Source organism: Triticum aestivum, chromosome 1D (assembly GCF_018294505.1).
Source record: "Triticum aestivum cultivar Chinese Spring chromosome 1D, IWGSC CS RefSeq v2.1, whole genome shotgun sequence".
Taxonomy (NCBI): Eukaryota; Viridiplantae; Streptophyta; class Magnoliopsida; order Poales; family Poaceae; genus Triticum; species Triticum aestivum.
This window is the reverse complement of record NC_057796.1, coordinates 474536437-474608525: the sequence shown is the minus strand read 5'-3', so window position 1 is coordinate 474608525 and position 72089 is coordinate 474536437. Positions and strand designations below refer to the sequence as shown.

Sequence of the window (72089 nt, the reverse complement as noted above, 5' to 3'; positions counted from 1 at the left end):
ACGTCGAGGCCAGACGAGAGGGTGGTGTTCCTCCCTCACTTCATCAAGGGATTGGGCTTTCCTCTCCACCCCTTCGTCAGGGGTCTGCTGTTTTTCTACAGGTTAGGTTTCCACGACCTTGCCCCGAACTCCTTTCTGCACATCTCAGCCTCATCATCATTTGTGAGGCCTTTCTTCGGCTCCAGCCACACTTCGGTCTGTGGTTCAAAGTGTTTAATGTCAAGCCGAAGATCATCGATGGCTAGCAGGCGGACTATGGGGGGGCAATGGTCAGCAAGCTCCGCCGAGTTGAGTGGCCGGAGGCACCTTCATAAAAAATGTCAAGATCCGATAGAAGGAGTGGTTCTACATCACAGAACCACGAAGCGCGGATTGGGCGGCAATTCCCGCCTTCAGATCCGGACCCCCTACAAGGCTGGTCTCATGGACCAAGAAAGACCTCGACTGGGGGTCAACCAAGGAGGTGGTGTCGCTGTTGAGCCGGATATCCAAGATGATAGAGAAAGGGGGTTGAATTGACCAACGTGATTCAGATCATGCTCCGTAGCCGCATCCTACCCTTTAAAGACCGAAACACCCCCATGTGGGCTTACAATCCCGAAGACCCCGCTACCGTTGTCAGCTTCTACCGCACATGCCACGCCCAACTGTGGAAGGTGTTGTTCAATCCACAGAAGGACTGGCAGGCCGAGAAGGAAGACATCATCCTTGACGCCGCAAACCCCCCTCATGAGGTATGATAAGTCTTACTCTTATGTTCGGATGTTACTTTTTGACAAAGTACTTAACTCCATTTTCTTCCATCTGCGGAGCTGGCTGAAGAAAGCGGTGCGGATCGACGGCCCAGCCCTGCTGCCCGAGGGCCCCAGGATAGCCTTGCTGATGGCCATGTTGGCCGTGGAGCCGTACAAGGTGCTAGAGAAGTAGGAGAAGAAGGAGGAGAAGAAGGAGGCCAGAGAAGCCCTCCATTCCAGAGGACCCCGGGACACTAGATCTGGGGACACCCATGCCCCTCTACCCTTGAGGGGAGGAGCAGGGAGAGGACAGGACTAGTGGAAAAAGGCTAGCCACAACTTTCGTTTGTGGCGAGCCGTTTTTCATCAACGCCAGCAGTATTTTTTCAAATAGTACTGGTGTTGTCCAAATTGGTACGCCAGCTATAGTTTGCTATTGCTGGCGTTCTTAATACTTCCAATGTCACTACTATGCGGGCCCAATTGTCGTGACCAGTTGCAAGATATTGCAGTCGTGCGATTTATAAACACACCATAGATACTTAACCTTGTGCTGTCGTGTCGTTGTCGGGAACGCCAACACTAACTTTTGCCTATATATAGATGTGTTGGCAGCCCTTGTTCTCAAATACATTCACCTCCATTCTCTACCAATTTCTACTCGCTATTAGTCAGTTGCTTTGGTGTCAATGGACTAACCAGAGCTTGTCGAGTCGGCATGGGCCCCACGTGCGAGCCCACGTTGGCGGGGTATGTCGAAAGTTTGGGATTCCGTCGCCTTGGCCGAGCTCTCTTATGGCCCCGTTGGCTACGACATGCTCTCGCCACGGCCAATGCAGCCAGCCCTATCCGGCGAATCATCCCGCTGCAGAGCGAGGTCCCTTTGATCCGGCAGCTATGCCACCGGTGCCGAAGCTGCCGGGAATCGAGTGACGGCACATGTGCTGCTTTGTGGCTGTGGACGCCCTGCTGATAAGCATATGCCGCACACACAAAGTAATCCAGAGCGAGAGTTCTACATCTGCGGTAACCGTGGAAAGGTAATGTGACAGAAAATACCTCTTGATCTATTTCTGCTAATTTGTACAATTCAACTTTATATATACTAGCACATATGCCCGTGCGTTGCAACGAGAGAGATATTTTTTTACGAGAAGCATCAGAGAGATAATTGATGTGTCCATCAAAACGGTCTCCATAGTGGTGGGGCTACAGAGCGAGGAGCCGCGATGTTCTCACGGGTCATGTTTGGCCCACGAGATCTTAATAGTAATGGGGTTGGTCGGAGTGGTGACCACCACCCAACTTGTGCCTTTTTTTCTTCATGTCCGCCACCGTGTCTAGGTTGTGGTTGCCTCCTCATTTTGTGGCAGCACCGCGACCTTCAGGGCATAGTTGCTTCGACCACTCCCTCCTATGATGGCGTAACAGATATAGTACAAATTGCAGCGAATCCCGTTTCATTGGTATAATCAACACATAACCAGGTAGTCCCTACTTTATCAGGTTTTATTCTCTGTAATTATTTCAGCGATCACTTGCCCACATATTTTTAGTCAGAGCCAAACCAACATCTCCTCTTTTATTGCTATGTGCCCACAATTTCTTTTAATTATAGTCAACAAACATATTCTTTTTTATTGTCAAATAGCACGTCGGATGCACAACAGTTCAAGTCTGACCAGACAAGTGGCAAGCACCAAAACGACATGTGTTTGTAAGGCACGAACACAAATCCAAAATAACCACTGAGTTGAAGGATCAAACTCACGACCTCAAAAACTCGACCACGTGCTACTAGCCACTCGAACAAACAGCTCCTTCTAACAAATGGCCAGCACGAATATTTAATAATATACTGTAGCGTACCATTCAAAACATTTTTTTCTCATCTTGTTGAACTTATCAAAAAATAAATTAATAATTATGATATCTCGAATATTCTTCGAAACATGGAAATTTATTGAAATTCACAAAAAACATTTAAAAACATGAACCTTTTATAAGAAAACGAACATTTTTTGAATATGTGAACAATTTTTGAAAATTAAATATGTTTTGAACATTGAAACAATTTTCGAAAACATGTTTTCTAACACAAGCATTACTTTGAATTTGTGAACGTTTCAATAAAAATGAATATTTTTTGAATTTGTATCATTTTCAAAATGCAATTTATTTTGAAAATATCGAACAAATTGGGAAAACATAAAAACAATTAAAATGAGAAAATTTCAATAGTTTTCAATAAATTCCGGAATGGGAAGAAAAATCTAAAATTTGGAAAAAAATTCAAAATGTTAAAAATATAATAAATTCTGGAGATTTTACGAAAATTTAATTAAAAACTAAAATTCTAAAAAATTGAATTTATAAAAAAGGAAAAAACAAAAAGAAACTTGGAAGAGAAAAAAGAAAAAGGAAAGAGAAAATAAAAAGGGAAAAGAAGCAGAACAGAGAGAAAAATAAAAACGGGCCGTCCCAATACTGGGCGACATATGCGAAACTTCATCTATTTTCAGCCCAGTGCGGTAAATAATGGTTCTCAGCTGCATGGACAGGAAATAAATGGGCTGGGCCTCAGCGCGCGCGGCCCCGTACGAAATTTTGGATAAAAGTGTTTGTTTTATGGCAGATGGACACACAAAAAATTAGTACCACCTTCGATAGAACAAAAAAATCGGTGGTGAACGGATGAAAAAATTGGAGAAACGCACCTTGCTTTATTAGTAGGTATAGATAGTGTCGCAATCATTAATATATATGTGTGTGTATATTGTGATCCACAGACGTTAGGGACAAAATATTGCTACACATGGATATGGGTTGATCTCGTGCAGAAGTACATGAGCGAGCTGCTCAAGTATTCCATTGGTGAACGAAGACAACAGATAGATGAGATGTAGCTGAAGACTGATGTGATGTGCGGCCAAATCCAAAAATTTATGATGCTTCGATATGCGCTTTTAGCTGGTGTTATGCTTGGTCTCGTCTCCCTGCTGGATCGGTGGCAGCTTTTTTCTCTCGTGAGAATCATTACACTCATGACGTTCTTAGTCTAAATTAAGAGTATAGTAGTAATATATATATATATATATATATATATATATATATATATATATATATATATATATATATATATTTGTTATTGTTACATCATTCAACTATTATGTATCTAGGCTAGATTAATGAGATCGATGTTGTGTTCTAATTATTGGGACGGCGGCAATGGAGGTGGAGGCGACGGCAGCAGGGGCTTCGATGGGGGCCCTGCTGCCGTCGCCTCCAGCTCCATTGCCGCCGTCCCAATCGCCGTCGCTTCCATCCCCGTCGCTGTCACCTCGTCGAAGCCCCCATCGCCATCGCCTCCACCACCGCCGCCGCCGCCCACGTCGCCCCCGCCTTCACTCCGGCCGCCGCCCCGCCCCTGTCGCACCCCGCAATGCCCCCTCGCCGTGTACCGCTGCCGCGAGTGAGTTCTACTTAGTGTAATGTAATTGTAGTGTAGAATAGTGTAGAATTTTCTGTGTAAGAGTAGGGTAAAATTAGTGTAAGAGTAGTGTAAGATTATATATATGATTTGTAGACTATGATTTTAGATAGCGTAATTTTATTGTAGTTCTGGTAGTGTAATTGTGGTGAAATAATTTAGTGTCGTTGTAAACTATGGTTATATTATATGATTTGTAGACTATGATTTTAGAAAGTGTAATTTGATTGTAGTTCTAGTAGTGTACTTGTGGTCAAAGAATTTAGTATAGTTGTAGACTATCATTATATTATATGATTTGTAGACTATGATTTTAGAAAGTGTAATTTGATTGTAGTTCTAGTAGTGTACTTGTGGTCAAAGAATTTAGTATAGTTGTAGACTATCATTATATTATATGATTTGTAGACTATGATTTTAGATAGTGTAATTTTATTGGAGTTCTGTACTGTACTTGTGGTGAAATAAATTAGTGTAGTTGTAAACTATGGTTATATTATATGATTTGTAGACTATGATTTTAGATAGTGTAATTTGATTGTAGTTCTTGTAGTGTAGTTGTGGTCAAAGAATTTAATATAGTTGTAGACTATTATTATATTATATGATTTGTAGACTATGATTTTAGATAGCGTAATTTTATTTTATTGTAGTTTTAGTAGTGTACTTGTGGTGATATGATTTCTGTTGGAGATATGCCCTAGAGGCAATCATGTATGATGATATTTCCTATGTGTTTATGAATAGATAGTCCTTGGACATTATCAATGATGTGTATCAGCAAGTACGTGACTTGTTTGTGGGACTATGCATTGTATGATGACTGTCCTAAAAGGTCCCTAGTCGAAAGGGTTGTGTGGACACGTAGCCGACTAGACTAGCATATGACATGGTCAATGGCTCGGTCTCACTAGCCATGGAGTATTGGATGCTACCGGATAATATGGGCTCGGAAGGATCTGGTCGGACTCGACGTAGTCGGATCCCAGTCGAGATAAGGTCCGAGTCGGACAGACCCAACTAGACGCAACAATATGTCATCTGTGAGTCTCTAGTACAACATGCGTTCTATGTCCTAAGACCTGAGCTGGCGCAGGTACTCGGGATGGTGAGAGACCTGCTTTGGGCCGACCAAACGCTACTCCGTGACTGGGTAGTTACAAAGGTAGGTTTCGGGCTTGTCTAGACCCATGCTGCGAGACGTGGTCGAGCAAGATGGGATTTGCCCCTCCGACCAGGAGAGATATACTCTAGGCCCCTCGTGTGATCCGACCAGACTAAGCATGGCCATGCGACAAGGATTATGAGATAGTCCGGTTTGTGGTCGGCATTACTGGAATGAGAAAAAGGTCGGGCTAGCACAAGGATGACAGACTCGCCTTGAGCCCGACAACATATATCATGTGGCAAAAGGAATGGAAGTGTGATGTACAGGTTCGTCTAACCAACTTCATAGTCTGCTTGGTGGTCGGCATGCCTTGCTAGAGGCCGCTACCAACCGTGCAGTTCGGAGGTGATCCGAACTATGACCAAGCCAAATCGAACCTAAGGGATCGCGCGCTTAAGGGAAGGAACCTACGAAGTCGGATCCGAGGACACTGGTCGGATGTGATCCGAGCTGTATTCAGATTGTGGCCTAGTAGACTTATGGGCTTTAGGGTTCGTGCGAGGCCCAAGTGTTGAGCCCGCGACGGACGCCTATATAAAGTGGAGGTGCCGCACACTCATGAGGTTGATCGCTTCGGCGCTGTAACTAGGGTTTGCATCTGTTGCGAATAGACACCTCCACTCACCGTCGGTTGTGTGATCGGACCTAGCAGTCCACCGTACAACGTTCCTCCTGCATGGGCGGATACCGTTAGAGGCGGTGCACTTGCGCCGCTCCGGCGAACCTGTTCGCGGGATCCGATCGGCTACGTGGGAGATCGGCAAGGAGGAGACGACTCCGGGAACGCGAGACGACTCCGGGAACGCGCTGCCTCAACTCTACTTCCGTTGCACGGCACTGCGCGTCTAGTGGTAACGATATGTGATCCATCTCTCGTAGCATGTTCCTGGTTGTTCTGCGCGTAGAAAAATTTAATTTGCAGTCGACGCACCCTACCGTAGATCCCAACAATTTCAAGTAGTTGTAAACTATGATTATATTATATGATTTGTAGACTACGATTTTAGATAGTGTAATTTTATTGCAGTTCTACTAGTGTACTTGTGGTGAAAGAATTTAGTATAGTTGAAGGTTTTGCAGGTAGTCGTTAATATGCCCATTTTTCACTAACTTGTTTAGTTATATATGCATCGGCACAAATGGCTCCGAAGTTTCGTGGTATGCGACAAAAGGGAAATAAGTACTATCCCACCATTAGGAAGGACAATGTCGCTCACGAACTTGGCCATTGGGACTCACCGGAGTTAGCGGCGCGCGCTTATGATACCATGGCAGTAGAGTTCTTTCAGGAAGGGGCGAGTTTGAATTTCCCTGAGTGTCATGAGTTCGCGCTGATTCTCGTGCCCGACGACATGAGGATATGCATTAGGGTTGAGGAGAAAGAGAACAAACGGGTCAAGATGCAATTCTTCGACCCATAGGTAGGCATCCAATATCCCTACAACCGTAACAGGACATGCCAATCGGAAATGTTGGTCTAGCTAAAGAGTGAGGTCTAACCAGTTTATATTTGGTATTTGAGAAAATTGCCCCATATGGTTTTACTGGTCTAAATTCTCAAACTTCCATTTTATTTTTCTTAATATAAAGGAATACAACGAAATTTGCAATACACATTTTTTTTGTGCGATTTCTTTGGCTTTGACATGCACGATGGGCGGAACCAGTCTCCTTTTGGTATACGAGCTAGTGGTGTATTCAAGCAGTAAGTATGGTATTCTAAGTCGCATTTATCACACAAGAGAACATTGTGATCGTCCCTATCAATGCCACATACTTTGCAAATACCCTCCTCCCATGGAGCTTTAGGTAATTTCGTTGCTGCAGTCAGAATATCATGTAGCTCCTCGGGGATTTCTGAACCGGTATTATCATTAGTCAAGTAGCGATCGAATTTCTGAAAAATGTCGAGCACCCGCACCAACCATGTGAAAGGAACAGAAAGCCAAAAGGTTTAGTAATATCCTTGAAAAAATCACAGAATAAATCAATCAAGCACCAACAGATCTGCAAGAATGAATTCAATAGCATGTACCACAGTACGAGTACTCAACAGGCATACAATCTTGACATGCCAGCCGTTCGGACGAAAGCTGGATGCTGCAAATCAAACCAAAAAAGGTCAGGGTCGTAGCGGCGAGTGTGGTGGCATTCTCTTGTCTCATGGAACCCTCTGAGGTGATGCTACAGATGGAGATCTATATCACAGACATTAGCATGGGGAAGGAAATCGCCGCATGAGATTAAGATCTATAGATAGATTTCACACTGAACAAAACTGATTAAACAAAACTTGCTGTGGCTTAAAGCCGTGTCACAGACCCTATGATATAGTATGTGAGAGAGATCTAAAAAATTAAATGTTAAGACAAAAAATTTAAATGGTAATTTTTTATAGAAACTAGAAAATGTCTACAATCTTGTGTATAAATGTTCATGCCACATTTAAAAAAAACTACTTCGCATAATCACAACTTATTGAGATAACATTCACATTCTATTAGAAAACATGTTCATCGCATTAAAAATGTATGCCGCATATTTGAAAAGTGTTTGGCGCATATTTGAAAAAAATTGGCATGTGTTCTAGAAAAATGTTTATCACGTATAAAAAGTTCCAGCACATTTACAAAATGTTCTTGCCATATTATAATTTTATTAATCATTATTAAAAAGTTTTTTTCATATATTCTAGAATTTTTTCATCGTGTATTGAAAAATGTTTATCACATATTGGAACACAGAAATGAAAAAATAAATAATGAATAGAAATTTGTGGTCGAAAATGAAAAGGAAACCGGTGCCCTGAATTGGGTGGACCCATGAGCGTCGGTGAAGTTGCACGCGGAAACAGTACTCCACACCCTACAGATGGAATATGATTTACCATACTATGTACATGTCCAGTGCTACACATGGACCGTCGAATCATGTTGGGAAGGAATTTGTGGCACGCGGGTGCTAGAACACACGGCCCCCTTTTTCTTTTGGCTTTTGATTTTTAATATTTCATATCTTTTGAACCAAAAGTACAAATTAGGTTGTGATTTCATATTCTTGTTTCTGGTGATGAGGGCTTTCAAAGGAGATCCATTTTGAATAATTTTTGAGGAGTTTCTAACATTTCATTAAGTTTCAATTTCAGAAACTTGGTATGAGCAACCGATACAATCATAAGTTTCGAAACCGGCGGCCGACAAAATTGTAAGTTGTAAGTTTCAACTCCGAAACTTGGTACAATTGACCGACAAAATCTTAAGTTTCATAGTTGCGACCGACAAAACCATTAATTTCAGAAACCAAAACTTTAAGCTTGTTGCGCCATCGTGCGGGATCCAATGACTTTGCAGATCGGAACGTAATCGGCAGGCTGACATGACGAGGCAAGTGCATGCACCTACGAATTTCTGGAATCATGTTGCAGACATGGAGATAAGTAGGCATCCAATATCCCTACAACCATAACATGACATACCGGTCGAAAATGTTGGTCTAGCTAAAGAGCGAGGTCTAACCAGTTTACATTTGGTATATGAGAAAAATTCCCCATAAAGTTTTACTGGTCTGAACTCTCAGAATTCCATTTCATTTTCTTAATATAAAGGAATACAACAAAATTCGCAAGAAACTTTTTTATTTGCAAAAAAAATGTCCAGTACAAGAAGAACTAAAACTTCGAAATACTAAACAATAGATATATCTACTTGAAACGTAGAAGAGAAAACACATACCTCTGTGTGCTAACCTCCATGTACTCCTTGTTAGACTTAATCTTTATTCATGTGTCTGCAGAGTTTGTTTTTCGTTATGCATGTAGCTTAGTTTGTCTAGGGAGTAGTTGTCCGACGAAGCTTCAGCAAAGGCGTCCGGGGAAGGCGAGATGCCAAGGCGTCGTGCGATACGACGATGATGGCGAGATGCCGATGGCGGCGCGAGGCTGCAGTGCTGCGTGAGGCAGCGTGGCCGTGTGATACGGCAAGTGCGACGAAGGCTGGACTGTGGGGCTCTACGAGCATGTTTAGCCGGCTGGGTTGATCCGGTTGTGAGCTGCATGCAAGTCCTAGTCTTGGGACATTGGAGTGAATCAAGGAAACAAACTGGCTGCATGCAAGTAGTTGGTTAGCTGGAGACTGAACTTATCCAGGATGTCTTGTCGGGGTGGAGAAATGAAAGGAGACCGGGCGACTGGCCCGGCGACTGCGCCCGCGACGGTGACCTCCGCGTCCAGCGACCGCCGGCGGGTCGGCGGGAGGTTTTGGGCGCTCGCCGACTCAGGACGAAGAAGACGTGGACGACGATGGGGATCCTCCGGTGGACTCCCTGCCCTCACCGACTCCTTCAGATCTCATTTGCGAATTTTTTCGTTCAGGTTATACCGAAGATGAGGTGGCTACGACGATTGATCGCGTTATGCCTTTGGAGGATCCGGCGCGAATCGGTCTTCGCGCGGACGAGACGACAGAGATGATTCGACGTGTAGTACATCGGAGGACGGCGGCATCTGCGATTCGACCTTGGAAGGGTCCCATACCTAAGGTGAGTATTCCGAATCTTACGCTTTTCGATATGATTCGGCCGGAGTCGTGGATCACTGTTAAGAAGAGGAAGAATGCGAGGCGGATCGGCGGTTGTCAGGCACCGGCGGCGCCGATCTTGGCAGCGCCGGCGATGGGGATCGCGGAGGAGAGAGCGCGGCGTTTGAACAGCTTGTTGGGCTACGTTGGGCCGGCTCGGAGGGAGTCGAGTCCACGAGGAGTTGGGCCTAGGTCAGATGGGTATGTGGCCCATGCTGAACCGGACCAGCCTCCATCCCGCAATGCAATCACATGCACATACGAGAGGGATCGGTTTCCTTCCTGTTGTGCGCCGTCGTCTGTCTCTGTCGCTGTTAGGGTTCGCAGGCGAGGGACTAGGGGTTTCCCCACGTGTGGTGCTCGTCGGGCGCGTAGAATCCGACCGCTCTTGCCCATGGCCGGTCGAGGGGCTGCGCCGCCTCCACCGAAGAGGATCGCCTCGGCCGCTCCTGCTGGGCGGGGCGGGGAGGAGCCGCCTCCGGCGGCGGGGGCCGGGCGCGGTGCACTCGGGCCACCAGGGCAGAGGCAGCCGGCTGGCGTTCCACTGGGACCGGGCCGCGGTAATGCTCCTTCGGGCGGGAGGCCGCCGGCGCCCGTTGCTCATCCGGTAGCAGGCCGAGGTGGGCCTAGACCTCCAGCGCCGGTGGCGTCCCTGCAACCGGCGGCAGGGAAGGGTGGGCTCAGGCCTCCGGCGCCCGTCGCTCCGCAGGCAGCGGGTAGAGGCGGGCCTAGGCCCCCAACGCTGGGCGTGGCTGGTGCAGCCGGTACTGGCAGAGGTCAGTCTCATGGTGCGCCTCCGCCTAACTTCGTCGCGCGACCGGCCCAAAACCGGTCGGGACCATCTCAGACGCGGCAGATTTCTAGTTCTAAAGATTCCCGTGCTCCGCCCCGAGGCCAATGGGGGGACGATGGGTTAGATGTGTATGGCGATGGACAGCACCGGGGTTCCTCATCCACAGGAGGGGGGCGTGGTTATGCCTGGCAGAGTGACGGGTCTGCGGAGAGACCGTTTCTCGGGCCTCCAGGAGGTTTTGTTGAGGGTGCTTCCGGTCCGGATCACCGCCAGAGAGGGGGTCACCGTGGACATCGCGGTGGTCGGGGCGGTGGCCGCGGGAGGTATCATCGCAGACCGCCTCCGCCTTCGGCAGTTGTTGACCAAGCGGAGTCAGTACTGGAGACCGATTGCGCTTCCACGGAGCTCCCTCCCCAGGCAATGGAGGTGGTAGCGGCTTTAGCCAATGTTGAGGTTCCGGCGACTGGGAGTGTGACTGAGGTTACCGACAGGTCTGAGGCTGAGAGGGCGTCCAAGTGGGCGCACAAGAAGGAAAGGATGCTTTGCTACCGTTGTGGTGAGAAGGGCCACTTCATTGCTGAATGCGTGGCAGAGCTGTGTGAGTCCTGTGGTAAGCCGGCACATGCCTCGGGGGATTGCCCGTTGTTGCGTGACCAGGCTCCGTCTTTGACAATGTATGGAGTTTATTGTGCTGAGCTAATGTTCTTTGAGTCCCCGGCAGCGAGAGAGACTCCGGAGGAGACTTTGAGCTTGACCACCGGGGTTGTCAAAGCTACTCAGGGTGAGGTTTTGGAGGCCCAGATTGTGCAGAGGCTTCAGGAACTAGCACCGGGAGACTTCCATTGGGAGCTCGTTCCTCTCGAGGCCAAGGTTTTTAAGGTGGAGTTTCCTTTAGTGGACGATCTGCAGCGACTGTTGAGTTTTGGTTTATGCAGAGTTCCTGGCACTAGGTGCATTCTGGAGTTCCATGAGTGGCAGCAGGTGGAACCTAAAGGAAAGCCGCTTACGCAGGTCTGGTTGCAGTTTTCGGGGGCTCCATCTAAGCCTTTGCAGGATGTTCGTGTCGTGGCCAGCATGGGCATTATGGTTGGCAAGACGGAGAAAGTGGATATGGCCTTTACTCGTGCACATGGAGTGGCCCGCATCTTAGTGAGTGTTTTGGATATTGAGTTCGTGCCTGACGTGGTTAACTGGACTTATAGAGGAGAGGTGTTTCCTCTTGAGATCGAGTTTGAGGACGCTGCCCTGTTTGCTGAGGCAATAATTGGGAATGATGTTGACATGCACGAGGGGGACGACAGTGCGGGAGCTGAGGAGGCACCGACTGACGAGTCGACTCGTGAGGGGACTAACGGCTCTCGTCCTGTGGCTCAGACCGGGGATGGAACCGGGGTTGAGCCGGCACCTTCACCATCGGTGCCTATGACTTCGTTGCGGTTCGGGTCCTTTGAGCCAGCCTCTGCCCCTCCCAGACTTTGGAGTGACCGGGTAGATTCTGATGATGCGTTTGAGCAGTCACTACCTTTGTTGGCGTTCGACGATGCCGGTGGGCCACTGGCTGGATGCCTGCTGCGGACATCGTCGGTGAGGACTTTGGTTGGTTCCGGTGACGGGGAGTCGGTGGTTGCTCCACCGGAGGTCGACGTTTCGGCCCTAGCGGCTGCGGCTGAGGTGGGGCGTGGGGGAGGGGGGTCGGGGCAGGTGGCTCCCACCTCCACCTTCACTATCCCGACATCGGCATCGCTGGTCATGACGGGACCGGCAGGTGATGGGAGAGGAGGCCCGAGGCAGGCGTCCTCGGTTCTCTCTCCTTCGGGCATGGCGGCGGCGGTCGCGCCTTCTGTGGCGTTGGGGGAGGGGGGTTTGGGGCAGCCGGCCCTGACTCCTCCTTCCTCGCCGGCGGTTAGGAGGACCGCATCTCCTTCGGTTGTGGCGGCGCCCGCGCCTTCTATGGCGTTGGGGGAGGGGGGTGTGGGGCAGGCGGCCGTGACTCCTCTTTCCTCGCCGGCGGTCAGGTGGACCGCTTCTCCTTCGGCTGTGGCGGCGCCCGCGCCTTTTGTGGAGTTGGGGAAGGGGGGTTTGGGGCAGGCGGCCCTGACTCCTCCTTCCTCGTCGGCGGTCAGGAGATCCGAGCCTCCTCCCAGTGTACCCATTGCTATGGGTCTCGGATTGGGGCACTTGTCCGAGGGGTATGGGAGCCCGCAGCCGCCTCTTCCGGTATCCTTGGTTGACCCTTCGCGGGTGTCAGCGCGAGGAGTTACTAGGGAGGAGGTCGTTGCTTTTGGCGGGATCCCGGACCCGGCCTCGACGAGGAGGCGGATGAGTGCTCGCATTCAGAAGCTTCCGGAGGTTGATGACATGCAGCAGAGGTGCGCTATGAGGGCGGCCAAGCTTCATGATGCTGCGATCTCTAGTGGTATGTCCGTCAACATATCTAATTCTTTACTGCATTTTTCTAATGAGGAAATTATAAATAATGCAAACCAATTAGGAGTTTCACTCGGGGCTACAGATAGTGAGATTTCCAATTCGGTGAATGATTTGTTAGATTTGGAGGCGGAGCGTGCCTTAGAAACTATTCGTAATCTTGCTGCGGTTAAACCCATGAATGATAATGAGATTGATGCATTAGGGGTTAGAGTGCTCGATAATATGTGTGTGGATCTAGCACCATCCAATCATGAGTCTGAGGACGATGATATGCCCATAGAAAATGCAGTTGTTTCTTCCGCTGAGCCCGGTTATGAGGATCGGGAGTCAGGACCTAGTAAACCCAAGCATAAGTGGAAACGGAAAATTTACCCCGATTCTGCAGTTCGTAGGAGTGCTAGGATTCGGACTACTAAAAAATTTCATGATGAGTGATGAAAGGAATCTTTTGGAATAGCAGAGGTCTGAAAGACTTGGCTAAACGAAGGTTTCTTGCTGAGGCATCTCTGGAGCATCATTTAGATTTTATTGCTCTATTGGAAACTGGTAGAGACAACTTTGCGCCCCAGTTCCTTTCCTCTCTTGCGGGTGGTGTTGATTTTGATTGGCATTGCCTTCCTCCGCGAGGAAGATCGGGTGGTATCTTGCTGGGTGTGAGATGCGATTCGCTTGAAGTCCGTAGTGTAGTGATGGGCGACTTCGCGGTTAAGTTTCGAGTGAGGTCTAAGGTTGATGGTTTCAACTGGGCGTTGGTGGCGGTTTATGGTGCTGCACAGCCCGAGCTTAAACCGGAATTTTTGGCGGATCTTGTTCGGATTTATGGGTCCGAGCAGCTTCCCATCTTAGTAGGGGGTGATTTCAACATCATTAGGAGGAGAGAGGAGAAGAATAATGATAACTTTGACGACAGGTGGTCGTTCATGTTCAATACTATTATTGAAAGCTTGGATCTGAGGGAGATAGAGCTTTCTGGTAGAAAGTTTACCTGGGCTAACTCTTTGCCCAACCCGACTTACGAAAAGCTTGATCGCGTTCTTGCGAGTGTGGAGTGGGAACAGAAGTTCCCGCTTGTGACGGTTCAAGCTCTTTCACGGGGTTTTTCCGATCACACACCCCTGTTCGTTGACTCAGGGGAGCCAAACCATGTAGGGAACAAAAACACCTTTTCTTTTGAGATGGCCTGGTTCGAACGCGAAGGGTTCCTAGACCTCATCGCTAGGGAATGGGCGAAGGGTGTTGGAGGTAGGACCGCCGTTGAGCGTTGGCAAAATAAGATTAGGAGTTTGAGAAGCTTCTTACGGGGTTGGGCTAAGCACCTTAGTGGGGTGTATAAGATTGAGAAGGACAGGCTCCTCTCTCTTATACAGAATCTGGACGTTAAGGCAGAATCCACGATTTTGATGCCTGCTGAGCTCCAGGTTAAAACTGAAGCAGAGAAGAGGTTGAAAGAACTTCTCCGCGAAGAAGAATTGAAGTGGGCTTTGCGGGCTAAGGTTCGCAAAGTGGTCCAGGGGGACGCGAATACTCAATTCTTTCATATGATTGCTAATGGTAAGCACAGAAAGAAGAGAATATTCCAACTTGAACAAGATGAGGGCACTATTGTAGGACAGGATAACCTAAAAACATATATAACCGAGTATTATAGGCAGTTATTTGGACCTCCGGAGGATAATTGTGTATCTCTCGATGAGTCCAGAACTGAGGATGTGCCTCAACTTTCGGCTGCTGAAAATGATTTTCTGGTTGCCCCGTTTTCGGAAAAGGAGGTGTTTGATGCTATAGCACAGTTGAAAAATAATAAGGCTCTCGGACCGGATGGATTTCCGGTGGAGTTCTACAAGAAGTGCTGGCATATTATTAAGGGGGATTTGCTACCTATATTTCATGATCTGTTCTCTGGACAGCTTCAATTATTTCACTTGAATTTTGGAACTATCACACTGCTTCCTAAGAAGACGGATGCTGTGAGAATTGAGCGGTTCAGGCCGATTTGCCTTCTCAATGTTAGTTTTAAAATATTCACCAAGGTCGGGACTAATAGGCTCACACAGATTGCGCATTCTGTGGTGCAGCACTCCCAAACTGCTTTCATGCCGGACAGAAACATCCTTGAAGGGGTGGTCGTCCTTCATGAAACGCTCCATGAAATCCATTCCAAGAAGTTAGATGGTGTCATTTTTAAGGTGGATTTCGAGAAAGCGTACGATAAGGTCAAATGGCCATTTCTCCAACAGGCATTGCGTATGAAAGGTTTTGATGAAGCCTGGCGACGCCAGGTTGAATCATTTACGCAAAAAGGGAGTGTGGGAATTAGAGTGAATGACGATATTGGTCATTACTTCCAGACACATAAAGGCCTAAGACAAGGAGATCCGATGTCCCCTATCCTGTTTAACATTGTGGTTGATATGTTAGCCATCTTGATAGGAAGGGCTAAGGAGAATGGTCAAGTGGGTGGCTTGGTACCTCATCTGGTTGATGGAGGTGTATCCATCCTTCAATACGCTGATGATACAATCATCTTTATGGAGCATGACCTGGCCAAGGCGAGAAATATGAAGCTGGTGTTATGCCTTTTCGAACAATTGACTGGGTTAAAGATTAACTTTCATAAGAGCAAGCTGTTCTGCTTTGGTAGAGCCAAATACGAACAGGAGGCTTATAGGCAATTGTTTGGGTGCGACTTGGGGGATTTACCTTTCTCTTACCTAGGTATTCCAATCCACCATCGAAAGCTGACCAATAGAGAATGGAAGTGCATCGAAGACCGGTTTGAGAAGAAACTGAATTGCTGGAAGGGCAAGCTCATGTCATATGGAGGCCGATTAATTCTGATTAATTCGGTGCTCACGAGTATGCCTATGTTTCTCTTATCGTTCTTTCAAGTCCCAGTTGGTGTTAGGAAAAGACTGGACTTTTATCGATCGCGTTTCTTTTGGCAGGGTGATGAGCTAAAAAGAAAATACAGACTTGCAAAATGGGATATCATCTGTAGACCGAAAGACCAAGGGGGTCTTGGTATTGAGAATCTTGAAGTTAAGAACAGATGCCTTCTTAGCAAGTGGCTGTGGAAGCTTTCTTTTGAGACTGATGCCATGTGGGCCCAAATCCTTCGCAGCAAGTACCTACAGACAAAGTCCTTGTCCCAGGTCACAGTCAGACCAACTGACTCGCCGTTCTGGAAAGGGCTGATGAAGGTCAAACAATCTATGTTTAATAGGACAAAGGTTGTTATTGGCAACGGCGCTAGTACACGATTCTGGGAGGATACTTGGCTCGGCGAGACACCCTTGGCCATTCAATATCCGTCTTTATATCGCATTGTTCAACGACGTGAGGTGTTCGTTGCTACGGTGTTTCAATCCATCCCCCTTAATATTCAGTTCAGAAGGTCGTTAGTGGGCAATCGTTGGGAAGATTGGCTCCGTCTAGTTCGGAGACTAATGGATGTCCATCTTTCTCAACAACCCGATGAATTACGCTGGAAACTGACTAGGTCTGGAGTATTCACGGTTAAATCAATGTATATTGATGTAATTAATTCGAGCTCCATTCCTACCTCCGAGCATGTTTGGGCTGTCAAAGTTTCTTTGAAAATAAAAGTGTTTATGTGGTTTGTCCATAAACAGGTTATTTTAACCAAGGATAACTTGATTAAGCGTAATTGGACAGGACCTACGAGGTGTAGCTTCTGTGATCGGGACGAGACGATCAAACATCTCTTTTTTGATTGTCCGTTTGGCAGAGTTCTTTGGCGGACGGTTCACATTGCTTTTAATATTGCTCCACCGAATTCTGTCACTACGTTATTTGGGACATGGCTCACTGGGATTGAGCCTGAATTAGCGAGACATATTCGTGTTGGAGTTTGCGCTTTGTTGTGGACTATCTGGACTTGCAGAAATGATTTGGTTTTTAACAGAATATCACGTATTCACTTTTTGCAGGTTATTTTCCGAGCCACGGCCGTGATCCGTTCATGGTCGCTACTCACTCCGATGGAGGCCAGGGAGCATTTGGTTACTGGATCTATCCGCTGGGAGATGGTAGCTCGGGATATCTTCAACCGGTTTGGATGGCGGTCATGTAATAGGATAGGCAATTAGTTTACCTATTTATCTTTAGCCAGCCGGTTGTGGCGTCTTATCTTGGCTAGTCTGTGTGTCCAGCCTTTTTAGCTCTATGTGAGCTGTCTTTTTATTACCTTTCAGTCGGAGACTTTGAAACCTTGTTGGAACCTTTTATTTCGTTAATAAGATGGCCGTATGCATCATTCTGATGTAGAGACCAGGGAGATCCCCTTTTCGAAAAAAAAGTAGTTGGTTAGCCAGCTTTGTGCGTGTGCATGGGTTAGTGGGTTTAGTGGCCCGAGTGGAGGCTGGGTTAAGGCGTGCGTGAGCCAGCCCGGTGTATATATATGTGTTGATCAGATGAATGAAAAGGAGGCCGTGAGGGCTGGGAAAAATATGTAGCCTGTGCGTTCGCCAAGGAGAAGAGCCTACGGCAAAGCACTTGTGCACCTTCTTAGTCCGCGTGTGTGTGTGTTCTTGTGTTCTTGAGAGAAAAAGATAGAAAGAAACCACAAGAGAGTTGTGTGAGGCAGCTCGAGGTGGAGAAGAGCGGTGCTGCGAGGAGGCGGCGCAAACAATTGGCATCAGAGCCTTGTTGACCCGTGGCGGTGATGACGGTGACGGCGGCTATGGTGGCCGGCGTGGCGGTGGGTGGAGGCAACGCTGCGACGGCGGCGACGCGGTGGACTCCATGTGAGGTGGAGGACACCGGCGTGAGGTGATGGCTAGCAGCAGCGCGAGGCCGCTGGTGGCTTTGACGGTGCGATGCCGTTATGAGGAGAAGATGGTGTGGCGATCGGCGCCGCGAAGGCGTCGTCCACGTCAAGAGATGGCCGCTACATGCGGCAAGAGGCCGTGGTACTCGGCGCTGCAACGGCGTCGTCCGCGGCAAGACGGCGTGGTGATTGGCGTTGCGAGGACGTCATCCACGACAAGATGGTTCATGGTGCCCGCTGCTGCGACGGCGTCGGTGGCGGCGCGTGGCCAGTTACGGCGCTGTGATGGCGTCGTCAAGTGACGGCGGGGTGATCCGCATCGAAGATTGTGATGATTGAAGAATCAAGATTAGGGAGGAAAATGTTAGACTTAATCTTGATTCATGTATCTGCAGAGTTTGTTTTTCGTTATGCATGTAGCTTAGTTTGTCTAGGGAGTAGTTGTCCGACGAAGCTTCAGCGGAGGCGTGCGGAGAAGGCAAGATGCCAAGGGGTCGTGCGATACGACGATGATGGCGAGATGCCGATGACGGCGCGAGGCTGCAGTGCTGCGTGAGGCAGCGTGGCCGTGTGATACGGCAAGTGCGACGAAGGCTGGACTGTGGGGCTCTACGAGCATGTTTAGCCGGCTGGGTTGATCCGGTTGTGAGCTGCATGCAAGTCCTAGTCTTGGGACATTGGAGTGAATCAAGGAAACAAACTGGCTGCATGCAAGTAGTTGGTTAGCTAGCTTTGTGCGTGTGCATGGGTTAGTGGGTTTAGTGGCCCGAGTGGAGGCTGGGTTAAGGCGTGCGTGAGCCAGCCCGGTGTATATATATGTGTTGATCAGATGAATGAAAAGGAGGCCGTGAGGGCTGGGAAAAATATGTAGCCTGTGCGTTCGCCAAGGAGAAGAGCCTACGGCAAAGCACTTGTACTCCTTCTTGGTCCGTGTGTGTGTGTTCTTGTGTTCTTGAGAGAAAAAGATAGAGAGAAACCACAAGAGAGTTGTGTGAGGCAGCTCGAGGTGGAGAAGAGCGGCGCTGCGAGGAGGCGGCGCCAACACTCCTTTTGTTCCATTACTGCAGCTAACTTAGTATTTATGTCATGAAAGGCTCCTTTTCGTTGTCGTTTCAAATCCTGAACACCCTGGTCAAGCTGTGATTTCTTTTGACCAGACATGCCTGATGGTTTGTCGTGAAAGGCATGCGAGTCTCCTCCTTTTCGTTGTCGTGTAAAATACTCAGCACCCTAGTGAAGGTGTGATTTCTTTGGGTTTGACATGCACGATGGGCAGAACCAGTCTCCTTTTTGTATACGAGCAAGTGGTCTATTCAAGCAGTATGTATGGTATTATAAGTCACAATTATCACCGAAGAGAACATTGTGATCATCTCTATCAATGCCACATACTTTGCAAATACCCTCCTCCCATGGAGCTTTAGGTAATTTCGTTGCTGCAACCAGAATATCACATAGCTCCTCAGGGATTTCTGAACCTGTATTATCATTAGACAAGTAGTGATCGAATTTCTGAAAAATGTCGAGCACCCGCACCAGCCATGTGAAAGGAACAGAAAGCCAATAGGTTTACTAATATCCTTGAAAAATCACGGAATAAATCAATCAAGCACCATCAGATCTGCAAGAATGAATTCAATAGCATGCACCACAGTACGAGAACTCCGCAGGCATATAATGTTGAAACGCCAGTCGTTGGGACAAAAGCTGGATGCTGCAGATCAAACCGAAAAAGGCCAGGGTCGTAGCAGCGAGTGTGGTGGCGTTCTCTTGTCTCATGGAACCCTCTGAGGTGTTGCTATGGATGGAGATCTATGCCACAGACAATATCATGGGAAAGGAAATCGCCACATGAGATTAAGACCTATAGATAGATTTCACACTGGACAAAACTGATTAAACAAAACTTGGTGTGGCTTAAAGCCATGTCACAGACCCTATTATATAGTATGTGGGAGAGATATAAAAAATTAAATGTTAAGACAAACTTTTTAAATGGTATTATTTTATAGAAACTAGAAAAAATGTCTACAATCTTGTGTAGAAATGTTCATCCCACATTTTGAAAAAATTACTTCGCAAAATCACAACTTATTGAGATAACATTCACTATCTATTAGAAAATATGTTCATCACATTAAAAATGTATGTCGCATATTTGAAAAGTGTTTGGCGCATATTTGAAAGAACTGGCATGTCTTCTAGAAAAATGTTTGTCACGTATAAAAAGTTCCAGCATATTTACCAAATGTTCATCCCATATTATAATTTTATTAATCATTATTAAAAAGTTTTTTCACATATTATAGAATATTTTCATCGTGTAATGAAAAACTGTTTATCACATATTATTAGAAATAGTATGTGCATATTGGAACACAGAAAGGAAAAAATAAATAGTGAATAGAAAGATAAAAATAAATTTGAAAAAGCAAAAGGGAGAAACTAGACTTTAAAAAAGTACCAAAAATGTAAAGACAAAGAAAAAATGAAAAATGAAAAGGAAACCGGTGCCCTGAATTGGGTGGAGAGCGTCGGTGAAGTTGCACGCGGAAACAGTACTCCACACCCTACAGATGGAATATGATTTACCATACTATGTACGTGTCCAGTGCTACACATGGACCGTCGAATCATGCTAGGAAGGAATTTGTGGCACCCGGGTGCTAGAACACACAGCCCCTTTTTTCTTTTTTCTTTTGGCTTTTGATTTTTAATCTTTCATATCTTTTGAACCAAAACTACAAATTAGGTTGTGATTTCATATTCTTGTTTCAGATGATGAGGGCTTTTAAAGGAGATCCATTTTGAATAATTTTTGAGGACTTTCTAACATTTCATGAAGTTTCAATTTCAGAAAATTGGTATGAGCAACCGATACAATCATAAGTTTCGAAACCTACGACCGACAAAATTGTAAGTTGTAAGTTTCAACTCCGATACTTGGTACAATTGACCGACAAAATCTTAAGTTTCATAGTTGCGACCGACAAAACCATTAGTTTCAGAAATCAAAACTTAAAGCTTGTTGCGCCATCGTGTGGGATCCAATGACTTTGCAGATCGGAACGTAATCGGGAGGCTGACATGGCGAGGCAAGTGCATGCACCTACGAATTTCTGGAATCATGTTGCAGACATGGAGATAAGTAGGCATCCAATATCCTTACAACCATAACATGACATACCGGTCGAAAATGTTGGTCTAGCTAAAGAGCGAGGTCTAACCAGTTTATATTTGGTATATGATAAAAATTCCCCATAAAGCTTTACTGGTCTGAACTCTCAGAATTCGATTTCATTTTCTTAATATAAAGGAATACAACGAAATTCGCAAGAAACTTTTTTATTTGCAAAAAAATGTCCAGTACAAGAAGAACTAAAACTTCCAAATACTAAACAATAGATATATCTACTTGAAACGTAGAAGAGAAAACACATACCTCTGTGTGCTAACCTCCATGTACTCCTTTTGTTCCATTACTGCAGCTAACTTAGTATTTATGCCATGAAAGGCTCCTTTTCGTTGTCGTTTCAAATCCTGAACACCCTGGTCAAGATGTGATTTCTTTTCACCTGACATGCGTGATGGTTTGTCGTGAAAGGCATGCGAGTCTGCTCCTTTTCATTGTCGTGTAAAATACTCAGCACCCTAGTGAAGGTGTGATTTCTTTGGGTTTGATATGCACGATGGGAAGAACCAGTCTCCTGTTTGTATACGAGCTAGTGGTCTATTCAAGTAGTGTGTATGGTATTCTAAGTCACAATTATCACAGAAGAGAACATTGTGATCGTCTCTATCAATGCCAAATACTTTGCAAATACTCTCCTCCCATGCAGCTTTAGGTAATTTCGTTGCTGCAGCCAGAATATCACGTAGCTCCTCAGGGATTTCTGAACCTGTATTATCATTAGACCAGTAGTGATCGAATTTGTGAAAAACGTTGAGCACACGCACCAGCCATGTGAAAAGAACAGAAAGCCAATAGGTTTAATAATATCCTTGAAAAATCACGGAATAAATCAATCAAGCACCAACAGATCTGCAAGAATGAATTCAATAGCATGTACCACAGTACGAGTACTCCGCAGGCATATAATCTTGACACGCCAGCCATTGGGACAAAAGCTGGATGCTGCAGATCAAACCGAAAAGGCCAGGGTCGTAGCAGCGAGTGTGGTGGCGTTCTCTTCTCTCATGGAACCCTCTGAGGTGTTGCTACGGATGGAGATCTTTGCCACAGACAATATCATGGGAAAGGAAATCGGCACATGAGATTAAGACCTATAGATAGATTTCACACTGGACAAAACTGATTAAACAAAACTTGGTGTGGCTTAAAGCCATGTCACAGACCCTATTATATAGTATGTGGGAGAGATCTAAAAAATTAAATGTTAAGACAAAATTTTTAAATGGTATTTTTTTTATAGAAAGTAGAAAAAATGTCTACAATCTTGTGTAGAAATGTTCATCCCACATTTTGAAAAAATTACTTCGCATAATCACAACTTATTGAGATAACATTCACTATCTATTACTCCCTCCGTCCCAAAATATAAGAACGTTTTTCATACTACACTAGTATGAAAAACGTTCTTATATTTTGGGACGGAGGGAGTAGAAAATATGTTCATCACATTAAAATTGTATGTCGCATATTTGAAAAGTGTTTGGCGCATATTTGAAAAAACTGGCATGTCTTCTAGAAAATGTTTGTCACGTATAAAAAGTTCCAGCATATTTACCAAATGTTCATCCCATATTATAATTTTATTAATCATTATTAAAAAGTTTTTCACATATTCTAGAATATTTTCATCGTGTAATGAAAAAATGTTTATCACATATTATTAGAAATAGTATGTGCATATTGGAACACAGAAGGGAAAAAATAAATAGTGAATAGAAAGTTAAAAATAAATTGGAAAAAGCAAAAGGAAGAAACTAGACTTTAAAAAAGTACCAAAAATGTAAAGAAAAAGAAAAAATGGAAAATGAAAAGGAAACCGGTGCCCTGAATTGGGTGGAACCATGAGCGTCCGTGAAGTTGCACACGGAAACAGTACTCCACACCCTACACATGGAATATGATTTACCATACTATGTACGTGTCCAGTGCTACACATGGACCGTCGAATCATGTTGGGAAGGAATTTGTGGCACGCGGGTGCTAGAACACACAGCCCCGTTTTTCTTTTGGCTTTTGATTTTTAATCTTTCATATCTTTTCAACCAGAAGTATAAATAAGGTTGTGATTTCATATTCTTGTTTCTGGTGATGAGGGCTTTCAAAGGAGATCCATTTTGAATAATTTTTGAGGAGTTTCTAACATTTCATTAAGTTTCAATTTCAGAAACTTGGTCTGAGCAACCGATACAATCATAAGTTTCGAAACCTACGACCGACAAAATTGTAAGTTATAAGTTTCAACTCCGAAACTTGGTACAATTGACCGATAAAACCGTAAGTTTCATAGTTGCGACTGACAAAACCATTAGTTTCAGAAACCAAAACCCAAAGCTTGTTGCGCCATCGTGCGGGATCCAATGACTTTGCAGATCGAAACGTAATCGGGAGGCTGACATAACTAGGCAAGTGCATGCACCTATGAATTTCTGGAATCATGTTGCAGACATGGAGATAAGTAGGCATCCAATATCCCTACAACCATAACATGACATACCGGTCGAAAATGTTGGTCTAGCTAAAGAGCGAGGTCTAACCAGTTTATATTTGGTATATGAGAAAAATTCCCCATAATGTTTTACTGGTCTGAACTCTCAGACTTCCATTTCATTTTCTCAATATAAAGGAATACAACGAAATTTGCAACAAACTTTTTTATTTGCAAAAAAAATGTCCAGTACAAGAAGAACTAAAACTTCCAAATACTAAACAATAGAGATATCTACTTGAAACGTAGAAGAGAAAACACATACCTCTGTGTGCTAACCTCCATGTACTCCTTTTGTTCCATTGCTGCAGCTAACTTAGTATTTATGTCATGAAAGGCTCCTGTTCGTTGTCGTTTCAAATCCTGAACACCCTGGTCAAGATCATGATGGTTTGTCGTAAAGGCATGCGAGTCTGCTCCTTTTCGTTGTCGTGTAAAATACTCAGCACCCTAGTGAAGGTGTGATTTCTTTTGCTTTGACATGCACGATGGGCAGAACCAGTCTCCTTTTTGTATACGAGCTAGTGGTGTATTCAAGTAGTAAGTATGGTATTCTAAGTCGCAATTATCACACAAGAGAACATTGTGATCGTCTCTATCAATGCCACATACTTTGCAAATACCCTCCTCCCACGGAGCTTTAGGTAATTTCGTTGCTGCAGCCAGAGTATCATGTAGCTCCTCAGGGATTTCTGAACCGGTGTTATCATTAGAAAAGTAGCGATCGAATTTCTGAAAAATGTCTAGCACCCGCACCAGCCATGTGAAAAGAACAGAATGCCAAAAGGTTTACTAATATCCTTGAAAAGTCACGGAATAAATCATTCAAGCACCAACAGTTCGGCAAGAATGAATTCAATGGCATGTACCACAGTGCGAGTACTCGGCAGGCATATAATTTTGACACGCCAGCCGTTGGGACAAAAGTTGGATGCTGCAGATCAAACCGAAAAAGGCCAGGGTCGTAGCAGCGAGTGTGGTTGCGTTCTCTTGTCTCATGGAACCCTCTGAGGTTATGCTACGGATGGAGATCTATGCCACAGACAATATCATGGGAAAGGAAATCGCCACATGAGATTAAGACCTGTAGATAGATTTCACACTGGACAAAACTGATTGAACAAAACTTGGTGTGGCTTAAAGCCGTGTCACAGACCCTATTATATAGTATGTGGGAGAGATATAAAAAATTAAATGTTAAGACAAATTTTTTAAATGGTATTTTTTTAGAAACTACAAAATATCTACAATCTTGTGTATAAATGTTCATCCCACATTTTGAAAAAATTACTTCGCATAATCACAACTTATTGAGATGGCATTCACTTTCTATTAGAAAACATGTTCATCGCATTAAAAATGTATGTCGGATAGTTGAAAAGTGTGTGGCACATATTTGAATAAACCGGCATGTCTTCTAGAAAAATATTTGTGACGTATAAAAAGTTCCAGCATATTTACCAAATGTTCATCCCATATTATAATTTTATTAATCATTATTAAAAAAAATCTCACATATTCTAGAATATACTCATCGTGTATTGAATTTTTTTTATCACATATTATTAGAAGTAGTATGTGCATATTGGAACACAGAAAGGAAAAAATAAATAGTGAATAGAAAGTTAAAAATAAATTTGAAAAAGCAAAAGGAAGAAACTAGCTAGACTTTAAAAAAGTACCAAAAATGCAAAGACAAAGAAAAAATGGAAAATGAAAAGGAAACCGGTGCCCTGAATTGGGTGGACCCATGAGCGTCGGTGAAGTTGCACGTGGAAACAGTACTCCACACCCAACACATGGAATATGATTTACCATACTATGTACATGTCCAGTGCTACACACGGACCGTCGAATCATGTTGGGAAGGAATTTGTGGCACGCGCGTGCTAGAACAAACAACCCCCTTTTTCTTTTGGCTTTTGATTTTTAATCTTTCATATCTTTTGAACCAAAAGTACAAATTAGGTTGTGATTTCATATTCTTGTTTCTGGTGATGAGGGTTTTCAAAGGAGATCCATTTTGAATAATTTTTGAGGAGTTTCTAACATTTCATTAAGTTTCAATTTCAGAAACTTGGTCTGAGCAACCGATACAATCATAAGTTTCGAAACCTACGACCGACAAAATTGTAAGTTATAAGTTTCAACTCCGAAACTTGGTACAATTGACCGACAAAATCGTAAGTTTCATAGTTGCGACCGACAAAACTATTAGTTTCAGAAACCAAAACTTAAAGCTTGTTGCGCCATCGTGTGGGATCCAATGACTTTGCAGATCGGAACGTAATCGGGAGGCTGACATGACGAGGCAAGTGCATGCACCTACGAATTTCTCGAATCATATTGCAGACATGGAGATAAGTAGGCATCCAATATCCCTACAACCATAACCTGACATACCGTCGAAAATGTTGGTCTAGCTAAAGAGGGAGGTCTAACCAGTTTATATTTGGTATATGAGAAAAAATTCCCCATAATGTTTTACTGGTCTGAACTCTCAGACTTCCATTTCATTTTCTTAATATAAAGGAATACAACGAAATTTGCAACAAACTTTTTTATTTGCAAAAAAAATGTCCAGTACAAGAAGAACTAAAACTTCAAAATACTAAACAATAGAGATATCTACTAGAAACGTAGAAGAGAAAACACATACCTCTGTGTGCTAACCTCCATGTACTCCTTTTGTTCCATTACTGCAGCTAACTTAGTATTTATGCCATAAAGGCTCCTTTTCGTTGTCGTTTCAAATCCTGAACACCCTGGTCAAGCTGTGATTTCTTTTGACCTGACATGCATGATGGTTTGTCTTGAAAGTCATGCGAGTCTGCTCCTTTTCGTTGTCGTGTAAAATACTCAGCACCCTAGTGAAGGTGTGATTTCTTTGGCTTTGACATGCACGATGGGCAGAACCAGTCTCCTTTTTGTATACGAGCTAGTGGTGTATTCAAGCAGTAAGTATGGTATTCTAAGTCGCAATTATCACACAAGAGAACATTGGATCATCTCTATAAATGCCACATACTTTGCAAATACCCTCCTCCCATGGAGCTTTAGGTAATTTCGTTGCTGCAGACATAATATCATGTAGCTCCTCAGGGATTTCTGAACCTGTATTATCTTTAGACAAGTAGCGATCGAATTTCTGAAAAATGTCGAGCACCCGCACCAGCCATGTGAAAAGAACAGAAAGCCAAATGGTTTACTAATATCCTTGAAAAATCATGGAATAAATCAATCAAGCACCAACAGATCTGCAAGAATGAATTCAATAGCATGTACCACAGTACGAGTACTCCGCGGGCATATAATCTTGACACACCAGCCATTGGGACAAAAGCTGGATGCTGCAGATCAAACCGAAAAAGGCCAGGGTCGTAGCCGCGAGTGTGGTGGCGTTCTCTTGTCTCATGGAACCCTCTGAGGTGATGCTACGGATGGAGATCTATGCCACAGACAATATCATGGGAAAGGAAATCGCCACATGAGATTAAGATCTATAGATAGATTTTACACTGGACAAAACTGATTAAACAAAACTTGGTGTGGCTTAAAGCCATGTGACAGACCCTATTATATAGTATGTGGGAGAGATATAAAAAATTAAATGGTAAGACAAATTTTTTAAATGGTACTTTTTTTTATAGAAACTAGAAAATGTCTAAAATCTTGTGTATAAATGTTCATCCCACATTTTAAAAAATGTACTTCGCATAATCACAACTTATTGAGATAACATTCACTTTCTATTAGAAAACATGTTCATCGCATTCAAAATGTATGTCGCATATTTGAAAAGTGTTTGGCGCATATTTCAAAAAATGGGCATGTCTTCTAGAAAAATATTTATCACGTATAAAAAGTTCCAGCATATTTACCAAATGTTCATCCCATATTATAATTTTATTAATAATTATTAAAAATGTTGTTTTCACATATTCTAGAATATTTTCATCGTGTGTTGAAAAAATGTTTATCACATGTTATTAGAAATAGTATGTGCATATTGGAACACAGAAAGGAAAAAAATAAATAATGAATAGAAAGTTAAAAATAAATTTGAAAAATCAAAGGAAAGAAACTAGACTTTAAAAAAGTACCAAAAAATGTAAAGAAAAAGAAAAAAATGGAAAATGAAAAGGAAACCGGTGCCCTGAATTGGGTGGACCCATGAGTGTCGGTGAAGTTGCACGCAGAAACAGTACTCCACACCCTACACATGGAATATGAATTACCATACTATGTACATGTCCAATGCTACACATGGACCGTCGAATCATGTTGGGAAGGAATTTGTGGCACGCGGGTGCTAGAACACACAGCCCCTTTTTCTTTTGGCTTTTGATTTTTAGTCTTTCATATCTTTTGAACCAAAAGTACATATTAGGTTGTGATTTCATATTCTTGTTTCTGGTGATGAGGGCTTTCAAAGGAGATCCATTTTGAATAATTTTTGAGGAGTTTATAACATTTCATTAAGTTTCAATTTCAGAAACTTGGTATGAGCAACCGATACTATCGTAAGTTTCGAAACCTAGGACCGAAAAATTGTAAGTTATAAGTTTCAAATCTGAAACTTGGTACAATTGACCGACAAAATTGTAAGTTATAAGTTTCAACTCTAAGGACGGGGACGGGACAGGACGGACCGCCAAACCTAGACAAATCTTGAGGAAAATGGAGCTTGGACAAGGAGCTTCGAGAGGAGAAAGCTTAAATGTGGCTCGGGCATTTCATCGAACACCTCGTGTGCATAGGAGGTGAGATAGAGCACCACAAAGCTATCCCACGGTCGGCTAGAAAAATAGAGCACTCCACTGCTCAGCTAGGGGGTATATATAAGCATCCCATTGGTCCCGGTTTGTGGCTGGAACCGGGACTAAAGGCTAAAGGACCCCCTTTGGTCCCGGTTCCAGCCACGAACCGGGACCAATGGTTGTGGGCCAGGAGCGAGGCCCATTGGTCTCGGTTTGTGTCTGGAATCGGGACCAAAGGGTCCAGACGAACCGGGACCAATGCCCCACAAGACCCGGCCGGCCCCTTGGCCTCACGAACCGGGACCTATGCCCCCATGGGTCCCGGTTCGTGAGTGAACCGGGATTAATGGTCTGGCCCTGCCTGGACCAAAGCCATGTTTTCTACTAGTGAGATCATCTCTATCCTTACAAGCAAGAAAGTCCCTAGCTACCTCTCCATCCATAACATAACCCTCGGGTATCTCAGGCAATTCATATCTAGGAGAGCTATGTCTAGTAGGTGTTTCATAATTCTCGGTTTCAATTACTTCATCAGTTTCAGCATTCTCAATATCTTTAGCTCTGGCCAATTGTTCATGAAGGAATTCACCTAGTGGCACAGTCTTATCAAGCAGAGTACTAGCATCATCGATAACATCATTCATAGTAGAAGTAGCATCATCAATTACTTGGGACATATCAGGATTAATAGCATGTGGTGGTGTTGCAAGCTTACTCAAAACAGAAAGTGAATCAAGTGCACAGCTAGATAACAATTCCTCACCTCCCCTCATCTTAGAGGGAACGATCTTGGTTCTTTCATCCTTAAGATTCTTCACAGTGATCAATAGATATAAATCTCAAGTGACTCAACAAATATAGCTATGCTCCCCGGCAACGGCGCCAGAAAATGGTCTTGATAACCCACAAGTATAGGGGATCGCAACAATATTCAAGAGTAGAGTATTCAACCCACATTTATTGATTTGACACAAGGGGAGCCAAAGAATATTTGTAAGTATTAGCAGTTGAGTTGTCAATTCAACCACACCTGGAGACTAAATATCTGCAGCAACGTGATCACTAGCACAACAGTATGGTAATTTGATAGTAGTAGTAACGATAGCAATAGTGACGGTAACATAAGTAGTGGTAATTTTGTAGCAATTGTAAAAGTAGCAGCAACAGTAGTAACTTAGCAAGAACAATATGTGAAATGCTCGTAGGCATTGGACCGGTGATAACGTTGGATAATATTCATCATATAACAGTCATAACCTAGGGCAACACAGAACTAGCTCCAATTCATCAATGTAATGTAGGCATGTATTCCGTAAAAAGTCATATGTGGTTAGGGAAAAGAACTTGCATGACATCTTTTGTCCTACCATCCCGTGACAGCGGGATCCATAAGGTGACTAAGGGATATTACGGCCACCTTTTAATAGAGAACCGGAACAAAGCATTAACACATAGTGAATACATGAACTCCTCAAACTACGGTCATCGCCGGAAAGAATCCCAACTATTGTCACCTTGGGGTATGAGGATCATAAACCGTAATAGGTGCATATAACTTGCAAGATCGAATCAAGAACACAAATATATTGGTGAAAACATAAACGGTTCAGATCTGAAATCATGGCACTTGGGCCCTAGTCACAAGCATTAAGCTAGCAAAGTCATAGGAACATCAATCTCAGAACATAGTGGATACTAGGGATCAAGCCCTAACAAAACTAACTCGATTACATGATGAATCTCATCCAACCAATCACCATCCAGCAAGCCTATGAAGAGATTACTTACTCCTGGCAGTGAGCATCATGAAATTGGTGAGGGAGTATGGTTGATGATGACGAAGATGAAAGATCCCCTCCGGAGCCCTGATCGGACTCCAGATCTGGCCTCCCGATGAAGAACGGGAGGGGGCGGCGGCTCCGTATTGTAAAACGCGATGAAACTTCCTCCCTTATTTTTTTATTCGAAAATAGGAATTTATAGGATCGAGATTAGGGTCAGCGGAGCCTCGTGGGCCCCATTATCCACCAGGGCGCGCTAGAGGGGGTGGCGTGCCCTGGTGCCTAGTGGGCAATTGCCCCCCTCCAGTGAGTCTTGGTTTCAGCATTTTTTTTATTTGAAAATAATTCTCCAAAAAGTTTCATCCAATTCTGAGAACTTTTATTTCTGCATAAAAACAACACCATGCTAGTTCTGCTGAAAACAGCGTCAGTCCGGGTTAGTTTCATTCCAATCATGCACATTAGAGTAAAAAACAAGAGCAAAAGTGTTTGAAAAAGTAGATACGACCGAGACGTATCACACACTGAAGCTATCATTTCGAAATTATGTTGTCAATCATGGATATTTAGTTGATGTTTAGCCTGTTATGCTTAAAACACCTTTCGATATACTTACACAGGAAAATATTGGGAACGATGTTGTTTTTCATTGAGGTTAGTTTCATCCCATGGCTTACACACAGTCCCTCCGCCCCATAATATAATATGTTAATTCATCCAATATGTGAGTATATTGCATGTAATAAGATCTTATATAATGAGATGGAGGGAGTGTTGTTGGGAACGTAGTAATTTCAAAAAAATTCCTACGCACATGCAAGATCATGGCTTACACACAGTCCCCCGTATATAAAGGAGCAAGGGGGGAGGTGCGGCCGGCCAGGAGGAGGCGCGCCAGGAGGAGTCCTACTCCCACTGGGAGTAGGACTCCCTCCCTTCCTTGTTGGACTAGGAGAGGAGAGGGAAGGAGAGAGGGGGGAAGGAAAAGGGGGGCGCCGCCCCCCTCCTAGTCAAATTCGGACTTGGGGGGGGGGCGGCTGCCCCTTGGCCGCCTCTCCTCTTCCACCAATTGGGCCCATGAGGCCCAATAGCCTCCGGGGGGGTTCCGGTAACCCCCCGGTACTCCGGTATATATCCGATAACCCCCGGAACCATTCCGGTGTCCGAATATAGTCATCCAATATATCAATCTTCATGTCTCGACCATTTCGAGACTCCTCGTCATGTCCGTGATCACATCCGGGACTCCGAACAATCTTTGGTACATCAAAACATATAAACTCATAATATAACTGTCATCGAAACGTTAAGCGTGCGGACCCTACGGGTTCGAGAACTATGTAGACATGACCGAGACACGTCTCCGGTCAATAACCAATAGCGGAACCTGGATGCTCATATTGGCTCCCACATATTCTACGAAGATCTTTATCGGTCAGACCGCATAACAACATACGTTGTTCCCTTTGTCATCGGTATGTTACTTGCCCGAGATTCGATCGTCGGTATCTCAATACCTAGTTCAATCTCGTTACCGGCAAGTCTCTTTACTCGTTCTGTAATACATCATCCCACAACTAACTCATTAGTTGCGATGCTTGCAAGGCTTAAGTGATGTGCATTACCGAGAGGGCCCAGAGATACCTCTCCGACAATCGGAGTGACAAATCCTAATCTCGAAATACGCCAACCCAACAAGTACCTTTGGAGACACCTGTAGAGCACCTTTATAATCACGCAGTTACGTTGTGACGTTTGGTAGCACACAAAGTGTTCCTCCGGTAAACGGGAGTTGCATAATCTCATAGTCATAGGAACATGTATAAGTCATGAAGAAAGCAATAGCAACATACTAAACGATCGAGTGCTAAGCTAACGGAATGGGTCAAGTCAATCACATCATTCTCCTAATGATGTGATCCCCTTAATCAAATGACAACTCGTGTCTATGGCTAGGAAACATAACCATCTTTGATCAACGAGCTAGTCAAGTAGAGGCATACTAGTGACACTCTGTTTGTCTATGTATTCACACAAGTATTATGTTTCCGGTTAATACAATTCTAGCATGAATAATAAAAATTTATCATGATATAAGGAAATAAATAATAAATTTATTATTGCCTATAGGGCATATTTCCTTCAGTCTCCCACTTGCACTAGAGTCAATAATCTAGATTACACAGTAATGATTCTAACACCCATGGAGCCTTGGTGCTGATCATGTTTTGCTCGTGGAAGAGGCTTAGTCAACGGGTCTGCAACATTCAGATCCGTGTGTATCTTGCAAATTTCTATGTCTCCCACCTGGACTAAATCCCGGATGGAATTGAAGCGTCTCTTGATGGGCTTGGTTCTCTTGTGAAATCTGGATTCCTTTGCCAAGGCAATTGCACCAGTATTGTCACAAAAGATTTTCATTGGACCCGATGCACTAGGTATGACACCTAGATCGGATATGAACTCCTTCATCCAGACTCCTTCATTTGCTGCTTCCGAAGCAGCTATGTACTCCGCTTCACATGTAGATCCCGCCACGACGCTTTGTTTAGAACTGCACCAACTGACAGCTCCACCGTTCAATGTAAACACGTATCCGGTTTGCGATTTAGAATCGTCTGGATCAGTGTCAAAGCTTGCATCAACGTAACCATTTACGATGAGCTCTTTGTCACCTCCATAAACGAGAAACATATCCTTAGTCCTTTTCAGGTATTTCAGGATGTTTTTGACCGCTGTCCAGTGATCCACTCCTGGATTACTTTGGTACCTCCCTGCTAAACTTATAGCAAGGCACACATCAGGTCTGGTACACAACATTGCATACATGATAGAGCCTATGGCTGAAGTATAGGGAACATCTTTCATCTTCTCTCTATCTTCTGCAGTGGTCGGGCATTGAGTCTTACTCAACTTCACACCTTGTAACACAGGCAAGAACCCTTTCTTTGCTTGATCCATTTTGAACTTCTTCAAAACTTTGTCAAGGTATGTGCTTTGTGAAAGGCCAATTAAGCGTCTTGATCTATCTCTATAGATCTTGATGCCCAATATATACGCAGCTTCACCGAGGTCTTTCATTGAAAAACTCTTATTCAAGTATCCCTTTATGCTATTCAGAAATTCTATATCATTTTCAATCAGCAATATGTCATCCACATATAATATTAGAAATGCTACAGAGCTCCCACTCACTTTCTTGTAAATACAGGCTTCTCCAAAAGTCTGTACAAAACCAAATGCTTTGATCACACTATCAAAGCATTTATTCCAACTCCGAGAGGCTTGCACCAGTCCATAAATGGATCGCTGGAGCTTGCACACTTTGTTAGCTCCCTTTGGATCAACAAAACCTTCCGGTTGCATCATATACAACTCTTCTTCCAGAAATCCATTCAGGAATGCAGTTTTGACATCCATTTGCCAAATTTCATAATCATAAAATGCGGCAATTGCTAACATGATTCGGACAGACTTAAGCATCGCTACGGGTGAGAAGGTCTCATCGTAGTCAATCCCTTGAACTTGTCGAAAACCTTTTGCAACAAGTCGAGCTTTATAGACAGTAACATTACCGTCAGCGTCAGTCTTCCTCTTGAAGATCCATTTATTCTCAATGGCTTGCCGATCATTGGGCAAGTCAACCAAAGTCCACACTTTGTTCTCATACATGGATCCCATCTCAGATTTCATGGCCTCAAGCCATTTTGCGGAATCTGGGCTCACCATTGCTTCTTCATAGTTCATAGGTTAGTCATGGTCTAGACATAACCTCCAGAACAGGATTACCGTACCACTCTGGTGCGGATCTTACTCTGATTGACCTACGAGGTTCAGTAACAACTTGATCTTAAGTTCCATGATCATCATCATTAACTTCCTCACTAATTGATGTAGGCATCGCAGAAACCGGTTTCTGCGATGAACTACTTTCCAATAAGGGAGCGGGTACAATTACCTCATCAAGTTCTACTTTCCTCCCACTCACTTCTTTCGAGAGAAACTCCTTCTCCAGAAAGATTCCGAATTTAGCAACAAAAGTCTTGCCTTCGGATCTGTGATAGAAGGTGTACCCAACAGTCTCCTTTGGGTATCCTATGAAGACACATTTCTCCGATTTGGGTTCGAGCTTATCAGGTTGAAGTTTTTCCACATAAGCATCGCAGCCCCAAACTTTAAGAAATGACAACTTTGGTTTCTTGCCAAACCATAGTTCATAAGGCATCGTCTCAACGGATTTTGATGGTGCCCTATTTAACGTGAATGCGCCCGTCTCTAAAGCATAACCCCAAAACGATAGCGGTAAATCAGTAAGAGACATCATAGATCGCACCATATCTAGTAGAGTACGATTACGACGTTCGGACACACCATTACGCTGTGGTGTTCCGGGTGGCGTGAGCTGCGAAACTATTCCGCATTGTTTCAAATGAAGACCAAACTCATAACTCAAATATTCTCCTCCACGATCAGATCATAGAAACTTTATTTTCTTGTTACGATGATTTTCAACTTCACTCTGAAATTCTTTGAACTTTTCAAATGTTTCAGACTTATGTTTCATTAAGTAGATATACCCATATCTGCTTAAATCATCTGTGAAGGTGGGAAAATAACGATATCCGCCACGAGCCTCAACATTCATCGGACCACATACATCTGTATGTATGATTTCCAAAAAATCTGTTGCTCTCTCCATAGTTCCGGAGAACGGCGTTTTAGTCATCTTGCCCATGAGGAACGGTTCGCAAGTACCAAGTGATTCATAATCAAGTGGTTCCAAAAGTCCATCAGTATGGAGTTTCTTCATGGGCTTTACACCGATATGACCTAAACGGCAGTGACACAAATAAGTTGCACTATCATTATCAATTCTGCATCTTTTGGCTTCAATATTATGAATATGTGCATCACTACTATCGAGATTCTACAAAAATAGACCACTCTTCAAGGGTGCATGACCATAAAAGATATTACTCATATAAATAGAACAACCATTATTCTCTGATTTAAATGAATAACCGTCTCGCATCAAACAAGATCCAGATATAATGTTCATGCTTAACGCTGGCACCAAATAACAATTATTTAGGTCTAAAACTAATCCCGAAGGTAGATGTAGAGGTAGCGTGCCGACCGCGATCACATCGACTTTGGAACCATTTCTCACGCGCATCGTCACCTCGTCCTTAGCCAATCTTCGCTTAATCCATAGCCCCTGTTTCGAGTTGCAAATATTAGCAACAGAACCAGTATCAAATACCCAGGTGCTACTGCGAGCATTAGTAAGGTACACATCAATAACATGTATATCACATATACCTTTGTTCACCTTGCCATCCTTCTTATCCGCCAAATACTTGGGGAAGTTCCGCTTCCAGTGACCAGTCTGCTTGCAGTAGAAGCACTCAGTCTCAGGCTTAGGTCCAGACTTGGGTTTCTTCTCCTGAACAGCAACTTGCTTGCTGTTCTTCTTGAAGTTCCCCTTCTTCTTCCCTTTGCCCTTTTTCTTGAAACTGGTAGTCTTATTGACCATCAATACTTGATGCTCCTTTTTGATTTCTACCTCCGCAGCCTTTAGCATTGCGAAGAGCTCGGGAATCGTCTTATCCATCCCTTGCATGTTATAGTTCATCACGAAGCTCTTGTAGCTTGGTGGCAGTGATTGGAGAATTCTGTCAATGATGCTATCATCCGGAAGATTAACTCCCAGTTGAATCAAGTGATTATTATACCCAGACATTTTGAGTATATGCTCACTGACAGAACTATTCTCCTCCATCTTGCAGCTGTAGAACTTATTGGAGACTTCATATCTCTCAATTCGCGCATTTGCTTGAAATATTAACTTCAACTCTTGGAACATCTCATATGCTCCATGACGTTCAAAACGTCGTTGAAGTCCCGGTTCTAAGCCGTAAAGCATGGCACATTGAACTATCGAGTAGTCATCAGCTTTGCTCTGCCAGACGTTCTTAACATCGTCAGTTGCATCGGCAGCAGGCCTCGCACCCAGCGGTGCTTCTAGGACGTAATTCTTCTGTGCAGAAATGAGGATAATTCTCAAGTTACGGACCCAGTCCGTGTAATTGCTACCATCATCTTTCAACTTTGCTTTCTCAAGGAACACATTAAAATTCAACGGAACAACAGCACGGGCCATCTATCTACAATCAACATAGACAAGCAAGATACTATCAGGTACTAAGTTCATGATAAATTTAAGTTCAATTAATCATATTACTTAAGAACTCCCACTTAGATAGACATCCCTCTAATCCTCTAAGTGATCACGTGATCCATATCAACTAAACCATGTCCGATCATCACGTGAGATGGAGTAGTTTCAACGGTGAACATCACTATGTTGATCATATCTACTATATGATTCACGCTCGACCTTTCGGTCTCCGTGTTCCGAGGCCATATCTGTTATATGCTAGGCTCGTCAAGCTTAACCTGAGTATTCCGCGTGTGCAACTGTTTTGCACCCGTTGTATTTGAACGTAGAGCCTATCACACCCGATCATCACGTGGTGTCTCAGCTCGAAGAACTTTCGCAACGGTGCATACTCAGGGAGAACACTTATACTTTGATAATTTAGTGAGGGATCATCTTATAATGCTACCGTCAATCAAAGCAAGATAAGATGCATAAAAGATAAACATCACATGCAATCAATATAAGTGATATGATATGCCATCATCATCTTGTGCTTGTGATCTCCATCTCCGAAGCACCGTCATGATCACGATCGTCACTGGCGCGACACCTTGATCTTTATCGTAGCATCGTTGTCGTCTCGCCAATCTTATGCTTCTACGACTATCGCTACCGCTTAGTGATAAAGTAAAGCATTACAGGGCGATTGCATTGCATACAATAAAGCGACAACCATATGGCTCCTGCCAGTTGCCGATAACTCGGTTACAAAACATGATCATCTCATACAATAGAATTTAGCATCATGTCTTGACCATATCACATCACAACATGCCCTGCAAAAACAAGTTAGACGTCCTCTACTTTGTTGTTGCAAATTTTACGTGGCTGCTACGGGCTTAGCAAGAACCGTTCTTACCTACGCGTCAAACCCATAACGATAGTTTGTCAAGTTGGTGTTGTTTTAACCTTCGCAAGGACCGGGCGTAGCCACACTCGGTTCAACTAAAGTTGGAGAAACTGACACCCGCCAGCCACCTGTGTGCAAAGCACGTCGGTAGAACCAGTCTCGCGTAAGCGTACGCGTAATGTCGGTCCGGGCCGCTTCATCCAACAATACCGCTGAACCAAAGTATGACATGCTGGTAAGCAGTATGACTTATATCGCCCACAACTCACTTGTGTTCTACTCGTGCATATAACATCAACGCATAAAACCAGGCTCAGATGCCACTGTTGGGGAACGTAGTAATTTCAAAAAAATTCCTACGCACACGCAAGATCATGGTGATGCATAGCAACGAGAGGGGAGAGTGTTGTCCATGTACCCTCGTAGACCGAAAGTGGAAGCGTTAGCACAACGCGGTTGATGTAGTCATACATCTTCACGATCCGACCGATCAAGTACCGAACGCATGGCACCTCCAAGTTCAGCACACGTTCAGCCCGATGACATCCCTCGAACTCCGATCCAGCCGAGTGTTGAGGGAGAGTTTCGTCAGCACGACGGCGTGGTGACGAGGATGATGTTCTACCGACGCAGGGCTTCGCCTAAACACCGCTACAGTATTATCGAGGTGGACTATGGTGGAGGGGGGCACCGCACACGGCTAAAAGATCAAACGATCAATTGTTGTGTCTAGGGTGCCCTCTTGCCCCCGTATATAAAGGAGCAAGGGGGGGAGGTGCGGCCGGCCAGGAGGAGGCGCGCCAGGAGAAGTCCTACTCCCACTGGGAGTAGGACTCCCTCCCTTCTTGTTGGACTAGGAGAGGAGAGGGAAGGAGAGAGGGGGAAAGGAAAAGGGGGGCGCCGCCCCCCCCCCCCATCCTTGTCCAATTCGGACTTGGGGGGAGGGGCGTGCGGCTGCCCCTTGGCCGCCTCTCCTCTTCCACCAATTGGGCCCATGAGGCCCAATAGCCTCAGGGGGGTTCCGGTAACCCCCCGGTACTCCGGTATATATCCGATAACCCCCGGAACCATTCCGGTGTCTGAATATAGTCATCCAATATATCAATCTTCATGTTTCGACCATTTCGAGACTCCTCGTCATGTCCGTGATCACATCCGAGACTTCGAACAACCTTCGGTACATCAAAACATATAAACTCATAATATAATTGTCATCGAAACGTTAAGCGTGCGGACCCTGACGGGTTCGAGAACTATGTAGACATGACCGAGACACGTCTCCGGTCAATAACCAATAGCGGAACCTGGATGCTCATATTGGCTCCCACATATTCTACGAAGATCTTTATCGGTCAGACCACATAACAACATACGGTGTTCCCTTTGTCATCGGTATGTTACTTGCCCGAGATTCGATCGTCGGTATCTCAATACCTAGTTCAATCTCGTTACCGGCAAGTCTCTTTACTCGTTCCGTAATACATCATCCCACAACTAACTCATTAGTTGCAATGCTTGCAAGGCTGAAGTGATGTGCATTACCGAGAGGGCCCAGAGATACCTCTCCGACAATCGGAGTGACAAATCCTAATCTCGAAATACGCCAACCCAACAAGTACCTTTGGAGACACCTGTAGAGCACCTTTATAATCACCCAGTTACGTTGTGACGTTTGGTAGCACACAAAGTGTTCCTCCAGTAAACGGGAGTTGCATAATCTCATAGTCATAGGAACATGTATAAGTCATGAAGAAAGCAATAACAACATACTAAACGATTGAGTGCTAAGCTAACGGAATGGGTCGAGTCAATCACATCATTCTCCTAATGATGTGATCCCGTTAATCAAATGACAACTCATGTCTATGGCTAGGAAACATAACCATCTTTGATCAACGAGCTAGTCAAGTAGAGGCATACTAGTGACACTTTGTTTGTCTATGTATTCACACAAGCATTATGTTTCCGGTTAATACAATTCTAGCATGAATAATAAACATTTATCATGATATAAGGAAATAAATAATAACTTTATTATTGCCTCTAGGGCATATTTCCTTCAAGTGTTGTACTACATCATTGTGCAATTATTGCAGTTTAGCTTCTCATATTAACCTAGTTCTTATAGGTACATATGTACTCGGTAAAGATTCGCGCTTCGACCCTTTTTATGTATGGGGCAATGAGATATTCATGAACCAGCATCTACTGAGGAAACTGATAAATATTGTTAGTAAAATGAGTCAAAAGATGGTAAATAAACTATTTGTTTACACTTTATCCAAGACAACAGTGAACTGTAGGATGATAAATAAGAATTCTGTAGCCTTCTTTTTACTGCCCATAATGAGTGTTAGATGATTATGTCTGAATCTTCTTCCTTTGCAATCGTTACCGAAGTAGTTTACTCCAGATTACCTCTCAAACTACATGCTTGGTGGACATGCAAAGTTTAAAGTATTTCTACTAGACTACAATGACTATCTAGAAGTCCTCATGAAGACAGTGAAGGATAGGCAGTCGGCCATCTCAAGGGGTTGAACTAGAGTCGTGTGTGCATTTGGCATGGAGGAGTGCACAATATGGGCAGTCTGCTTCATCTTGTTCAGCAACCAGAATGTATTTCGTCTTTTTGTTTACCATCTTTAATACAAGTATACAACCCTATTTTATCATTCTTTATTTGGTGCTTATGCAATTCTTTTTTTATGTAATTGTTGAACATATGTACCTGTCAATCGAATAGTGCATTGGTTGTTGAACCGGATGTTTATGAATAAAGTTATTGCCTACTTTCAAATTCAAATTTTGTATAATTTTCAATTGCAGCGATTAAAAGAAATTACGCTCTGCAGGTCATTACGGCACACACGGTCTATAAAGCACAACATGTGTGATATACATCACAATCTGACACGGTTCACAGAGAGGAAACGTGTACGACCATATGCGCAGTTGCCTTTTGCAAAGCATGTGAGACAAGACAATATATCACAAACGGTGCGAGCAAACTCAATGTTTGTGATAGTCGCGTTATCATACACGCTTTACAATCATGAATTGTTTCTGATGTCATACGCATCGTTAATGTTGCACCACATAATAGAATATGCGATAATTACCCTGTATGACACTGGTACGACAGATGGAGATCTATGCCAGAGACATTAGCATGGGAAAGGAGCTCGCCGTATGAGATAGATTTCACACTGGACAAAACTGATTAAACAAAACTTGGTGTGGCTTAAAGCTGTGTCACGGATACTATTATATAGTATGTGGGAGAGCTTTTAAAAAATAAAATGTTAAAACACATTTTTCAAATGGTAATTTTCTATAGAAGCTAAAAAATGTCTACAATCGTCTGTATAAATGTTCATCCCACATTTTGAAAAAAAAATTACTTCGCATAATCACCACTTATTGAGATAACATTCACTTTCTATTAGAAAACATGTTCATCGCATTAAAATGTAAGTCGCATATTTGAAAAGTGTTTGGCGCATATTTGAATAATATTTGGCATGTCTTCAAGAAAAATGTTTATCGCATACAAAAAGTCCCTACATATTTACAAAATGTTCATCCCATATTAGAATTTTTTTAATCATTACTAAAAAGTGTTTTTCACATATTCTAAAATATGGTCATCGTTTATTGAAAAAATGTTTATCACATATTATTAGAAATAGTATGTGCATACTGGAACACACAAAGTAAAAGTTAAATACTGAACAGAAAGTTGAAAATAAATTTGAAAAGCAAAAGGTAGAAACCAGATTTAATAAAATACCGAAAAAATGTAAAGAAAAAGAAAAAATGGAAAATAAAAAGGAAACCGGTGCCCTGAACGGGGTGGACCCATGAGCGTCGGTGAAGTTGCACATGGAAACAGTAGTCTTTGCATAGATGCAGAAAAAGTTTATTCCTACTCAAAAAATGTACGTGACATTTAAAAAAATCACGTGGTTTGTAAATATGTTCATGAGATGGATGCATGGAGCCGTCTTTGGAAGAGGTTCAAATTTTGGAGGAATGGAGGGGGGTCGGAATGGATACGCGCGTGCAGAATCAAATTTGGTTTAATGTAATCCTTATCAATTCATTAATGTCACCGCGCTGGGATAAACTGGAGACAGCCAGAGCAGACAGTAATACTGAGTTTCTTACTCGCAAAAAAAAAAGTAACACTGAGTTTTTGAAAGGACTTTTTTTTAAAGGACAACAGTAATACTCTCTCCGTCTAGGTAAGTAAGTCATCTTAGGTTGTGCACCGTGATCAAGGAGGAGGGGGAAACGAGAGACCTTAATGTTTATTTGCTAATTAATAGCATTGCATGCAATGAACTAACCACTGCATGTCGTGTTTGGTAGTCTCAAGTCATTAAAAGTATACACACCCCTCATCTCTTATTGGTTGATATGTCAAGAAATAAGAAATGAGATAAAAGTTAATGCATCGTGCCTAAGTGTTTTAGGATTATTTGGTTTCGTAAGATGACTTACACACCTAGACAGAGGGAGTACTGAGTAGTACGCCCGGAATGGGAAGTCATAAGTTTGGGGCCCACCTGCCCGCGAGACCACGCGGTTACGACCGTGTTGACGAACCCAATGACCAAATGAGGCAATTAACCTGCAGATTCGGATGAGTGTGGTCCGCGCGTCACCCACACTCGTCTCTCGTCTCCTCCTGTCGCCGGTCCAGAGTGGAGAGTGGAGGTGGCCAGCCGTGATTGCTCCGTGTAGTTGTGCCGTCGCCTATCTCCTGTGCGCAGTCATCCTGTTGCGCGCGGGCGACGGGGGGCTTTAGATTGGAACCTGGGCTCGCCGCTCCGGGCTCTGGCGGTTCTCCGTTCCTAGCCATTCTTCTTCCTCTGCTAGGGTATAGGCTTTTCTAGCCTTTCCTTTCGTGCTTGTTTTGGGGGCGTAGTTGTTGAACGGGGGCTTGGATGGATCGTGGGAACCGGATTCGTCTTCTTCGCCCCGTCTGCAGTTGGCGGTGTTTTTCTTCTTTCTTTCCTGGACATGGGGACGCGTGCGAATTCAAACGAGATCCTGGGGGTTTCCTCGCCTGATGGTGGGCGGTGAGGGTTTCTCCCGTAGCGCGCGCGTTTTGTTTGCTGGTTCGCGTTACGATTTGCGTTGCGTCAGATGTCATAGATCATCCGTTCAAAGGAGCGGAAAATCTCAGTTTTCAGGTGATGATCAGCTCGTACTTCATCCTTCGTAGTCAAGGCTGCCCTGAGGGTGGGCCTTGGGGCGGCCGCCCCGGCCCCAGCCCCCCAAAACGGAGGGGCACCCAGCCATCCAAACCGCAGGAGAGCCATTAGAGCGATATAAAGCTGTCTCCGTCTCCAGTGTCCAGCCTCGAGGAAGAAGAAGAAGGGCGAAACATTTTTCCTCTAGCGACCTAAGCCTTGGTCCTTGGTTTCTTTCTTTGACAATGGATGTTTTTAGTTGATTGTTCTTTGGTGTTGGGCTACTTCAGGCTGTTAGGTAATCCAAACATAAATTGGTTTTAGCTAGGTATAAGTTCTAGTTATGTGCAAGCTAGCAGTCTGCATGAGACACAGGGTTGAGTCCGGTTAGGAAGTGATCAGCGCTGCCGTGTAATTAGATTAGGTAAGTTTCAGTAAAGTTTCCTAGTCCTATACGTCTGTGGCTATTGCCTTGTGTTGGCGAAGTATGTGTCCGTATAGGTCAAGGAAGTCTTGGTTGTGTCGGTTTGATGGGTCAGGTCCTAGCGTGTATATATGCACGTATAGGGCTGCTAAGATTGTAACACCGTGAGTTGAGAAAAAGGAAAAAAATAAGCACGTATAGGGCTGCTAAGATTGTAACACCGTGAGTTGAGAAAAAGGAAAAAATAAAGAGAGAAACAAAGGGCACGATACGAGCCCTTGGCTATCAGTTTTTTGTGCGCGTGTGTTCTTCTGATTTGATGTAATTGATCCTGTGGGCGAATTTCCAACACAGGCTGGGCAGGAAGCTTGAATTGAAGCCTCTCGGTACTTGCAGCAGCAATTTGTTACACATGCGGACAGTACAGAAATTACCTTACGGTATGACATGGCAATTTTGGTTGCAAATCAAAGGGACGGTCTACATCAGGGGGAGGTTATTGGTAGTATGAGATCTGGAGGCAACTGTGCTCGAATGTAAGGAGCAAACAATGGATTTTTGTGAAGATCTCCTACACCCACTGTCTGCGCGAAGCAAATGAAGTAGCTAATGATTTATCGAAGAAATCCTTTGGTGAAAGAACTTCTAAATTTTGGGACAAAACGTTCCCTGATTTTATTTCTTATTCCCATGTAAATGACCTTTGGATTATCTGAAAAATAAAATCTTGACGCTTTGAAAAAAAAAGAGATCTGAATAGGTTTCAATCCATAGATTTAATATGTAAATATAGTATACTTTTTTTAGTTCGAACCTTGGTAGATAATACCTTTAAGAAGAAAATCTAACCGAGTTAGGAACGAAACACATGGCGACAATAAACTGGAGCCTCAACGATAACTAAATAACTCTCTCTTTGCAGATTTCTATCAATACTAATTTATGTATTTTCAAAACCGTAATTCGAAGTTATAAGTAGATGGCTGATATATAATTACGCCAGCTTTATTTATTTATGTACATTTTTATATCCTACTTCGGTTATTTTTGTTCTTATTATAGGCTTACTAAAGTTGCTATTCGGTTCATTATATACATCTTATGAAAGAAAATTGTTTGCAAGCTATTGGTTTAGCCATGCAAAAAAAATTAGTTCATTCTCCACCACCCCGTACAAGCACAATTTAGCTCGTTGGGTAGTAAGAACAATTTAGCTTGATATCATGTGTGATCGCCTCCTGCCTGCGCCAACGCTAGATCTTTTAGTGTGCCCTGAATGGGTACGCCCCATCACCGCCCCCACACGACCACGTTCAGAAGCGAGTCACCAAAGAGAGAACTGCACATCAGCCACCGGCGACCTCGATGAGGCGATTTCGAAGGATGCTTCTCTATAATTCTCTTTCTTTTGATATTTCTGTCAGAAATATTTGAATATTTTTAATGGGACCGTATTCTCATTTCGCCCCAGGCCCTGAAAATCCCAGGGGTCGGGTGTCGAACTTAATTGTTCCGCTGTGTATTATCGTGCCTTCATGGTAAAGTCTGCTGTTAGCCATGCATGCTATTGTGCCATCTAGATCTGTTCTCATGGGGTTATGTAAACTGTCCGGGTGGTGTCCAAGTTGGTTCATGTATTTACCTATCTCTGCTAGTTCATGTATTTCGTCTGTGTAAAGTTGAAGAATGGTCGATTTTACCATTCTGAGTGATGTTATGCTCACATGAACTCTATTAGTATTTAGTACAAGATCGACCCAGGCGTGCTCTTGTTGTACAAACGAGTGTGATTGATAAAGACTACCATAGTATTGCCATGTTTGTAATCTGCTATCCTTTAATCTTTTTCAGAAGCATATATGACAAACCAGGTAGCATCTGAGGTTATTGAAATCGTGGAAGATGACGATTCTGTAGGTGAAGAATGTTGGGATTTGCTTGAGGTGCGTGTTGCTATATACTCTAGTGATTTTTTGGTTGTGGTATTGGTAAAAAAAGTTCTATTGGTATATCTTCTGTTATTGCAATTTATATACACTAGTACAGAACCGGACTTTAGCGCCGGTTCGTAAGGGCCTTTAGTGCCGGTTCTGCAACCGGCACTAAAGAGTGGAGACTAAAAGCCCCCACCCTTTACTACTGGTTCGGCACAAACCGGCGCTAAAGTGCCACCACGTGGCATGAGCCAGGCCCGGGTGTTGGTAGACCATTAGTACCGGTTGGTAGCACCAACCGGTACTAAATGTTTGGGGGGTTTTGGTTTTAATTTTTATTTTTTCATTAATTTTGTGTTTTTCATTTAATTTTTTTTTGTTTGCTGGTATTTTATGATACTACATATCGTACACGTTATGCATATATATAAATAGATTTTCTCGTAGAACCGATCATATATATATATATATATATATATATATATATATATATATATATATATATATATATATATATATATACTCTATTAGACACCCTGGGTGAGGAATTACTTATTTCTCACCCTAGTCCATCTACCGAGCCGGAGGCCACGCACTAAGCCGCACCGGCCAGCGTCCAGGCTGTAAAATTACACCGGTATCTATCTAATTTTACGTTTATATGCCCACGTTCCCGTCCACCTCCCATCCACGTCCTTTTCTTTTCTTGAGTTAAAAAAAAGGCTGCCAACGGTTCGAGATTATCGACGGCGAACAACATGCAGGGATACGGCGGTGTGGTGCTCCGCGATTTGGCACGGCGCGATTTTGCTCGCGGAGCGCCGTGCTGCTCGGCGGCGTGGTGTCGACGCTGGGGTGGTCGCTGGGCGATTGGGGCGGCCTGGTGTGCACCGCTGGTGAGATGTGCCGCCGTCATGGTCGACAGCTTCCTCGAGCACGGCCTCCTCGGATCCGTCCTCCTCGTCCCCAGATCCATCCTTCCATATTCAGTTGCATGCCGCTAAATCAGTCGAGACAGACCCGAATCTTCTCGCTCAGGTGCCCCACGAGCTCCCAATTGGACTAATGTCTAATGTCCGATGGATCTGGGTTCTCCGGATGGTGGTGTTGAAGGGACCCGAGTGGCTAACAACGTGACCGGCAAGCGAGAGGCAACCAGAACCACCGTCCTCGAGCTCTACTACTAATCATTCGGTCATCACGTGGGTTACATGGGTATGTACTACTATGTAGCCATACTTGCCTGCCCCAATCATTTTCATTTGCTTCAGTCCCCAATCTGGTTCGTAGCAGTCGTACATGTAGTAGAATCTTGCACCCCTCCCCCCCGGTTGTTGAATTTTTGGTCGACTCATGTGCTGCTCCACGTCATCAAACCATTTTCTCATCATTCGTGCACTGAATTATTGAAAAAAAATCATTCTTGTCGTACACACATCACCATTTGTTTCTAGAACAAATAGTCCTATTTGTCGGATTTCTAATTTTCAGAGCTTGCAGAGTGTTATTTCAAGTTTACCGTTTGGTTGTACTTTTGTTTCATCAGATGCACCATATGCTACTATTCAGAAAAGCTTTTGCCCTATCACTGAAGGCCATACTTACTGTATCTATTAGCTACTCCAAACATCATTAGTCTGTTACTATGTACTCAATAATGATTCTGGAGGTGCTGCTAACATTTCCTTCTAGAGATAAAAAAATGATGTGTGGGCTACAGTGATGTGATTGATTTCTGCTTACATTGCATTTGTCTTTCCTGTCATCTATGTTTTGATTTAAAGTAGATATACCTCATGTGGGAGTTGGAACTAAATAACTCACGTACTTGTAGGAATCCTATCAATTTTGAGCTGCTTGTGTGTCATCATTAATTTTCACATAAAAACTAGGATAATTATGTCATTAATTTTGCAGTAGAAATTATATCGCTAGAGCCATCCCTAGGCGTGCCACCTTTCAATCTATATAGCTACCGGTGCAACATAACAGTATATAGTACCATTGCAGTTTTATACCCCTTAATGATTTTCTGACAATGTTGTATGGTCTGAGTGCCTGAGTGGAACAGGTGAGTTTTTGTGAAATACAATAGCCCCTCCTCTTACGACCCTGTCAATTCTTTTGAGCTGCTTGTGAGTTTTCTGACAATTTGTGATCATTGTAAACATGAAGTCTTTTGATAGCTCGAAAAACTGTATAATCTTTCCAGTCTCTTATTCTTTATTCTTTCTACTTGACCGAGTAATAACTTTTAACTGTAGTTTGGCAATGATCAATGCACAGTTCTGCTGTTTCCATTAGGCAGCTGGTGTGTTGGTTGAGGACAGGTTTGACTATTTGAGTAGTTCTTTTTTCCTCTTGGAGTAATTGGCTTAGTGTTTTTTTCTCTTGCGCTTGCTCTTGGCAAGTTTTTGTATGATATAATGTTTTTCTATTGTTGGAAGGGCAGCCCTCCTGTGTTTTGTTAAAAAGAATCATGGCCTGCAGGAAAAAGAGCTCAGTTGCTGAAGAGATACACTTGAAAAAGAAGCTACAAGCTTCACTAAATAAGTCAACATCAGTGTTTAGTTGTTGAGCAAGGATAGTCTAAAAAAACTATTCAGAAGCATTTTGAGAAATTTCTTTTCTTCTTCTTTAATTTGCCTGGTTCATTAATCCTTCCTTGTATAATGGGACGTTTCACCTTACATTTAGTATCTAACTAAACTAGAAAATAAACATTGGCTGCTGCATATATGTCAGATTACGTGCACATATGGTGTTTTCTTTTGATATTTCTCTGCCAGGAAATTAGGTGTTGTCAAGGAAATAATCTTCTTGTCAACAATTCCATTTTTTTAATATTCACTTTAGATAACTTTGTTAAGAATTGGAGCAATATTTGGAGCTGAATTGATGTTTCAGGGCTACTATCTTATAGATATAGTACAATCAATTGGCTGGCTACTATGTGATGTTCTACTTGGTTTGAGGAGCTATCTGGTTATCTCTGTACAAGCATGCTTATATCCTGAATGAATGTGATGTTACATTGAGTCGCTCATTGATTGTTGTATTTTAGTTTTTTAGCTATTAAGATAGCCATTCAATTACATTAACCTTTGTAGGTGCCAGAACCTGAAATGGTGAAATATACTTCTATCTAGTTAGATTTTATTATTATTGCATAGTAAAATGAATTGTAGCCTCAAGATTGTCTGCCTTCATAAGAAAGAAATACTTCTTTAAATGATCATATGGTGCAGTCCCAGCCTGCGTTTTGACTGCCTGTCTCAAAACTGTAGCCTCGTATGGCCTAAGGTGAGCTAAATGTTGAATCCACCAAACCTTTTCATAGTTTAGGTTCTGTAGTGTTTTTCATCTATGTTTTTGTGAGCTAAACGATGTTAGTGTTTTATAGTTCACTTGCAATTCTTTTTGAAAATCCAAGTTCCCTCATCATATTTGAGCCATCAAGGTAAATCCAACATGGAATTTTTGAATTTTTTATTCTTAGTACGTGATGCAATAGTCGCTACGAAGATATAATTCATGCCAGCCATTTATTACTAAAAGCAGAAGAATCCTACTTCTTGAATTTATATTCCAATAGTCTGCTTCAGTCACTACCAAGATTTAACTTATGTTTTGGCACACTCTTGACAGGCCCGTTGAGAAGGGTGTGCGAGCGGTGCGACCGCACAGGTCCCAAAATCGTAGGGGCCCCGATCGGTGAAAAAAACATATACGATCCGGTTCATGCGCTGGATGGCTGGTTTTTTAGCTGGCTCGTGTTATCCTATCGCAACAAAACTGCAGACAGATGCACCAGAAGCGGAAACTCATTACGTTGAGGCCCCTAGTTCCACTAATCGCAGCCAATAGGGCCCAGCCGGATGTACGAGATCAAATAGATATGTCTCTGTCTTGGGAGAAAACAACTTCACGAATAGGGAGGCCCGTCTACCTGCTTCTAGGAACGGACGAGCCGCCGATGGATGGCGGAACGCCACGGCGAGTCCGCTGTACTGCCCTCCGTCGCCGGATGTATCCCTGCTGCGGCAGCCTCATTTGGTCATCCCCAAATATATTCCTAGGTAAGCCGTAAACCATAAGCTGGGAATCAAAATAGATGGACGAAAAACTTGTTAGGGTAATCTCTTTTGTTTAGGGTTGGGTAATCTATTTTCTGATACAAATTCTGGTTCTCTTTTGCTGTTGCCATATCATATCCACTGCAATCCCTACTTGTACAGTAGTGCTGCTCAATTAGGCACGTACTCGATTTTAATCAAAATTAATATGATAAACACATTACCTCTGATCTAATTTTTAATTCTAGTACTAATTCTTCGTCTTTGGCTCTTCTGGTACATTACTAGTATATTTCATTACAAGAACACTCCATCGATTTTTATTTTATGAGAATAGACTCAATGGATTTACAGATTTGTTTCAAGAAATACTAGACGGAAGATGCTTTTCAGTACAACATACAGTCATTTGACTGTTTCTGTACAATTCGCCAATAAAATAAAATTAGTACTATGTTTACTCTTTGGCATTACTATATGATCTATTTCTAAATACTTTACTAAATAACACATATCGAAGCTATGTAATTAATTGAAATTATGTCTAGTAATATTAGTTATACATTTGTTTTGCAAACTTTTGGGCCCCATATTACATTTCGCACCGGGGCCCTGAATTTCTGGAGACGGCCCTGACTCTTGAAACGAGCATAAATACTTGAGATTTAATGTAATCTATATGTCCTATTGTGGCATGCTACTCACTCTACAAATTTAGATCTGAATATTTAGTATCTATCTTACTATTTAGTCTTGGTGGGAAGTGAGCCACCTGCACTAGAAAAATTAGAATGTAGCACATGCAAATACTATGAAAAATACTTTCATACTTAACACATTTGTTCTAGAGCTGATTGAACCGCTACCTTGTCTAATGTGAATCAGAAATATATTACCGTTAATGTAGTTTTTTTGTGTGGACTATACCATTAATGTAGTTGGTAAACTTATAATGTGATCTTGCTTTCCTTATGTTTCCAACCCTTCTTATCACTGTCAGTTTAGGATTTGTAAGTTTAACATGGTTACTTCGCTTGTAGGCTTTTGATGTCGTGGATGGTAAATGAGCAAAACATACCAACTCATTATGTCCCAGATTTAAGGCATCCCTGTTTAGTGACTCCATCCTGATTCAGCTGGCTACAACACTTGATCTGGCTGGATGTCCACTAGATTGTGGCTGCAGTGTGAATTGTTTTCTTTCTTTTTTGGCTGTGAATTCATGCGTGGTTTGATGGTATGCCATCTTCTCTGGACACAATAGCTAAAAGCCCATGGAAACAAAGCCAAGTGGTCAGTGGAAGTACTTTCTTGGAAGAAACAAATGAATCATAGTTATTTGCTTTCCGAATCTGTTTATTCTTCCATCTTCTTGATGTAAAGCATCATGATTTTTTTAGAATTGTCAAGCATTATGATAAAAATGAATTCTTATATTTACTCATGCCAAGACATCGGTCGTCTTAATTAACGTACAAATGCATTATGTGTTCAGGAACATGTACACAAGAAATACGAGAATTTCCACCTTGTTGAAGATCTTACATAAAATAATTGCGTTGATAAAGTTCAGTATTATACGGCGTGTTACTGATATTCTTCTTACGTGAGCTCTCAATTTCTCACAACGGGTCCCAATCTTTTTCATGTTGGCTGGTTCAATTAGTGGTTTCCTGCAAGTCTTGTTTTTCTTCCGCTGGTTACCATTTTCTTACACGAGCGGCCAAGATCCTTTCATGGGTGGTTGTCACTAGGACAACGTGTCCATAATCTCCTAATTTTCTTAAGTTGGCCAGCAGTTTGCTGAACTCGAGGCACGCACGCATAGGCTAGCATGGAATTTCTTTTTTTACATCGCTCATGCAGGAGTCACAAAACGCACGTGAAGCACAGTTGCTAATGTAGTAATTTTACGTTGCATGCAAGGATTCCTTACATCGGTGCAAGTGGCTGGTTAGGTGGGGGCACGGTGAGCACTGTTGTAATCTTACATTGCATGCAACTTTTCTTACTCCGGCGCATGAGGCTGGTTAGACGGGCGCACGGGGCTGGCTGGGGTGAAGAATAAGTATTCTTCACCTTGGGTGACGAATAGCGCGACCCTATATATATATATATATATATATATATATATATATATATATATATATATATATATATATATATATATATATATATATAATCGAATGTCTCACAACCACCATTAATTATTCACACATACACATGTATATATATACAATTTCTCCTGCATGTTGCCTTGGTGCCTTCGGAGCACGATGACAAGTGGTTCATGGGGGCGGTAGCGGGTAATAGTATTCTCCTTTGGGATCTATGACCTGGTCGAGCAAAAATCCCGCTATTTCCTCTTGAAGTGCTCGTATGCGCTCTGTTGATAGGAGCTGGTCCCGCACCTCTTTGAACTGTTAAGAAGGAGTTTAATATGCATGTGTATTAGTTGTGTGACTAGATATCGACAATCATGTAAGATTTGTGAATAGTGTTCTGGCAAACGTACCCAGTCCTGTCTATCAGATCTGCTCCGTTCGGACACCATCATGCGAATGTTCTCGCAAACGTAGTATGCACACACTTCAGTCCCCGGCGCCTGCTTCAGGGCCTTTACGAGAATAGAATTTAATCAGATAATAATTAATCAAGCATGTTAATTAATTAATGGTATTGAAACAAGAATTAAAGAGATGGTAGCTAGCTAGCTAGTACTACTTAATTACTTACCTTGGGTCGATACCAACATAGCTTTTGTCGCCATTTTTCTGGAGTCACCTTGATGTACTTTGCCCAAGCCCTGCCCGCCGGCAAAGAAAATTAATAAAGGGGTTATTAAAAATAGTTCATATCAGGAAATGACGAACTAAATAGGCCGAGATATAGTTAATAATGATTGAAATAACCTGTCGACTATCCCCTTCACGATGCTGTAGTCACTATCTTTTTTAAGTAGTGAGTCCAGTACTTCAACTTTTCCTTCGTCAACTTTAATGTCTAACAAGATCCAGTGGAAGCTGCATGCGCATATGTTTGCATGTATAAATTAAGCGGGCATGTGCATAACACTAATCAACTATAACCCTAAACCCTATACACTTATTAACATCTAGCTAGTAAGCAAAAACAGAATTTGTAGTACAAGACAGTGTGACTCACTCGAAGTTGTAAGGAAGTAGTATATCTTCATTGCTATTGAGGCGCTTCAAGAACTCTACCATGTTTTTCTCTACATCTTGTCTACACCATTCCAATTTCCATGTGTATTCATTAACGGTATTTGGGTCAATGAACCCAATGTCATAGCATCCAGCTTTTTTCATTTCATACATCTTCATCCTGCATAATACCACAGAAAAGAATATATAGTGAGGATATATAATTACAAGTAATTAATGATCAATCAATGAGCACTAGAGCTAGCTTGAGACTTAAATTACAGAAAGAAATCACTTACAGACAATAGCAACTGACGATAGATTTATCGAGTGCATCTTGATTGAATAACTGAAATAGTTCTGAATACTCAACGGACAGAGCTTTCTTATTGAAGTAATGATCTTCCTCGACTTGCACCATGAGGGACTCTCGATTGGAAATCTTGGTAATTTTCATGTACCAATCATGCACTTCATACATTCTTGTTGGGAGGTTCTTGACCTCCTCGGGCTCGACCAAAAGTTGGCCCTGGACATACTTCCGTTTTATTTCCTCATCTCTAAGCGGAGACATGGGCTCGATATCGAGGAGTTGTCCAACAGTGATCTTGAGCATTTCAGGCTGCATTATATGCTCCTCGGTTATTACCACATTGCCCAGCTCGGGAACGTAAACGGTTTGCCCACAATAATATTGGGTGCACGTACTCTCATGTGTTGTTGGCACAACAAGCGGGGGGGGGGGGTCGATTGCGCCGCTTGTTCTGCCAGCTGGGGAACGGTTTTCCCACATTTTCTGATAGCTGCTTGTTGGCTCGAGCTCGAGCTCGCTTTTTTCTGTAGTCGTGCTCGATGTGCCTTCCTGATTTGGCGCTCATAGTCTGAGTCAACAGGCTTGGGAGCTGGTGGTCTAGCCATACGAATGAAGTGGTCAATCTTTTCCTCAGGCACTTTCTCCCTCGGCGGCGTTGCCGGTTTTGGTCCAAAATGAGCGTCCACTTCGGCCCGCACTATTGCATCGTTTTTCTCCTCGGTCATGTCGTATGGCCTCTGAGGAAGAGTGAGGCTGCTTGGACCATATTTATATCGCTTGTCTCCGCCTGTATTTCCCGTACTACCTCGACTCGTACCGCTACGCACCATAGCTGCGGCGTGTCTCTTCTGCGATTGCTTAGGCGGCGGAGATGGCTGACGTGGCTTAGTTGGAGCATGAGAAGTGGCCTGACGCTGTGCCGGACTTGAAGCAGGAGGTGTGGCCTGACACGGTGTCGGACTTGAAGCAGGAGGTGTGGCCTAACGCTGTGCCGGACTTGAAACAGGAGGTGTGGCCTGCCACGGTGACTTGAAACAGGAGGAGTGGCCTGACGCTGTGCCGGACTTGAAGCAGGAGTCTGCTCACGCGTTCGTGGACTTGGAGGAGCGGGAGTCTGCTGACACGGTAGCGGACTTCGAGGAGGAGTCGGCAGACGCGGTGTCGGTGGACTTCGAAAGATGATGCAATCCTTTCTCCATAGGATGATACGATGTATGGCCTCTCCCGGTGTGTGCTCGTCGTCACCTCCAGGAATGTCAAGCTCTAGCCCCGAATATGGGTCCACCACCTCATCAACCAAGACACGAGCATAGCCCACTGGAATCGGGGCGCAATGGAAGGTTGCTTCGGGGGTAATTGTAAAAGCAACGGCGTCCGCCACCTTCATGGATATGTTCTTCATTTTGAAGTGTAGCTCATAGTTAGTGTTCTCTATGATGTCATCCATAGGGTATGTATCCAGCAGTGCGTCGCCCGGGGCAGAACCAACGCTGCTTCTCGGCATGGATAGGACGGTGCTATCCAATGCTGGATGATCATCCGCTTGCTGCTGCCGCTGCTGAGACCCCCTTTCCTGGCTAAGTGAGTCGATCTGCTGCTGCTGCTGCTGGAATTTGAGTGCCAAGTCCACGTGCCTTGCTTCTAGGCCTTTAAGGCGTTCCGCATCCTGCTTCCTCTGCTCCTCCTCCAGCTTCCTCTTCTTCTCCTCCTCCATCTTCTTTCTTGCACGGGTCCTGTAGTCGTCGTTCCATTCCGAAAAGCCCTCATACCAGGGAATAACGCCCTTGCCTCGTGTTCTTCCCGGGTGTTCAGGATTTCCCACGGCGCGCGTAAGCTCGTCGTTCTCTCTGTTGCGCATGAACACCCCCTTTCGAGCAGCTTCTATTGCGTCAAGTAACTTTTGTTCTGCTCCTTTTAGACTTGCCTTCTTTGAAACCATGCATGTCTTCGGGTCCAACGCCCCCCCATGCGCATAGAACCAAGTTCTACACCTGGGGGGGGGGGGGCAGCTCCTAGTAACCGGTAGTGACCCCTGCATCCTCCATCTCTTGCTCAGACTTATCCCACTTAGGCATTGCCACCGCGTAGCCACCTGGACCCAGCCTATGGAACTGCATCTTTTTTGCGGCATTGGCCTTGTTTTTTCTCGACCGTTTCTTAGATAATTCTGATTCCTTGAATTTCACGAAAGCGGGCCAGTGTTCTCTTTGCTTCTCCAGTGTTCCCTTGAATTCTGGAGTCTTCCTTTCTGCAGCGAGGTAGTTGGCCCATACAGTTTTCTTGTGGGTGTTGAATGCAATTGCCATCTTCTTAAGAGCAGCGTCCTTGACTTTCTGCACATCTGCATCAGTGAAATAATCTGGTAGGGTGAAATGTTCCATCAGAGATTCTCAAAGCTTTTGTTTTGCTCTGTCATCGACCCAAGTAACATCTGGGCGTTTAGTTTTTGGCTCTTTCCATTCTTGAATGGAGATCGGGAGTTGGTCCTTCACAAGAACTCCGCACTGACGAACGAACTTGTTCGCAATGTTCTTAGGCGTGAGGGGTTCGCCACTAGCTTTGATGGAATCGATGTTGTACTTTACACCCTCCTTCAACTTTTTGCCTGGGCCGCGCTTTGTCCTGCTGTCTGTAGAAGCAGATTTGCTCCATCCGGAGGGCTGAAAGAAGAAAGGTCGATTCGTTAATATATCTTCAAATAAAAAAACATGTGATGATCACTAGATGCCTGCTTATATAAATATACCTCGCCGGTAGTCTTTAATATTTCAAGATCAACATTGTATTCGTCATCATAATCATTGTATGGGTCATCATAATCTTAATCATAGTTCATGACTTCATCAGCTCGGTCGTCGAGATCGAATATCTTATCATCACCCTCCCCGGTATTGTTCAGATATTGGGAGCCGTCATTTGCTTCATTCAGATCATCTGGCCTGTTAGGGCTGCGTATGATCTCGAACAGGGCCTCTTCTCCCTCTCTACCGGTATTGTCCGCCATAGCTTTTATTTAACTAATACAGAAGAAATATAAAACAATTTAGTATTCAAATTACAATGCATGGATGCAATCAATAAGGAAAAATTGAATCATATAGTACATAATATGCATCGTCTCGAATAATATATAATCTCGAATACATCGTCTCGAATAATATATAATCTCGAATACATCACTGGCTAGGTAGCTAATAAAGATCGAATACTATAGAAGAATCTAGGCCACTCGCGGTTCCTGGGGCGCGGGCGGTGGACACCCAAAGACAAGGAACCATCATAGGATCATATCTCCGGTCATCTGCCCAAAGAACCTGCCAGATATTGGAGAACCTAACGTCCATAGCAGCCATGTAGCGATGGACGTGCTCGTCCTCCTCCCTGACACGACGACGCACCACCTCCAGCGGGGCCGGCTCCCTCTGCACCGAATGTGGCCCACGCGAACGCCACCAAAGGAGACCAGGGTCGACGACGGGACCCAAGGCCGGGTTCCTCACCAAGCGGCGCGCCCCTCCAGGTAGCACCTCCCAGTGCCAGCCCGGCGGAGCCCAATCCCGGACATGGGTCAGCCGGACGTCGTCGCGAACGGGTCGACGGCGAGGATGCGGGTCGGGCATCGTCGAGAACAAATACTATATACCCGCAAAAAGTAACATTTTTTAAATGACTGGATTGTGATAACTAAAATTCTATATGCAAATTCTAACAATTTGACATTAATCTAATTCATCTAACTAAAACTAATTCTAAAATTTCTAACATTTCTATAACATTTCTAATATTTCTATAACTAAAAAACAGAAAAATTGCTAACATTTCTATAAATATTTCTATAACTTAAAAACAGAAAAATTTATAACATTTCTAATATTTCTATAACTAAAAAACAGAAAAATTTCTATAACTAAAAAAATATGTGTGTGTGTGTGTGTGTGGACATGGCGGCCGGGGCAGGAGCTCACCGGCGAGGCGAGGCGACGGGGGGCCGCGACGGGGACGGCGACGGGCGGCGACGACGGGGATGGGGACGGGGCAGTGACGACGGGGACGGGGACGGGCCGGGCGGGGATGACGGGACGATGGGGCGCGGCGCGGCGACGACAGGGACGGGGACGGGGCGGCGACGGGGACGGCCAGGGCGGCGACGACGGGGACGGGGCGGCGACGGGGGCGTAGAAGGGGGCGTCGACGAGGGGTGGCGACGGGGGCGGCGACGGGGGGCGGCAGGCGACGGGGCAGAGGAGAAGAAGCAGATGAGAAACTGAATTTTTTGAAGTGTTTTCTTATATAGGATGGGCCTTTAGTACCGGTTGGAGCGACCAACCGGTACGAAAGGTCAATTTTGGCCAGGCCAAGCGGCGGGAAGCGCCCACCTTTAGTACCTGGTGGTGGCTCCAACTGGTACTAAAGACCCTCCCTTTAATACCGGTTTGAGCCACCACCCGGTACTAAAGGTGGTGCGCTGGCGAAGGTGCGGTGCGTCATGTTTAGTCCCACCTCGCTAGCCGAGGGGCGTCCACACTGGTTTATAAGCCCCAGTGCGGTAGCTCTCTCGAGCTCCTCTCCAAAGCAGGCCTACGAGGCCTAAATGTTCTGTGCTGCCCTGTGGGCCTACTGGGCCTTTGCGGGCCTGCATCCTAGGCCAACAACAGGTTGGGTTTCTAGTCGTATGCAGGCCGCTGTGGCGCAGTAGGCGGGCTTTTTTATTTTCTTATTTTTTTCTTAATTTATTTTTGTTTTATTTATTATTGAGTTGTTTTTTGCTGTATTTAGAGTTTCTTTGTGAATTTTTTTGCTTTAGGTACAAAAAATTACAAACTTTCTATTAGTGCCAACATTTTGAATTATTTGAAATTTGTGTGAATCACTAGTTTGTGAATAACTTAACTTTGAAAATAGATTTTTCAGTGATTCTTTTTTCTAATGTTTAATATTAGTGTGTTTTATCATATTATTCAATTTGGTAGTGCTTAGGTTATTTAAAAAATGAAATGCCTTTGTAACGGATGAGTTTTCGTCCGAAACCCTGATACTTCGAAAGAGATTGTCCATTTTGTACACGAAGTGCATCCAGTTTTTGCGGTAATCCTCTCTACTTTTTTGCACATGCTATGTGGGTGAAATTATGATACCATGCCAACTTTCAACCTTTTCTGAGTTCATTTGAAATGCTTTTCAATTTCAGGGTCATTTAGCTGAAAAAAATCAGTAAATGCATGAAAGAATTTGTTTGCACATAAAATTTCTTCGCGTTTCAAATGCCAAAACACATAACTACCCTAACTATTACAGAGATTCCCTCCTGGGTGTGAAACGCAGAAGAAAGTGATGATAGTGAAGCCGATCACATCCCAGATCTTTGGGTATGAAACTTTTTCTTCGCGTGTGTCCCTTTGCGCCGTAGCCATGGAAAATCTTCATCATTTAACTGGATGCTCGGGTCAATATTCACTGCGAATGGAGTAATTTCATCAAACTTTTCGTAATCTTCTGACATGTCTGTCTTGTCATCCACTCCCACGATGTTTCTCTTCCCAGAAAGAACTATGTGGCGCTTTGGCTCATCGTACGATGCATTCACTTCCTTATCTTTTCTTTTTCTCGGCTTGGTAGACATATCCTTCACATAGAAAACCTGTGCCACATCATTAGCTAGGACGAATGGTTCGTCTGCATACGCAAGATTGTTGAGATCCACTGTTGTCATTCCATACTGCGGGTCTTCCGTTACCCCGCCTCGTGTCATATTGACCCATTTGCACCGAAACAAAGGGACCTTCAAACCACGTCCATAGTCAAGTTCCCATATCTCCTCTATGTAACCATAATATGTTTCCTTTCCCGTCTTGGTTGTTGCATCAAAGCAGACACCACTATTTTGGTTGGTGCTCTTCTTATCTTGGGCGATCGTGTAAAATGTATTACCATTTATCTCGTACCCTTTGAAAGTCATTATATTCGAAGGTGGTAACTGGGACAGCGAGTACATGTCATCTTCAATAGAGGCGTCATGCATGGTACGTGTCTGCAACCAGCCGGCGAAACTCCTGGTTTGTTCACGTGTAATCCAGTCATCAGACCGCTCCGGGTGTTTGGAGCGTAGAAAATTCTTGTGTTCGTCCATATACGGAGCCACCAAGGCGGAATTCTGTAGAACTGTGTAGTGTGCTTCAGTGAGAGAATGTCCGTCCATACATATTTTTTGATTCCCTCCTAGCGTGCCTTTTCCATCCAGTCTGCCCTTATGCCGCGATTCAGGAACACCAATCGGCTTAAGGTCAGGAATAAAGTCAATACAAAACTCAATGACCTCCTCATTTTCATGGCCCTTGGAGATGCTTCCTTCTGGCCTAGCACGGTTATGAACATATTTCTTTAAGACTCCCATGAACCTCTCAAAGGGGAGCATATTGTGTAGAAATACAGGACCCAAAACGTTAATCTCTTCGCATAGGTGAACTAGGACGTGCGTCATGATATTGAAGAAGGATGGTGGGAACACCAACTCAAAACTGACAAGACATTGCACCAAATCATTCTCTAACCTTGGTATGATTTCTGGATTGATTACCTTCTGAGAGATTGGATTGAGGAATGCACATAGCTTCACAATGGCTAATCGAACGTTATCCGGTAGAAGCCCCCTCAATGCAACCGGAAGAAGTTGCGTCATAATCACGTGGCAGTCATGAGACTTTAGGTTCTGGAACTTTTTCTCTGCCATGTTTATTATTCCCTTTATATTCGACGAGAAACCAGACGGTACCTTAATACTAAGCAGGCATTCAAAGAAGATTTCCTTCTCTTCTTTGGTAAGAGCGTAGCTGGCATGACCCTGATGTATGCCGTCTTTTCCATGCATACGTTGCTGGTCCTCCCGTGCCTCAGGTGTATCTTTTGTCCTCCCATACACGCCCAAGAAGCCAAGCAGGGTCACGCAAAGATTCTTCGTCACGTGCATCACGTCGATTGCAGAGCGGACCTCTAGGTCTCTCCAATAGGGCAGGTCCCAAAATATAGATTTCTTCTTCCACATGGGTGCGCGTCCGTAAGCGTCATTCCGAATAGGTTGTCCGCCAGGACCCTTTCCAAAGACTACCTTCAAATCCTTGACCATATCATGTACATCAGCACCAGTACGGTGGCGAGGCTTCGTCCGGTGATCCGCCTCACCTTTGAAATGCTTGCCTTTCTTTCTTACGGGATGCCTGCTCGGAAGAAATCGACGATGTCCCAGGTACACATTCTTCCTACAATTGTCCAAATACATACTGTCGGCGTATCATCCAAACAGTGCGTGCATGCGCGGTATCCCTTGTTTGTCTGTCCTGAAAGGTTACTGAGAGCAGGCCAATCATTGATGGTCACGAACAGCAAGGCCTTTAGGTCAAATTCTTCCCCCATGTGCTCATCGCACGCACGTACACCTGTTCCATTCCACAGCTGTAAGAGTTCTTCAACTAATGGCCTTAGGTACACATCAATGTCGTTGCCGGGTTGCTTAGGGCCTTGGATGAGCACTGACATCATAATGAACTTCCACTTCATGCACAACCAAGGAGGATGTTGCTTTGCTCCCCAAAAGGATTAATGCCATCTGTGCTTAGACCAAACCATACGTTCCTTGCGTCATCTGCAAACTCCTTCCCGTACTTTCTCTCGATTTTTCTCCACTACGACCCGTCAGTGGGTACTCTCAACTTTCCGTCTTTCTTACGGTCTTCTCTGTGCTATCGCATCGCCTTGGCATGCTCTTTGTTTTGGAACAAATGTTTCAACCGTGGTATTATAGGAGCATACCACATCACCTTGGCAGGAATCTTCTTCCTGGGGCGCTCGCCCTCGACATCACCAGGGTCATCGCGCCTGATCTTATAGCGCAATGCACCGCATACCGGGCAAGCGTTCAAATCCTCGTACTCACCGCGGTAGAGGATGCAGTCATTAGGGCATGCATGTATCTTCTGCACCTCTAACCCTAGAGGGCAGACATCCTTCTTTGCTTCGTACGTACTCTCGGGCAATTCGTTGTCCTTTGGAAGCATATTCTTATCATCACCAGCAACTTTCCAAATCCCTTGTCAGATACACCATTCTCTGCTTTCCATTGCAGCAATTCCAGTGTGGTGCCCAACTTTTTATTGTCAGCTTCGCAATTCGGGTACAACAATTTCTTGTGATCCTCTAACATGCGCTGCAACTTCTTCTTCTCCAAATCACTTGCGCAGTTTCTCTTTGCATCGGCAATGGCCCGACCTAGATCATCAGCGGGCTCATCTGATGCCTCTTCTTTAGCTTCTTCCCGCATTGCCGGCTCAGCTTCTTCCCCCATTGTTGTATCATCGTATTCAGGGAACCCATGGCTAGGATAGCTGTCGTCGTCCTCTTCTTCTTCATTGTCTTCCATCATAACCCCTCTTTCTCCGTGCTTGGTCCAAACATTATAGTGGGGCATGAAACCGGACTTAAACAGGTGGACGTGAATGGTTCTTGACGTAGAGTAATTGTGATCATTCTTATAGACTAAACATGGACAAGGCATAAAACCATCCGCCCGCTTGTTTGCCTTAGCCGCAAGCAGAAAAGTTTGCACGCCATTAATGAACTCGGGAGAGCATCGGTCATCGTACATCCATTGTCGGCTCATCTTCATTACACAACACCGAAAAGACCAAATTAATGCAAGTTCATACATAAAGTTCATACAAGACTTAAATGCAACAAACAAATAACTCTCTAACTAAAGAATTTAAATGCAACAACAAATGTGATCAAGATCGCAACTAAGGTAACAATTGATCCAACAGCATAATGATACCAAGCCTCACTATCAATGGCATATTTTCTAATCTTTCTAATCTTCAAGCGCATTTTCTCCATCTTGATCTTGTGATCATCGACGACATCGGCAACATGCAACTCCAATTCCATCTTCTCCCCCTCAATTCTTTTCAATTTTTCTTTCAAATACTTGTTTTCTCTTTCAACTAAATTTAACCTCTCGACAATAGGGTCGGTTGGAATTTCCGGTTCACAAACCTCCTAGAAAAAAATATCTATGTCAACTTGATGGGCATAATTTGTCATAAACACAAAATGCAACAACTAGTTTTAAAAGAGAATATACTACATCCGAATCATAACAAGGACGAGGGCCGACGGGGACGGATATCAAAACCATGGCACTATGTATAACAAACAACGTACGGGTAAGATAATTATACGAGTAACTATATATCCAAATCACACAAACATCAATTTGGTAATGTAAAACATTCATGAACAAGAGGCTCACCACAAGGTGGTGCCGGCGACGGAACGGTGCGGGCGATCGACTGTGGTTACGACAGAGATTTAGAAGGCACTAAGTAAACCACACCTACATATGCAAACTAAGTGTTATTTTTTACCTCAAATTGCATATAAATCAAATACTAGCACATATATTTCCTCCCAAATTACTAAACTCATAAATTAATCACTATACGGAGCATTGCAAGAGCTAATCTAGCAATGAGAGATGAAAGGACAAAGTTGCTAACCTTTGTGATCATTTGAATGGATGGGGGCCTTCAAATCTTGACAAATTTTGGGCAAAATGTGTGATGAGCTCGAGAGGAAGAGGGGAAGAACAGAGAGGAGAGGGGAAAGGGAAAGAACAGAGCGAGCTCGGGTGGACGAAGGGTTTATGTAGGACGACCTTTAGCACCGGTTCGTGCCACGAACCGGTACTAAAGGTGTTGGAGGGGCCCCGGACTGACAACATCCTGCCACCACTCACTTTAGTACCGGTCCATGGCACGAACCGGTGCTAAAGGTCGGCCACGAACCGGTACTAATGAAAGCGGCCGGCTAGCTGTTGGAACCGGCACTAATGCACACGTTAGTGCCGGCTCAAAAGCAAACCGGCACTAATGTGCTTGACATTTGACCCTTTTTCTACTAGTGATATTCTGCCCTCTGATAATGTGTCTTGATTTTAAGGTCGTGTTCTCTTGTTTTCATAGTTTTTAGGGCTTGTATTAGCATTGGTTATTCGTTCTTTTGCTTTTCATGTTTACCCATGTAAACTTTTGTGCTATATTGGACTTCTTGGAATACAAAACCAAAAATGTTCTGGCACGTGTCCATGGAATTTTTGTACATGCGCTAGGTGCTCACTATATTCCAATGTATTGATTAAAAACATATGTTGTGGTTAATGCTTCATAAGTATTTCAATATTGAAGTATGTGTAATTCTATTACGTACAGCACGCGGCATACAACTATATATACTAGTACACCCATTTATACCGAATAAAAAGAGTAATGGTATTGTTTCTTGTTTTTGGCATGTCCATTAGATTTCAGTTTATGCCACGCAGTTCCAAGATAGGTATTTAATGCAAAGACTGTATAAAAATTCCTATCATTACTGGATCAATTTTGGTATTAAGTAGTTATTGTCCTTTAGCAAGACGCTGCTTTCTAGGTTTGCTCCCTAAAATTATATTACACCGGCATCATAGTTATACCTTAATAAAAAAAATTGTTAAAAGATGTTAGCTAGGCTTATCCTCAAAGTAAAAGAATCAAAACCTTCAAAACACCTTTGTCCTGCCACGATTAGGCTGACACCAACTATACATATGTTATACCTGTTAGATTTGCTTGTGGAGTTATAGGCTTATACCTTAAAGCGACATCAATTAGTATTATTCTATTTCTGTATGTTTTAGGAACTCTTGATGCTTTCGTATACTAACTTTGAGTAATTTTTACAGGATTTAACTCCAGCATCCACATCCTCACCACATTTTCAGGCCAGTTCTGAGTTTAATGTAGAAGATTATCTCAATGAAGGTAAAAGGGTTGAGTTACAACTTCCTGCACCATGAATTCATGATATCATGTGCGATCTGCTTGCTTTAGCAGAATGTTCTCGTGAAAATAAATTCCAGAAGAAAGCTCGTGAACTACATCATGAAAGCTATCCTTTTGATGTATCTGTTGTTGTGTTACATCAATGCAAAAATATTAAGGTTCTCATTTTAAAAAATTATGTTTTCCTTGATCCATGAGGGGCCTGTTTCTATGGACTAAACCTGGGGACATGCTCACTTTTGTTTATAACTTAGCAAATTTTTCCCTCGTGAAGCAACATAATGAGGGTTTTGTATTAACTGCCAAATGTTTCCAAATAAGCTTTAACTAACTCTGGAAAAACTCAAATTTTTGTATATATATCAATGGTGAATTTAATGAATTTTGATTTGCTTATTAAACTTTGCTCTGCCTTTCAACGTCATTAGGGAGATGTGTATGGGCCATGAGTGTCTCCTACTTCTGTTAGAACGGTAGACATGGCTAATAAATTTGATCATAAAACCATCTAACCATATCTATGCCATGCATGATGTGGTTGATTTGTTAAACAGTCAAACCTGTTTTGGGAAAATAACTAACCGGTAAAGTAGCACTTGATGCACTTCATGGGAACTTAATATTAAGCAAAATGATTAAGCAGAAGTCTGATATTGTTATATACTTGTGTACTTACCATTCTGTTATGGTTTTCCTTGTTTTTCTTGCAGGTGGAGATGGAATTCTAGCAGCACCTTCCTTTTTTCCTGATGGAGATGGAATTTTAGCAGCACCAAATCATACTATCATCAATAGTAATAAAAAAACTCAAGACTCGGGCCAGAGTTGCAGCCTGCTGTCCAGTTCCCCAACTGAGGATTCTCCTCTTTATATGCTTGATACTTCAGATGGGGCTCTAAGTAATAATATGCTATGGATGAATTGACAACAGTGAGTGGCAGTCATGGAGTACTCCCTTCCATTCAGGAAAATATAGGGGCCAGCAGTATTGCCTTTGCTGGTACAACTACAGACACGTGCTTTGTTAATAACCCGCAGTCTCAATTCCTTGGTCAGCCTTCAACTTGCTCTTCGCATGAAATAATTGATCTTACTGAGACGGATGACATGGATGAAACTGATGATGTACCAATGGAATTAGGACCTATATCTGAATTAGTTGATCTTACTTACATGGATCAGATTGATCACGTACCAATGTTACTACCTAGGAAGAATGTCACTCTTGCACTTGATCTAGATGGTAAGCTGTTAAATGCTTTTTTCTCCTGTAGATTTGTTTTCTTGCACTTAAGATTATTGACATGCTCATTTTCTGTTGCATAGGCACCCTTATCCATTCAGCAAGGTACGACCATGGCACGGACTTTTCATTCTGTATGCGCCGTGGAGAAGAAGAGTACACTGTATACGTGAAGAAGAGACCACATGTGGATGTGGACGCCTTCCTTGAAGAGGCAGCTCATATGTTTGAGCTTGTTGTCTTTACGGCTAGCATATATTCTTATGCAAACCAACTGATTGATGCACTGGATTCTTAGAACAAACTAATATCATGGCGTTTTTTTCGTGAGTCCTACGTCTCGGTTGATGGAAGATATCAGAAGGATCTCACCATTACTGAAGCTGATCTTGCAAAGGTGTGATTATTGACAATGCCCCAGAGGTGACTTACTCTGAAACTCAAGTCCGGACATCACTATAATAGTTACGATTATAGTGTTATTGACTACCATATTATTAAGATGAATTTGGAAACTTACAATTTATGATTTTGAGAAATTGCTATGACTGACCGATGACTGAAACCCTTGTCTTCACACATGTCACAGGTTTTGCAGCAACAGGTGAATAATGAGATACCATAAAGAGCTGGTCAAGTGACCTGTCTGACATTTATAAATGTTCATCCCATATTTTTGAAAATTTTCATAGTATAAACAGCACGTATTGAGAAAATATTCACTTTCTATTAGAAAAAAAATATCCATCACGTTACACAATGTAGGTCGCATATTTGAAAAATATTTGTCACGTCTCTAAGAAAAATGTTTATCTCGCACAAAAAGTCCTTGCATACTTATAAATCTTCATCCCATATTAAAAAAAAGGTAATCGTTATTGAAAAAGTGTTTGTCGCATATTTTAAAATATGTTCATCGTGTATTGAAAAAATGTTTATCACATATTATTAGAAATAGTATGTGCATATAGAAACACAGAAAGGAAAAAAAACACTGAATAGACAATTTTAAGTACAAGGCAAAAAGGCATAAACCAGAATTTAAAAAAAAAAGGGAAACTGGTTCCCTAAATTGGGCAGACCCATGAGCGTTGGTGAAGTTGCCCGTGAAAACACTACTCCACACCCTACGCAAGGAATAGGATTTGCCATACTATGTACATATCGAGTGGTACACATAGGATCGTCGAATCATGTTGGATGCGAATTTGTAGCACCCATGTGTAGAGACATGCATCCCCCTTTTTCTTTTGGCTTTCAACTTTCAATCTTTCATATCATCTAAACCAAAAGTCCAAATCAAGTTGTGTTTTCATATTCATGTTTCTGGTGATGAGGGATTTGAAATGATATCCATATTGACTATTTTGTGATGAGTATTTAAAATTCCGTTAAGCTTAAACTTCTAAAACTTGGTATGAGCAACTGACAAAATCGGAGCTTTTAGAACCTGCAACTGAAAAAATGTAAGTTTTGAGTTCCACCTCTGAAACCTGGTACGAGCGACCGACAAAATCATGAGTTTCAGAGCTGCGATTGACAAAACCATAAGTTTCAGAAAGTAATACTTAAAGCTTGATGTGCCCTTGTGCGGGATCCAACAAGGTTTTGTATGAAAGCAAGCATGATGTCTTATTTTATCAATTGGATGGGACTAAAGTAAATTTTATGAAAGCAAGCATGATGTCTTCTTTTATTAATTTAATAAGATTGTGGATATATCTCTCAAAGCAAACCAACACATTATCAGAACGGAAAAACTACAATCATGCTTGTTGAGGCGGTACTTGGCGATCCAAAGGCGGCGGTCCAAGGTGGTGTTCGGCGCGGCAACTACAACAAGGAGCAGCGGTAGTGGAGCATATGTGGTGTGCTAGTGGAGGTCGGGGCAGCATCGCCGACCCCTGCATAGCCACAACCGAGGCGGAGGTGACGGTGTCATGGTGCTAGCCAGAGTAGAGGCTAGGGCACCGAGTAGTAGCAGGTGGTCTGTGTTGTTGGTGGTGGAAGGGGCGGCGCGGCTTGTCTTAGGCATCTAGTAGAGGAGCTTGACTAGATAAAGAGGTAGGGGCGATGCCGGCGCGGTCGTGCTGCTGATAGCTGTAACTATAGAAGCGGTGGCGCAAGTGGCGTGCTCGGTAGCTGGCGGACGAGGGAGATGCAACTGGAAATGAAGACCTACAGTGTCTCGCGACCATAGGTAGGATGATGCGTGGGACGCGGACGGAGCAGGAGCTCGTCACCCCTAGGTAGCACGGTGGAGTCGCCAGGCAGGGCGACGAAGCTCGACGTGTCATTCGCGACGGCGGCCTCCTAGGGTGCAGCGATCGATCAAGGAACCGAGAGGAGGCACAACAGGGGAGGAGGAAGGTCCCAGGCGACGGCGACCAGCTCACCGGTAACGGGTGGAGCGGCTTGAGGCAGTGGTACGGTGGCACAACACGAGTTTGCCGGTTCAGCACAAGGCCAAAGCGAGCGGGCGCTCGTCTCCTACGCTGGTAGGGGTGGGTGGGAGATGAGGGTGGGAGATGAGGGTGAGAGAGAGTGTGTGTGAGTGAGGATCGGGGCTATTGGTGATTGACTAGGGTTCACAGCACAACTTCAAACAATTAACTAAAATTTAGCAACATGTGAGTGCCTTGATTATCTCTTCTGCGTGGGTTATTTGAAAGGAAGAACAAGGTAATGTTATGATTGCACAGGTAGGTGACTAGATGATTAGCTTACGACCTCCTTCACATATGATCTCTTATCATAAGTCTAATAGACATAAATGTAGTATGATGCTTAGTCGCTTGCTCCAGCGTCATCTCTTAACCTCTTCCTCACATATAAGTGTTGTTAGTTCTGGTACCTTTGATAATGAGACTTGATGAGTACCAAAAGTACTCACCCTTGCCTAAACAACAACGGATGTAGGTTACAACTTCAAGTGGGATGTTGAGTCACCACGTTGCTATGTGGAGTTCCTCGATGAAGATGAGTAGATTATAGGGTCTCGGCCGGCAGCTTGGAACCGATGGGATGGGACCGTTGCTTTATGTTTCCACCACTTAATTAATCTTGGATTTTTCCTGCACTCAGACTACTGATGACTTCCGTTGTCTTAATGTAATGTTGGACCAAGTGATCTCTTTGTAATAAATTTGGATCTTGGCACTGGTATGCCATATTCGTATATATCTATGTTGCCTCTTTGTAGTGGAAATGTTGTGATATTCAACTTGTAAAATCCCTGACATATGGAAGTGCTTGTATGACACGAAGTCATATGTTTCAGCGGTACTATAAGTGTTTCTATTCTAAAAATGAATCGAAGGGTCTATATTTAGAATAGTAACACATATGGGGCCTTATAGATATTAAGAGAGTAGTGTAGTTGGATGAGCTAATTTACCTTTTTTTTCCTCCACAGCACATCATCTTATGGAAAGCTTATCTATTGTAGATTTTTTTTATACCCTCTATGATCTGTAAGTGAAAATAAACATTTGTGTTTATGATTAGACGAAGTATCTCAACCTGGAATAAACAAAGTTTTTCTTTATTATTCCCGGTTTGCATGTGTATATATAACAATAGTGAAAAGAGAGACTGGAGTAGGCATACAAAGAGTTATGCTTTACTTGACTATCTAAGAAATTGTGACAACTTTAAGATCTATGCATAGAATCTTAGATCTATGATTCCTAAAATAACCTTCTCCTTGCATAATATGACAAAGGAATGAAAATTGGTTCATATCAAAGACCAAGGAAATGCAGTATGTTGACAAACAATTATGGAAAGAGAGAATCAACTAGAAATTGTAATTTGTTGAGAAGTGCTTCTAGAATATACTCAAGGTTATAGTTAGCTCTCAACATCCAATGTTAGATAATAAGACATCATGCTCTGATAGAGTTACCTGTTAAGAGGGATGCTTATAACCAACAATGTAACTTCAAAATATAGTGTAAGCTAATTGGAGTAGGTATGTCGCTGTTCTGCTTGTTCAACATATAGAGGTCACCAATAACTCTAAATTTCCTAATCTGAGCGCATGATTCCCATCTCCCATTTGCTCCATTGCGGCCGCCCTTGTTTGGAACTGCTAGTAGAATAAATTTGAGCATCGTACAGAAATTTCATAAGGCCAAACAGTTATGACATACAACTAAAATTATTGTAAGAGATAACATAATCAATTTAAGTAGAACCAACTGCACAAAATGGAATACTGAAATTATAGACCGGGATGGAAAGAAGGAGAAATTTTGAATAATTTATTACTATAGGAAGCAACAACAAAATGCAAATTGTGTTCCATATTTTATATACTAACTATGCTTAAAGTGAGGATGACATAAAAGGTGGAGTTCAGAAAAAATAAGTAAAGAGGGACAAGAAACATCAAGTGAGTATTTCTTTCATTAAATTGTAGTCGCATCCATAACACTGTGTAAACCACAAGATATTATATGTTTCTTTATCATATATATTCATATAAAGCATAAAATTGTGTACATTAGGGCACTGATCTCACAAAACGCCAATATGTCAGAATCTGAACAAAAACTCTATCATGTATCGGTAAAATTGACTAACCACATGAAAAGTGAAGGAGCTCCTATCAAAATAGTATATGTAAAATTTTCTCTCCCCGGATCAATACTAAATTAATTTTCAACTCTCAAACATTTTGTCAGCGTAGATAAAACAAAAGGTTAGAAAAGTTAGAAAACCAAAGCACACATAGTAAGCCAATTTTGCATTAATTAAAAATATATATGATAAAATGGCAATCAAATAAGATACATGTTTGAAATAATTAAATGCATGTGATATTATTAGGGGCTGAGAACTTACACAAGTCTCACTATAATTGATTGTATCTCATATATAGTCGTACATGATAATCTGTAATTCAGTAGATGGTCTAGTAAACAAATTCTTCCCTTATATGAATTGTGTCAATGTTATGTTGTCACGTAGGTCAGCTACTACACTGAATTTTAGAAAAATAGATCAAGCGGAGTGACTTGCACTGTTCATATAGGTATGATTATTCTGCACCACAAGAGAGCATGAGAGTAATTTATGGTATTAGAGCTTCATATGCCCATAGAATATTTTAATAAATTAGAATGCTGAACTTCCACTTGAAGGATCAACCATAATTGCAATAAAAGGAACTATATAATCACTGCATCTCTTACGAGATGGGACTACAACAATATCTTATTTTATCAATTGGATGGGACTACAAATAATTTTTTTATGAAAGAAAGCATGATGTCTTCTTTTATTAATTTAATAACATTGCATCTATATGTCTCAAACCAAACCAACACATTATTAGAACGGAAAACTGCATTCATTCTTGTTGAGGCGGTGGTCCAGTGTGGTGTTCAGCGTGTAGGAGATATGCCCTAGAGGCAATAATAAATGTTATTGATTATCTCCCTGTTCATAATTATGTTTATGTTCCATGCTATAACTGTTGTGGTTCCCGAGCCCGTATATCCATAAAGGCTCTGGGGAGAACCCATATGCACGTGTAGAATAATAAACGATAAAATGTATTCCTAGTCATGCCTCTAAGACTAGCTCAAGTGTTGCATGATGATTATGTTTTCCCAATCATGGGCATGTCTATGCCAAGCAACTTTGAGGGCACAATGTCAGGAAGGACATTTGTGTTGAATCGACCCGAATTGATGTTATGCTATGAGATACATTCGTCACAAGTTTATTGGTACATAACACAGAGATGGTTAACGTTTGCATGATTCCTTAGACCATGAGAGTATCGAGTTTCTTCATGCTTGCTTCATGAACTTTGGGGTTTGTTAAACGTCATCCGTAAATGGGTGGCTATTACGGCGGCTTACGGATTCATGGAAAAGTGTGTCAAGTAACTTGATAGCTCAAGATTGGGATTTGCTCCTCCAACGATGGAGAAATATCTCTGGGCCCTCTCGGTGTTACGGTATCCATCATCTCTGGCCAGACACTTTGTGATTTGATCACGGGGATGCCGGAACACGATAACGAGAAAAGAGAACAATACCGGTAACGAGGTAACTAGCATAGTGGACAAGTTGTTGATCCACGGGAATGCCAACATGTCTCACCTCGGGTATTTGTAACATATCGCGAAGCAACAGGAATAGCACACGGCAACTGGAGGTTCACTCGAATATTTATTCGTGTGGGTATAGGGGTCAATATGGGTGTCCACGGCTCCGATGTTGATCATTGATCGGAAGGGGTTCCGGGTCATGTCTATACTTCACCGAACCTATAGGGTCACACGCTTAAGGGTCATCTATCTGCTGAATACTAGACAGGGAGTCTGAGAGAAAATCACCGAAAAAGTTTCGGACACCGAAAAGTTTCGGACAGCGGAATCGTACCGCAGAGAGAGGGCATCGGATAAGTTTCGATGATACCGAAAAGTTGTTTCGGGATACACCATTAAGTCAAATTGGTTTCGGCACATGCCTGATAATTCTTGGAGGATGCCAGAATCATTCTGGAAGCTTTTTGGAATTTTCTGAGATAAAAACCGGAAATGTTCCGGAGCTGCCGGAGTCACTTCAGATGCGTTTCGCAGATGAAAATCACTAAAACCGGAATTGTTTCGAAACGCGTTGAAAATCATTTTAGTGGGTACTGGAAATGTTCTTAGCCCACATAAATATTTTCAGTTCGATCAGACGCTGAAAAATGTCGTCGTGAATAGTGAAAATCAGCTTTATGGTTACTTTATGGAAAGCCACCTTTTGGGGCTTTGCTCCAAAAGATCTTGGGGATGACATGGATGGATAGGAGCCATTTTTTGGGCCCCTCATGGGGGTGTGGCCGGCCACATGGGGTATCCCCCCTTGGGGACCCTCTTGTTCCTTGGTTTCACTCCTAGGTCCTTGTGGAAGGACTTCATTCATGTGCATTTTGGGTTTTTTGTGAAACTACCCTACCCCCTTGGGATTTCCTATAAATAGAGGTGGAGGGGCAGCCCTCCACACTCATCCCTTCTCACATACATGCCATTGCAATGATCTGGCTTCTTCTCTCCGTCCCAGCGAAATAGTTTCGTAGAGCCGAAAGGCTGTCTGGGTTCCGGCAGGAACTAGTTCTGGACGGCGAAGCCCTGCCGGATAGCTGACACCGTATGTGTGCAACTCTGTAGAGAGGTCGTAGTTTCGATCTTAGTGCCCTGAGGGGCTGTTCGAGAGTGCCTCCCGAAGGGCTGTCCAAGTGACGGTCCGAGTTCTGTGGGTCCTCCCGGAGGGCTGTCCGAGTGACCGTTCGAGTTTCGAAGGTCCTCCCGAAGGGCTGTCCGCGACACCGTCCGGGGGACTGTTCGACCGCCTCCCGGAGGGCTGTCCGTATGGCGGATGAGGGTTTTCATCCTCGCGGTTGGGAGGTTGTAAATCCTAGCTGCGGGGATCTACACCGCCGATCGTCATCGACTCTACTTCCCGCTGCGCTACGAGTCGGTAACGAAAAAAGATCAAACCTTGTATGCAGTCTCCATAGTGGTCCTGGGCTGGTGCGTAGGTCAGAAATTTTTTGTTTTCTGCTACGTTACCCTACAGTGGCATCAAGAGC

General features: G+C 43.3%; 1 long non-coding RNA gene across 1 annotated transcript; it reads left to right on the top strand.

Annotated features, from left to right (window-relative positions):
• Positions 1 to 47480: 47480 nt before the first annotated feature.
• Positions 47481 to 50252, top strand: LOC123176817 (uncharacterized). The gene is made up of 2 exons (XR_006488670.1): positions 47481 to 48908; positions 49946 to 50252. It is a non-coding gene; the product is annotated as an uncharacterized lncRNA (long non-coding RNA).
• The last annotated feature ends 21837 nt before the right edge of the window (positions 50253 to 72089 follow it).